Raw genomic sequence first — 72,089 nt, 5'->3', positions numbered from 1 at the left:
AAAAGCAAAGCGCAACTGCAGGGGAGAAATGCTGTCACCTCATAACTGCAGCTGGTGTAAGGCCAGAAACCACTTCGCGGGCTGTGGCACAGTGATCACCTGCATTAACCAGAGCCTGGAAGACATCTTCATGTTAGGAACTCAGAACAGTTTAAATTTCTGGTGAAGTATTAGAGTCAAATTAATTTATTGGCTTCCCTTCCGCTGGTTATGTATGTAGGCAGCTATAACCTAGAGTTTAGTTTCACTTGCAAAGAAATACCCAGACTTTCTTAATGGATATGGCCATTTGACATATTAAACTTTCTTCCCTCCTCCCCTTTTTCCTTTTTGAATATAAAATGTTCATTTAAAAAAAAAAAACAAAAAAAAAACCAAACACAAGCAAACCACCCCACCCAACCACACCAGCTACAAGATCTGTCACAGCACATCATGCCCACTTAAACTCCTCTAACATGCAGATCAGTAGGAAAACTGCACTATAATGCACAACAGCAGACTAATTTAGGTGCAAGCCCAAATGGATTCACATGGAGGAAACAAAAAACGGTGAGGTACAATACAGACAATAGAAATTGCACAGACTAGTATGTAAAAATCTGAAAAACAACAACTCTTACTGGCCCAGCAACAGCATTAAAAGGAGATGCAAAAAATTCCAAAGGTCATGTCAAGTGCTTTCATGGACTGAGTGGGTTAACTTTCTCAAACTGTACTGGCATTCATCTATATCCCCAAAAGGCCACAATTAACTTCCTAAAATAATTTTTTTAAAAAATTACCTAAATATAGAAAAGTATTGACAAGAGTTGGGAATTTTTTTTCTTGCTTTTTGTCTGAAGAATGATTTACAGCATTATTCTCATGTGATTTCAGTGGGCTTTTGATTAATACCTTCAGAAAACTAACAGGTTTACAGTAGATTTATGTTTGAGCTTGACCACCATGTTCAAAGAATTACACAATAACCCATTTTTTGGTAGGCAAAAGGACCAATATATGCTAGGGAACCTACGTCATTCGTTAACTGAAATCAAATGTCCACGCTACGAAGCTGTAAATTAAACACTGCAAGAAAAGTAATCCCCAGCAGTTACTGAGTTTCAGATTAAGAGATCTGTAATCCCTCTGTGCTGGAGCATACCAGGTTTGTTCAGGTATAAAATACAGGTGACCCACATAAGCTCTGTATAGTTCCAGGTACACTTCAGCTCTGAATGATCTTGTAGCACAGGGTGCAGGGGGACAACACCAAAAAACCCACCAAACAACCAAAATCTACTGATTGACTCCCAGCTACAAGACTGGATCTTTTATTGCCTCAAAAGATCAAAATAAAAGAATTTTCTTCAGAGTCAGAAAACTGTTTGCAACTGTCAACTTTCAGAACTTGGAAAACTCCAATTCCTGAATTCTATCCCTCTCCATCAACCAAGTTTCATAACTTCTGGATTTAGGCAAAACCATTTTAAATGGTAGTATAAATGAATGAGTGGTGCCTCACATTCTAGTCCTCATAATGCACACTGCATCCACTATTGAACCACATAGAAAATAATCCTGAATTCATTCACAGTTAAACTAAGCAGTGTTCTCCCCCCGCATAGAAACCCACACCCCAAGTCTAGCAGAGATTAATACTTATGCACTGTAAATTGCAAATGCAATAGTAACACAATAACTTTCAAGACTATTTCCAAGACTTCCTAGTTTTCAAACTGAGCCAACACAAAATACTCATTTCAGCTCCAGAACTGTAGATACGCAGTTACTGACAGTAGTTTAGGTAAAGTTAGCTTCACGAATGAGCATGTCTTCCCTTATGCGTATACAGCAAAACTGAAAATACAGTCAGGAATTCTCTCTGTTTTGCTCACCTAGCAATGCCCATTTAGTTTTGAGAATTTAGTCTCCCTTACAGTCATTAAGAAATACACATTAAGTTTATGCTTCCCAAAATCCTGAAGTAATTTATTAACATGTTCTCTCAACAGAGACCCGAGTCTGGAAAGCCAAACTGGCTCCTAAGGGCCCAGTGGGCTGAAGGCAGAGGAGTCTACATTAAGGCATGAAGCAGTGAAAAAAACAAATTAAAGAAGTCCCCATCATAGTATCTTTTATGTTGCCCACATAAGCAGCCTAGTGTTGATACTCTTCATAATTAGAAGTAACCCAAATAAACTGCTCAGAGGAAATGAGGAATAATTGCTAATCAAAACACATGGGTTCAGGATCAGCTGCTTTGACTAAAGTCTGAACTTCTTTATGTTGAGATTACATCAATCCCCACTACAAGATACAACTTTGAAACAGAAACAAAATACTTGAGATATGGTATTTCATTAGGAAACATTCCATCCCACACATTTGTTTTCTTTTCTTCTCAAATGTTGAGAAGTCCAGATACATTGCCTGCAGTACCTCCAGGGTCTCCTGGCAGAACTACAATATATAATAATAATAATCAGCCCAGGCTCAATCATAAGTGCATTAAAGAAATGCCACAATCATGATTTATCCGTAACCAGACTTGCACACCTCAAAAGATTCAATTAACCTAATGAAAACCCCACACACATTTTCAAGTTGCCACGTCAGAAGTTTGGCTTTACTTTCTGAGGTTTGTTTAAGATTGCCAAATGGTAATATCAGTTTAGCACCAAGACATCCCAAAAGCACATAGGCCCAGAAACGTGCAGTCACTTGCCTCTTCTCTTGTATTTCAGCTTTGTCTACGACCTGCTAGGTAAGAGAAAGGCACAAGATACCTACAAACCTGACCCACAAAAAACAACACTTCTTTTTGAGAGAGAGAAAATTGCTACCAAATTCCTTTGAGTCCCACACATGGTTTATTATTCAGTAGCCTGAAACTAATAATTAATTGTCCACTAGTTTTATAATGTTAATCCGTAAAGCTTATTACATCCCATTTAAAGAAAGATGTCTAGTTACTTAATTTCTTGCCTGCTACACGTGTTTGAAATTTGAACTAGTATAAACTAGTACAGGGCTGCTGACTTAAGTGAAGATATGCTAGGTAGTTTCATTTTCATAATTTTTTCACTACATGATATTGACACTAATTATTCCAAAATATAAACAAACCTTTTTTCAGTTAGCAACTGGAACAGAACTAGTTACATATTTAAAGCAGAAAATGGAGAATATTTCTGTTTGAAATGAAATTTGGTAATAGAGATCTGTAAAAGTCTTTTGTTCTCTAATGGGAGAAAAGAACAAGGAGAGTAAAACCACTATAAAAATTCTACATTATTCATGCTGTCTTTGAAACACACAGGAAAACTGATACTAAAAAAATAGCCTTTATTGAGTAAAACTTACTTTGTAGCAGATAATGCCTTCAACGAAGACTCAAATGCACTCCAGCGTTCCTAACTAACTCATCCTAAGTGAAAGCAATCTTTTGGGAGTGAGGGAAAAGAAACCTTAGCTCCATTTGAAATACAGATTATCACTTAGATTTTTCAGCTGCTGCAAATCTAGGTAGCTCAAGTGATTTGAATTTCCTTTGACTTTAATGGAGCTCATTTTGAGTTACACCAGCTGAGGACATCCCGTAGATGTATTTACTTATGGACACCTGATGCAGCAAATCATTTAGGGAAATGATGGTCCTGTCTCGGACGACTGCATAGCTATAAGTCAGAGAACTATCAGCAACCATAGGGATGGCCAGGAACTGAAGTAATTTGTGTAGTTCAGTTCTTGGTCATGTTTGGTTTACCGATGTCTTGCTTGCTTAAAAATGAATGCTTCGTTGCCTTGTAAGAGAATTGTTCTATTTCTCCAGAGAACTAGGTAGCAAAAGAAGGCAGGGAAATGTTAAGTACGTGTTCCTCCCCACTGATTGCTAAGGATGCATAGCAGCCACCACAACAGAGTGCTCTTGGAGACATAAAGCTTCCATATGGCTCTGTGAGGTTCACTGGTCCAGTTTCGTGCATCTAGCCAAAACTCATTGCTAGGAATGCAGCTGCCCGAGGCTTGCTATGATAGAAGTGACTCCAAAAGCATTTGGTTTGCTCCGTCAAATGGCCCTGCTATCCTTTACCCGGAAAATAACTTTATTTTTTTCTTAAGTGACTTTAATGGTGCTCAAAACACCTAGATGGTCTTAATGTTCATATGAAACTCTACAAATAAAACTAACAGAAAAGATGTTTTGTTACATTTCAATAAACAAAAGACATCCAAGGCTGAGTGATCAATTCTGCCTACAATTAGCCTGATGTAAACGAAGGAGTGGGGGTATTTGTATGACATGACTAAAATCTAGCCTTGATCTGATCAGATGTAACTGAGAACAGAATTTCGCCTTCAGCTACAAAGTGTTCAAGTTTAAAAATCTAGCTTTATCCTCACAAGCAGTCTGCATTGCAGAGACAACTGCAGTAACACGTAGATTTGGCTAACAACGTACTACTGGAGAGGGAAATGTCCCAGAGCAGCCCATGATAACAAATTGTCACTGTTCAGGCTAATAAGAACAAGCACTTAGCTAAGTTGATGCACAGAACTAGACTGATCTTTACATGGTAGCAGGTGACAGCAGTGACAGAGACATTTATGGAATTTGGAACAGTACATGGAACAAGGGGACCACCATCCTCTCACTGTGAGAGTGCCTTAGGCTGTACACAGAAGCATCAGGCTTTAATCTCCTCCATATTGCTCAGAACTGAGACCATAATCAGTATTAGATAAAGAGGCATTTTCATATTTATTTATGTTCTGGATGGAAGAGAAATACTTGCCATCATTTGAAGTCTTAGAAATCAGATGTGCCGGGGGTTTTGTGCATGTGTCACCAAGCATTAAAGAAAAGGATCTCTCACTAATTTACTAAAAGCTATGCTAGGCAGTTATAAAACAACTTTCTAATTATCTGTTTGTGGTGACTGCTTCTTTTCCTCTTTGAAGTTGCATCCCAGATAGTACCCGACAGCAGAATACCTAGTGGGATCATCATTCTGCTGCATACCTAAAGTTCATCTGCTTGCTTTTCTCTCACAGCCAGTTACAAGCAGTAAGCCAGGCCTTTGTTTCATTCATTGCTTGCCCATGCTACATGGCCCTGTCCATTAATTTCACTGAGCTTATACAGCAGAACAGAAGAGTCAGAAAGAACATTTCTTACCACAGAAGAGCTGAAAAGACCGTCGGTCTTCCACATCTGAGGAAGAAGTTGAGAAAGGGTAAGAATAAAGATGAGAATGAGGGATGAGAGGGGAATGTTTTGTTCACGGTTAGACAAGCACAAACGGAATGGCTAGAGGTTATAAATGTTTGCATTTTTTAATAGCATGCTGAAAGGCATTCTGCAGATAAACAGAGACATAAAGTCCATGCTCTGGGGAGCTCAAAATTCAAACATTAAATTTTGGCCAACTGTTCAGGGCAATCTTGGACCGTCCTTCAGGTTTCCCTAGAACAAAAAGATGCTTCTTAACAACTGTTGGTATGTCCAAAAACTGAGTTGATCTCTTCTACTGCCCCTCTGACCTGTGCTAGTGTATGCAGGAGAGTTGGATGCAGATGCTGTACAACAACATCCTACCACAGTGTGACCGAGGAAGCTCTACAGACTGGAAATCTCAGAGCACCCTATGTAAGGCTGACCCTGTAAGCCAGCCTGAAGGGGCCAAGTTAGTCCAGAATGCTTCTCTCAAACCAACGTAGTATAGAATACTATACTCATGTCTGCTTCCAATTTACTGACTGGTACAGCAGAAAGTGATCTTGATCTAAAAAGACTAGTGTGGTGTGTTTCTGCTGTCTGAGAAACTGAATCTCTCTCCAAAGTGGTGTCGCTCCCAATGAAATTCTCTGGGACACACACAAAAACATTCCCAAGTTCATGCCAAGTGGCATTTCCTGTTTCTCAACCCTTGTATTCATATCCCTTCTTGGACAAAATTTAAGTGGATGCCTTTAGCTTAAGAACATAAGAAACGCCATGACAGTTCAAAGAAAAAGTCCCATCTAGCTCTAGTCCCATCTATTGTGGCTGTCCCTGGTGGTCAGGAGTACATGTCTAGAGAAGAACATGAGAGACAATAAGCGCATAGCATGATTTTTCCTTGTATAAACTTTAGAAGCTTCTAAGAGTTGGTGGTTCAGGGGCTGCCAGAGCTGGACGATGCCTTTAGGCCACTTTGACAGCAACTGATTGACCTGTGAACTCAGTAAGTTTAGTATGAACTTGATAAGTTCATTACTAGAATTAAGATCAGATCTGGCATTATTCACCATGACTGTATGTACATTAATTGACATTAACATTTCCTACCTTGACAGTGAATACCAAGTGCAGAGGCTGTATTTCACTGCTTAATGCAAGTGAATGATATGTAGTTAGCCAGGGTGTCACCCTGACACCCTTATTTTGAGGCAGTCCATGCTCGTAATAGCTCACAGGCCTGTACCATAAGACTTTTCATCACCACATCTGCTCTTAATGAGCAACTCAAGCACCTGAGAAAACACAGCCTACCTGGCAGTTATAAACAGCCATCGCTCTTGGATCTTCTTCTCATGGTTCAGTGATGTGGCATTTGACACACTCACCATATGCAGTCAAAGGAAGCACAGAGTTACCAGCGTAGCATTTGGGTCACAAAAGAGCTTGCAAAACTGAGGGGTAGCACCAGCTGCCCTCCAAGCGTGTTCCCTTCATGGTGTACAGCATATGTATAAAGGGACTCCCCTAAGTATTTCTGCTGTCAGTGTAAGTGGAGTAAAGGTCTTGTTTATCTTGGATTAATTTTAAGTTTGGAACGAGGAGAATAAATTGCAATTTCTTTCTTTCACCGTATTTCATTGTGTCACAATCCCATGCACACTTTCCAAGTCTGATAACACTTAGCATGGTTCCTTTCTCCCGACACCTCAGCAAGGAACCTTTTCAGAAGAAAACCTGACTCTCATACCTCCAGAGTGGAAGCATTAATGCTTTTCAGTTACACACGGTTCCAGGTGATGTGTATTGCACAAGTGTCTGAAAGTCACTCACAGTTGGCTGTAACAAACTTTGATAGATCTTAGTATCACTTCAGACGCTTGTGATGCCTTCACTAGCACTTGCTGCCTGGAGAGAAAACCATCTTGCATTGGTTGACACAGAGGACACAAAATAGATTATAAAGCCAAATCTTTAGAATGTCTCTTTTTCTGCCTTTAGTATAGATGATCTTTGAGTAAATACAAGTCTGGAAAATATATATTAACTTCAGCAAATTCTGTTGTAAGAGAATGGAGAAATTAACTTTCACCTTTTTTACTTGCCAACTAACTTCACCCATGTGTTGGAAGTATTTAGAGGAATTTAACATTCTTGAATTATTTGGGCTCCATATTCTTATAAATATTTATACTCAGTACGAATCCAAGACTGTCTCCATCTAAAAATAGCATTCTGATTTGTGGCTTTGCAAACATGAGATGAGAAGTCAGAGCATTACAAACTACACACAGCAAGTGTGTGTAATTATGCTCATTAAAATACTCTAAGTGGAAACATTTTCATTACCCTGGGATACAAGAGAAGCAGGGCAGACACCCCCTGGACCAGGTTGCAAGCAACTTTTACCAAGACCATGTAATCCCATATTTCTAGCAGTTTGCTCAGACTCTAAGGGACTTGCTTCTAGCCCTGAAGCTAGAACCTGTCCATGCAGAGCTGAGGCAGACGCATGGCCGCTTCCTGAGTAAATCCCTGTAAAATTACTCCGTGGGTTTCTGGAAGTCTAATGGGGGAACTCTGGTCTGGACTTCCAAGTGTCAGAGTTGGAATTTGAAAAATGCCATGGAAAAGCTCTAAGCAGGACACTTCAGAGTCCTGGTCTTCCAAGACTTTATTGTTTAAAAAGCAATTTGCTTGACTGCAAGCTGAGTATTTAGTGTTGACAGTCAATGGATTCTGCGTACAAGTGGGCTCTTCCGGAAGCAGAAGTATAAATGAAAACATCACCATCCCATAACTGCCATCTGTCTGATATTCTGCAGCTGCCTTCATTAGAATGGACATTTTACTTTCATTCTACTACTGTCTGGTTTAGTTTTAAAAGCATAAATCCTCAGTACACATTTTCTCTCCCACACATTTAGACTCTCTCCTTTTCCCCTCCAAACACCTTCACATTGTTTCCCAAAGATCCCAACATGATTCTACCTTACAGAATGAGGGGGACCACAGTACTTTTCACTTCTCTGAATTAAAGCACAGCAGGAAGAACTCCTGTAGTAATGTTTATTCAGCTGTGAAACAGTCTTCCAAAGGAAGTAGCAGAATTGCTAACACCTGAGTCATTTTATCACAGTGACACAAAGTACTGCAGAATGTATGTCCACCACTAGCAGAGCAGAGCGGATCCTGTATTGCCAAAACCCCCTACCCCCATGCTCCCCTGTTAGAAGAACACAAAATAAAATACAAATCAATAAAATAAAAGTTATGCATTGATCTTTCTTATTAGGCAATAAATGCTTTGTTAAGCTTCTGATTCTTGTTCTTTTCCAATCCATGTTGCATGGAAATGCACTCAGTTTTTCCTCTTGATAGGTGACTCTGTGCATAGCTAGGAGGAAATGGACACTGGAGAACACCTACTGAATGTCTTCGAATAATGAGGTGACCAGAATTTAGCAGTTTTAATTTAATCCTCCAACACACTTTCCCTCTAAGTACTTATTTATAAACCTAATCTTCTTGGTAAACTACTCTCTCTCCCATTTGTCAGGATGTCAGATATGTCTTTAATACGTTTACTAATTTCATTGGCACAGATATGTATCCAGAGGAAACATGACATTACAGTGAAAGCAATCATAGTCCTAGTACACATGTTAACTATAGCACTTCTGCTGTATCATAAGTATAATTCTTTGACCTGGAGCAGAAGCAGAGATAAAAGATGGCAGGTAAGGAATCAAATTCAGATGGGTCCATAATGCCCCTTGCCTCACATTTTCTCACGGTCTCACCCATTCTCTGCCCACGCATTACAGTAATCCAAAGGAGTGTGAATTTATTGACTGGTCAACCTGTAAAAGGAGGTCCTGCTTGTGTTACTGGATTGCTAGCACTGCAACGGAAGACATTTTAATGACCTAAATATTAAATCTTTTTAATTCATTTCATGTTGGTGTACGTGCAGAAACTTTAGATTATGTCTAATTTTTTCAACTGAATCTTCGGAGTAAGAAACATCACCCCATTCTGCACTTGCTGAACCAATTCAGGCTCCAAATGGTTAACTTCTTCCAAAAATAACAAAAAAAGGCATTTTTCCTTCTGGGCTTCCTCCCTATAGCTGAAACTGAAAACAGAAGTGCCAGAATACCACAATAAAGGCTGCTCTTACTGTATTTTTCAGCTGACTAGAAGAGACAGGAAGATCAAGAAACCCTGTGAGAGATAATAAAAGACAAGCACTTGAAAACTGAATTGTGATGTGGCCACCAGAAACACCACTCTCAGAAGCAAAAATACTTGCAAGTGCATCCCTAGAGAGTGGACTGCCAAGCCCTGGCTCAGAAGCTCTGCTTTTTTCGAGCTAGATTATGCAAGAATCTTCTGTGAGCACATGGAAGGAGAAAAGCAGCAGTGGCTTTTGCCAAGCATCAAGCTATCATGAAAATCTAGGAGTTACCATATTAGATTAGGCTATGCCCCCTATCAAGTTCCTCTTAGCAGTCATTAGCCCCAGATGCTCCAGAGGAAGCTGAGACAGTTCTAGTATATCATATTCCCCAGGAGGCCTTCCCCCCCTGTTTCCCATAGTCAGCATTTGGGTAAAGCACTGTAGCATCAGAGAAGGACTGCTCCTCCCACCCCATGCTCAAAAATGCTCAGAGGAAATGCATCTAACTTGGCCCCTAACTGGTAGGTCTCTGGATCCTTTCAGAGTAATTCAGGGTTAGCTCTAGTCCAAAGAACATTTCACTCATAAATGTTTTTAATAAAGCAATGGAATCCACCCACATTCTGCTGGGACAGTATGGGTTTGTGTTTCTGAGCTCTTGAACCATTTCAGTAAAAAACTGATACATACCAGGGTCCTTTTAAATGTCATATCAGGCAGTGAGTGATATTTTGCATGGTGAGCTAATTAATTTTTTAATAAAAAGGAGTCACCCAACTAAATTTTTGCTATGTACGCACACAACAGTAGCCCCAGCTCAAATGTTTATGCAAGATGAGTACACAGCCCAGTTTTTTCCTTATTACCTTTTGAGAGGCAGCAAGGCAGCCTCGGGCAGGCCTGTCTCCTTGGGAACGTCACTGGGGAGCTGTACCACTTCAGACTTCTTCAAAATAGGAAAGCATTTCAAAACCAACCACACACTTTAATTACTGGCAATTAGAAATTCCTGGGTTTGTGTGTTTACAGCTGAAAAATGTTAATGTGTGCCAGTTGTGTCAGAAAGTTTGATTAAGCTCTTTAAACTGAACTTGAAAAACTTAAAAAGCTCCAAACACTCTATGATCAGAGTATCTTGGGGGGCTTTCCAAAGTGACATGTAGAAGTCAGAACTGCTTTAGTAGTCTCCTCACTGTTCCCACTGGACCGCAGCTTGCCTTGCAAAGACACACACCCAACACAGTTGGCAGAAGAGATTTCTATCTGGCAGTTTTACAAAGACTAAGCAGCATCTTAATCACATCTAAGGTCACTATCTGAATGGTAAACTGGAGTTACAACTGAGGTTCACATGAATATACCTGGTACTTAGTGGGGTGTATGAGCAGCTACGAAATGAGATAAAGGTGAGGCTGTACGGGTTAGCTTCTTTTTCAGCATACAGCAGAGCTGTGTTAGTAGTTTTCTTAGAAAATTAAAGACTGAAAGAAACAGCATCAATGAGAAAGTGATGTTAGACTAAGTTCATAAGCAAAATACAAAGAGAACAAAAGGTACTTTTTCTGGCCTAACAGAGATGCTATTTCCATAGATATGTGAGCCTGATGATGAATGCTTGCTACAGAGCTCTCCATGTGTCATAAAATATGAGCAATAAAATAAAGTCAAAGAATTGAAAAGACAAATGACAAGCCTCTGTGCATCATTAATGAATGATGAGGGTAGAAAGACAGAAGATAACCCTCCATGCATATAATAATGATGTCTTTGACTGGTGGTGCTTCTCTATGCCTGCACGTTTAATAAGATGTGTTAGAATTAAAAATTTAAAAATCAAGTCCATGTGCTCCATAAAATATGAAGAAGGAAGCAACTCTAGCCTAAGTTAAGATATTAGCATTGTACATTCTATTAAAGAATGAGTATGGTGATTTATGCAAATACTCATAAATGAAGCATGGTAGTGTTCTAATACTGATAACAAAACAAGTCATATAGTCAGTAATCTCATGTCTCATTAAAGGAAGAATTTTGATACTTAGCACAGAGTTGGTAGTCACAGGAAACTATCCATTATTGTATCAACTGACATTTTGTCAGCTGCTTTATACCTGAAGCTGCTACAGACACCAGGCTAACTAGTAGGGTACTGTATTTTTTCCTGAATATCATGCATTAGAGAGAAGACACTAAGAGTTCACATTTTGCTTGTAGCACTGTCCATTGCAAAGGAACTGAACACCCTATTTAATGAGCAAACCTACATGGTACAGCTCTTTCAGTATGACAGGTACTTCTTAGTGGAGAAATGAAAGCACCAAGAGTGACAACTTTCTTTTTGCACGTCTTTAGGAAGTGTTTTTATGCTGCGCTCTCTATTCCACTGGAACATAACCTAATGCTATCCAATCCAACATGCCTTTACTGGGAGTCAAAGCTGCATTTCAAACTTTTTCCAGGACTAATGACGCAACAGGATTAGTAATGGTTGGACTCAATGATTTTAAAGGTCTTTTTCAACCTAAACGATTCTATGATCCACTGTGTTCCCACAGGCATCCTCAGACAAACATACACAAAACAGCTTTGCAGTTATAAATATTCTGAGGACTTCTGAAAAGTAAGCCTTAAAAGGGTGGTGTTAAAGAACTGGAGGGGTGGCAGTAGGACCCCTCAGCAGTTGTCTCAAAAGGCAAGGAGACAATAAGCCATGGGAGATGTGCTGGGGCTCCTGGTAAGAGCCAGAAGGACATGCAGCTTTGTGCTGTTGATTGTCGGTGACCCAGAAGAAATAGTCAGATTGGTCTGAGACCACAAGTCATGGCTTTGTAAAAGGGATAAAGACCTGCCTATTCGCCTGCTTTTTGCCTTCCACAGTGAGGATACAACAACATATTCAAGTCACAGAATCCATAAAATTGTGATCTTAGGGGGACAACTGCACCTCTGCAATGTTCAGTTTGAGAGGAATTACCAACATCCTGAGAGACTGCCAACACCCACCGCTCCACACAGCAATACTGTAGCTGGTAGCTCCCCACTTTACGAAGGGAGAAAAATTGCCTCTTACAAGTCAAACAAGCCCCGTGAGTACAGCTGATATTTTATCATCCTGTTGACTAAGTATTTAGTTCTTTCTCAAATATCGCCAGTAAGACCAAACCAAAAGGCACCTGGTGCTACACTAATCACACCCCAACCATGCTGGGTTGTTTTTGAAACATCCAGCACCATTGTTTGTGGTTCTTTCCTTTGTTATTGTTATGGGTAGGTTAAAAAATGTGGGTTTTCACATTCTACTCTCTCTTGTTCATATCTACACATACATAGCTGGGGTCACTTCCCAACCTGCCTTTGCTGCCTGCCACATTACTGTCATCCCCATGTCTCGTTCACTCAACTACTAAAAGTGCAGGAAAGAACAGGCAGCAATCTCCAGTAAAACATGCAACATTTCCTGTACTCCAGATATTATAGGCACAAACTAGGGTGCCAGTAATACATTCTGGGACAGACTTCACCAGGCTTGGCTTCTCTGCCACCATCATCTCAGCTGAACTTGCTGGCTAAATGGTGCTGACAATTGTTTTGCATTACCAGGCAGAAAAAAACAAACCCCAAACCTTCCAACTCTCTAGCTCTGTACATTCAAGTTGTGCTGAAGTACAAAGACACAGCAGATATTTCCTGGCATGTCCAGAATCTCGGAATGGCTCAGCTCCCCTCAAAGTTCATTTGATTCCATGTTTTCAGACTTGGGACAGGTACTTTGTAAACTGTGCAGCAGTGTCTGCTTCCCGTGGGCTGGAGCCTCCCAGGAACATACATATACATTTGAGGAAGAAGACAGGTAATGGTGGAAATGTCACATTTGAATGAAACAGTAGGTGCACGTTGCTTAGAAGTCTGGGATGTGGCTAAATCGTGGGATGGGAAGCCCCTGACTCACCTTAACAACCATTTAGCAAGTGTCTTTGACTTAAGTCACCAACAACCCAGTGGTTAAACCACAACAGCTTGGATTTCATTATTACAGCTGGTGCTAAACGGTCCCACCAAATCTGCAGAAACAACTAATTATGCAGAAATAACTAATTAATCTCTGAATTCTTTTGTACTATGACCTCAACAACAATAAAAAACTGAATAAAAAAAGTGCTAATCATATGTCATGGTTTAACCCCAGTCAGCAACTAAGCACCACGCAGCTGCTCACTCACTCCCCCCCCACCCAGTGGGATGGGGTAGAAAATTGGGAAAAGAAGTAAAACTTGTGGGTTGAGATAAGAATGCTTTAATAGAACAGAAATGAGGAAACTAATAATGATAATGATAACACTAATAAAATGATAACAGTAGTAATAAAAGGATTGGAATGTACAAATGATGCGCAGGGCAATTGCTCACCACCTGTTGATTGACACCCAGCTAGTCCCCGAGCGGCGATTCCCCGCCCCCACCCCCCAGTTCCTATACTAGATGGGACGTCCCATGGTATGGAATACCCCGTTGGCCCGTTTGGGTCAGCTGCCGTGGCTGTGTCCTGTGCCAACTTCTTGTGCCCCTCCAGCTTTCTCGCTGGCTGGGCATGAGAAGCTGAAAAATCCTTGACTTTAGACTAAACACCACTTAGCAACAACTGAAAACATCAGCGTTATCAACATTCTTCGCATACTGAACTCAAAACATAGCACTGTACCAGCTACTAGGAAGACAGTTAACTACATCCCAGCTGAAACCAGGACACATAGAAGTCTCTTGTAGTAATGTAACCAGAAGTAGAAACAGCATGACCATGATGGTACTCAGAAACGCCATTGCAGTGAGTTTTATACTGAATGCCAAGCACAAGCTGTGCCTCTGGAGAGTGTGCTGGAGCGGCAGTAAGAAAAGCAGGTGTGTGCAACCAGATGATGGGGTGAGGCTAAAGTCCTGGAGGAGAAGAAACACATCATAAAACAGGTAACCGAGTAAGAACATGTCACACCTTTTAAAAAGAAAGACCCACAATCCATCATGATACCTCTCATACCTTGACATATTTTTTCTACAAACACCATTAACAACTATTCCCCCACTCCCTCCAAACTTTGTTTGAACTTAAAAATGATGAAAATGTGCTTTAATGAACCATTAGTGTCTCTCAATGTCTTCCAGGCTAAGTCTACTCAATTTACAAAGCAAGTGATTTTCCTTTCTCCTCTCTTTTTTTTTTTTTTTTTTTTCCTGCCAGCTCTGCAAATGCAACCTGGAATCAGAAGTCTGATCCTAAGGGCTCAAGTATCATCACCAATAATAAAAATCTGGTAACTGAAATTTACCTGAGATTGATGCTGTTCATTTGCCATACAGAGCAGAAAACCAGCTCACTTTCCCACAACTATATTGTCCCTTAATTGTTAGCAATAATAAAAGCTCATTTCCATTAAGTAAGCAGATACATCAGACATATGGGGAGCAGGTCTGGGGGGGGAGTGCCATTGTTCTATAGTCATTTCCCTCACTATAATGGCATTTAAGAAGAAGTTACTTGCAGCATGTAAACTAGAAGTAGGATATGCATGTGGGCATTGTGTGAGAGGCAGCTGGACTAAGAAAATCATCTGGCTTCTATACAATAGAAAGCTTAAACCTTAATGCAAGTAAAGGTCTTTAAAGTAAGGGACCCTGTCCTGTTCCCCAGTGAAGTGAATGGCCAACCTTCAAGGTCTGCAAGAGAAAGAGTCCACCATCAAAACTTTCAGGAGTAAAACACCAGCTATTTGTTTTACTACACTCGAAAAGTTCTTAGTAAAACACAAAGGTTTTTTGTTGTAAAGAACTCATGTTAAAGTTCTTAGTTATGCAATTTTCCTTAGGATCTCGAAATTCCAGTTTACTACATAGTGAGAACAACATTATTCTTAGCAGTATATTCTACACAAAAAGGACTGTAAAAAAATCCATTCTCATCACTCACAACGGGGAGAGAGGTGAGGCAGCACCTTTAGCCTGCAGGGGCTGGGAGAGAGAAGCATCGCTGGGTGGTATGATAAAAGGTTCTGCCCATGCTTCAGGGGAGTATATTACACATCCTCTAAACATACAGTGCTGCATAACTCTCAGAATGAGAAGCAAGTAACAGACTTCACAACTAGTATTATATGTGTGGTGGGCTGACGATGGCTGGACTCCAGGTGCCCACCAAAGCTGCTCTATCACTCCCCTCACAGCTGGACAGGGGAAATAAAATATAACAAAAGGTTTGTGGGTCGAGATAAGGACAGGGAGAGATCACTTGCCAGTTACCGTCATGGGCAAAACAGACTCGACTTGGGAAAAATTGATTTATTACCAATCCAATCAGAGTAGGGTAATGAGAAATTAAACCAAATCTTAAAACATCCTCCCCCCACCCCTCCCTTCTTCCCAGGCACAACTTCACTCCCAATTTTCTCTACCTCCTGCCCCTCAAGCAGTGCAGGGGATGGGGAATGGGGGTTGGGGTCAGTTCATCACATGTTGTCTCTGCTGCTCCTTCCTCCTCAGGGGCAGGACTCCTCACTGTTCCCCTGTTCCAGTGTGGGGTCCTTCCCATGGGAGACAGTTCTCCATGAGCTTGTCCAACATGGGTCCCTCCCACGGGCTGCAGTTCTCCACAAACTGCTCCAGTATGGGTCCCTTCCACAGGGTGCAGTCCTTCAGCAACAGATTGCTCCAGCATGGGTCCTCCGCAGGGTCACAAGTCCTGCCAGAAAACCTGCTCCGTGGGCTCCTCTCTCCATGGGTCTGCAGGTCCTGCCAGAAGCCTGCTCCAGCGCAGGTTTCCCACGGGGTCACAGCCTCCTTCGGGCATCCCCCTGCTCTGGTGTGGGGTCCTCCACGGGCTGCAGGTGGAGATCTGCTCCACGGTGGACCTCCCTGGGCTGCAGGGGGACAGCCTGCCTCACCATGGTCTTCACCATGGGCTGCAAGGGAATCTCTGCTCCGGCGCCTGGAGCATCTCCTCCCCCTCCTTCTTCACTGACCTTGGTGTCTGCAGGGTTGTTTCTCTCACATGTTGTCACTCCTCTCCCTGGCTGCAGTTTCTGTTGCGCAGCAACCTTTCCCCCTTCTTAAATCTGCTATTCCCGAGGCACTACCACCGTCACTGATGGGCTCGGCCTTGGCCAGCAGCGGGTCCGTGTTAAAGCCGACTGGTATTGGCTCTATCAGACATGGGGGAAGCTTCTAGCAGTTTCTCACAGAAGCTGCCCCTGTAGCCCCCCCCAGTACCAAAACCTTGCCATGCAAACCCAATACAATATGTCAGTAAGAGGGGAATGATTTTTCCACATAGCCTTGCCTATTCACACTTTTATTATAGCAGTGCACTAACACTGGACAAGTTGCCTTGGCCAGGCCAAACTTACTGTTTGGTGGAAGTGAAAAGCAGAATGAATGCAGTAAAATTTAAATCCAAGGCTTGGTGTCATGGGAGAGAAAAAGGCAAACTTCTTATAAAAAGAACCTGGAGAATGGCAAGTAAGAGCTGTACTGAAATCATATTTTAAAATTATTTTTATCCAGCTGAATGACAGAGCTTGTCACTTCTATGTAGTATAAATGACTGAATAGTGGGGATGAGCAATAATACCATGGCAGATTGAGTCAAGCCAAGATTTGATTCTTAGCTCTGCTACCAATTCATGCAGATAAATCATTCAAAGTCTTTGTGCTTTGACTTTCCCATCTGAGAAAGGAGATATTCAGCTTAGTTCACAGAGGTGTTGAAATGTTGATCATTTTTATGCACACAGCAATGTGAACTCATTGGGTGAAAGGTGCTTTGGAAGTATTAAATATTCTTCTTGCTATTATGCCTGCTTTCGTCTTCGTACTGTTTATGAGTAGTGCTATTCTTTTGACTGAACTTCAGCCCATTAGAACTTGACAGTATAGAATTTACATTCTTTGCAATGATAAATGCATTTAATTTTCTTCAAGCAAATACATTCCAATCCAGCATTTAAGCATAAAACTAATCTCTTTTGTTTCACGTGACTATTGAGTAAAAACAAGTGCTCAAGTGCTTTGTCAAATTGAGGTCATAAGAGTTTTTGCAAGAATAAGCAGCAATTGGCAGTTGAACTCTGTGATTTGATAAAAGTTCTCTTCCAAATCTTGAAGAAACTATCAATAATTTCATTCCCATCCCACCAAAATGGACATGGTATAGTACCTGTACTATGGGTTAACCTGTACACAGGTTAAAAAAAAAAAAACAAAACCAAACAACAACAAAAGATAAGAATTTCCCATCATAGTCTTGACTCTTCCTCTAGAACTGCAGTATTCTCTGTTACATCTTGCTCCGACTTTGGAGGGGAAAGCAACACTAATTGCAAGTCTAAGATGTTTGAGGGAAGAGACAGATTCTTCCCTTCACTATCCTTACAGGGACCAGGTTTTCTTTTCAGAAGAAAGCTGTGGTATATTTCCTAAATCTGTGAGAATCTAATACACCAACAACGTCTCTGACTGTTTCTGCTGTCTCCCTGTTTTACACATCAGCTGTAGTTACATTTCTTACACAATCAAAAAACTGATCCAGGGTATAAGGAGGTTTGTGCAACCTACGAGGTATAAACTCATGAATTCCTCTAGAGTACATGCAGTGAAATGAGCTATATCCATACATATTTGATTGATTCAGATCTGTATATTCACATTAATAACAAACAATTGCTATGAATCAGTTCTCATGCTATCTGCAATAAACTAGAAAGTAATATAAACAGTGCTCACTTAGACTGCTTTTCCTGAGATGTTGTATTAGGTCAGAGACTCACTGTGATGAGGGCTGCAGTTTGTAATCTGCAACATTACAGATTATTAGGATTTCATCTGACTTCAATATAAATAGGTTTCCTTGACCAGAATGAAATACAGAAGGCAGAGGATGATCTTTCCCCTGCCCGCTTCCCCACCAAAACTTTGAAATCTTGAGATATGACAAGCCAAGCAATCATAGCCCCAGCTCTGCACATGGTATTGGGGAACCCTGAAGAGCTTCTTGGAATGATCCCATCAGCTTTACTGAAAAGACAGACCTAATGAACTTAAGTGAAACAAATGAAAATGGAAGTTTCTGTGCATACGAGCTAATGTACCTAAGAAACAGCCTAGCACAGAACAATCTACAGGTAAGTCATAGTAAGATTGAATTAATGAGCAACATACATGCAAATATTTCTTGAAATTGTGAATTCTGGGAGTAAAATCTAGGGATTTTCTGTCTGGAGCAGAAAACTGGAAAAGCTAATGTGTAAAAATCTGCAGTAGACATGCAATGCAAAACCTAATAAAGCATTTGAGCATCTGGGATACCTGAAGAGCCCTCCTTCCCTCCAAAGACGGTATTATTAAGGTAAGCAAAAACTAAATTCTGTCATCAGGAAAGGTATTGGATCAGTTCTTGTAGAAATATGGTTAAGACTAACTTACACACAATTGGCAGCAGCAAATGCTGAGTGTCACTATGCTCAGTAAGGGCTGGTGGAGAGTGAGGACTGGGTCTTGGACGAAGAGTGTGAAAAAGCTTCTTTTCTTAATTTATGAGATCTTTGTAGACCAAAATAAATGGCAAATCACTTATTTAATTCCCCAAAGAAGCCTAAATGTCCTACCTCACCCTTGGGAACACAGAAAGATGGTTTTTTAAGGTTACAGTTTTCTGATCTGTGAATTACCTGAGAGGGATTTGTAGACTGCAGGTACAAGCACCAGAGGAGTGGACAAAAGCTCAGTAAAGCAGTGTCCAGAATGAAACCAGTGTTCTGGGTAAAACATCATGTGTCATCTCAGGTGACTTGTGGACTGCCATTCCCAAAGCTACGCAGGAGATCAAGCAGAAAAAGATAATTAACTGTGACTGTTGAGGTTGCAAAGACTCTCAATGTGAAGAGCTGAAAGCAAGAGAACTTGCTGCATTTTAAAGTATATCCCTTCCTGGAATAGGAAGATGACTCCATCACAGATGGTAATGCTAAAAAAATAAAATAAAGGAAACTTAGTAATACTGTACAGGTGCTGCTGCACCATAGAAGAGGGCATATTTTCAGTAATGCCTTTTAATCCATCATTATACACAGAAGTTCCCACTGCTTATTTTACTATCATCAGAAAACATGTATTGATTCGCTTATGATCATAATTCCTGATTCAAATCTTTGTCTATTACATCACAGCAGAGGGGGTGGAAAGGAAATCCAGAAATAAAACAAAAGTAAATTACCATTTAATGTCAGAGTAAAACCTTAAGCACTTTATTCTTTGAAACAGAGAAAAAAAAAATGTGATCTGGATTTTGTGTGCAGCAGTAGTAATATTATTTAATATCATCTTAAAATCAGGAAGAAAAAACAGTATAAAACTTAGGCAAATGGCCCTAGAATCAGTCTTCCTGACAGGAAAATGTAGACATGCTGTATGGCCTATCAAGTTGCCTCTGGAAGTAGTTTAGCCATTTATTTGCCCTGTATTAATAATGGTCAAGTATGAAAGAAATCAACGGCGCATAAAAATCATAGGACGAGTAATAAAAATGTTGAAAGACAAAAAGTTGGAATTTAATCCCTTTATAGAAACATTCTCACTGACCATTAAAATGCTGCCTTTATTCAGTCATTCCCATTAACAACTAACACAGACCACTAAAGGACAGGCAGGTGGTGCCGCTGGTTCAGGTTTTCACTCTAATGGAGGTTTTACTTTGAACTCAATACCTCCCACCTAACCACTGAGGGCTGGTAGACTTTCGTCACTCCCCGCCTTTGGAATTCCCACAGTGCCCTTAGATTTTTCGTCTTTTTGGCATCTTTGAGGTTGTGATTCTGTTCCTGAGATCTCCGTGACAGACCAATGACCTAGTATGTCTTGTTAAAGGGAGAGAAGCTGACCTTGATACCTAATTATACAAGAAAGGAAGTCACTAAATAGAAGCTGCGAGCCTGATTCACTTAACAGCCTGCTCAAACAGCTCCTGCTACACGTGCAGTGCCAGTAACTGTCTGAACAATCTTGGTACGGACACTAAACATACTCCTGCACATTTGAGCTTGAAAATAATCCCAAGCTTTTCTAGTACGATGCCACAAATTACTGCTCAACCAGAGGACAGTTTGCATTAGATAACACTTATTTTGGTTTAACACACTGAAAACGACCCAAGCCCAGCCCCAGCTGCCCTAACAATGGCTGGGCATGCGGTAACAGCCCAGTGCTATTAAGACTCATATATAAATATATCTGCCAGCCAAACAGCCTTTAATAATCAAATATGAGTAACAGTTTACTGTAGCAAATTGACGATAAAAACAAAAGAAAAAGCTCCAGATACCCCCCCCCCCCCCCGGTTGTGCCCAGGAATTCAATTTTAAGTTTACAAATTGTACTTTTACCAGTTGGTTGAAGTACTATGTGAAAAGTTAGTAATATAAAACTGACAAACTTTTTGCAACATTACCAAGAGCAACTACTGAAGAAATCAAGTAATGTCTCCTTTCCAGGGAAGATATTTTATATTTATTAGATATATTTTTATGTTTATAACTAAGAAATTTTTGCCACTGTAAAGATGGTAACTACAGATGGTTGAATGATGTTCAAGATTCATCAAACACATTTTTCAGCAACTGCTGAAGACTTGTGAATCGTATTTTCCTACTGCTAAACCATTTCTATAGCTAATAAATAAGACATTTCTGAATTTTTGCCAGCTTGCAGTGACTAATTTATTCAAATGCAATTTTTTCCATTATTCATCTCCCTCTCAAGGCAATTTTTTTGAAAGATCTTGATGTGACTTATTGACCAATTTCCTTTAGCTCTATTAAACTGTAAATTTTGTTTAATTTATTAGCTTTTGTATATGTAGCAGGTAGTTATTCTTGTTGGTTGGTTTTGTTTGTTTGTTTCTGATGGTAAAATCACAGATTGGCCTCCATATACAGGATGGAGAAACTTAGCAACCCCAATAAATCAACTAATTCCACAGAAAGGAAGATCCATCCCTTAGTAGACCAGACCAGATGATAAACCCTAAAATACAACCCACAATTGTAAAATCAAAGCCACAAATGTCCTCTGAATCTTTACTCTGAGAAGGCAGAGTAACCAGCAAGACTATGAAGTCCATTCAAAGAACTTCATGGAAGTCACTGCAGTAACGGTATAGCAATATAAGTCGCCTAGACAAAAAACGTATTTGATAAGAAATTCAGGTGAATCAAGGTATACAGTAAGACCAAATAAACTGAAGCAAATTCAACTGTCATAAGAAAACCACACTTCCTGGCACAACAGATTTAAGCTACAGCAATATACTCTGCTACACAGTTGCTTAAGTCCAGTTATCATAAGATAGGCCAGAACGAGATGTAATTGATCAGTGCACCAGGCTTCAGTAATACATGAATATCCCCTATGTTGTCTGAGTGAAAGCACTGCCTCAGTTTCCCTTTATGTGAAGTAAGAATTTTCCTACTGTCTTGACAAGAGTCCTGGAGTGAGTACCCAATCCATACACATCATTTTAACACACCATCTCTACAAATAATAAATGAGTATATAAGCATCATACAAATGTGTGTCATTTTTTTTTTCCTACCAATACAGACATTGAAAATATATGAGGATTTTAGAAGGAGAAAAGGGGAGTAGGAGGGGGAATCAAATGACTACAGGCCCCTTGGCCTTACCATTTTTCCAGAGTCTGTAACAACAGGGACCTCTCTGTTTCAAAGAAAGCCCATTGTGTTCTCTGAATCTGCTGTGATGAGATGAAATTTGCATTCAGCATACAGCACTAGTGGTCAGAGGGAATCACTGTTTCCATCAAAGATTGTGCACTTTAAATCCTTTGCTAGTTCAACTGCTATATATTTGATTTTAATTAAAGTTCTGTCATGAATTATAAAAGACCAGATCTTCAAAGTCATTAATTAAGGCCCCTCGGTGTCTGAATACTAACACTATAATGACAAGTGAGATGTACAGTGCCTATCAACAAGCGGCTGCACAGCAGCAGCAGCAAAGCAAGCAGAACTATTATTCTGACATGTTCAGGATTGCACTTGCCGATTGTTACAGCAACGAGATCTCCCATGAATACAAACAGAACAGCGGTGGGGAATAGTCAAGCTTTGGTGTGGCACTGTTTGTAAGTAATGTGCCTCTTCCCGGAATTTGAGAAATGGGTCACTCAGTGAGATACTCCTTCGGGTCTGTCGCTGAAATTTGAAAAGCAGAAATTCCATAGCTCTGTACTATGGGGCTTCGGAGCTGATCACGCAATCCCGTCAACTTAGCTCTAGCTCTTACTGTGCGTGCGGTAGTGGCTACCTTACTAGCTAGGGGCTAGATCCCATCATCCTTACTCACATCTTTCACTGCAAGGTACCTCATTAAGATCAACAGGCTCACTGACAAAACACAACACAAACCAACACCAGTATGGATGGCAGGATCTGTCCCCAGTGCTACTCATGATCATGCTGAGTTTACCAAGCTTAAGCAAATACAGCAGCATCAAGACTTCATTCTTCTGCCGAGCCAACAGTGATGTGGAGTTTCTTTTAAGGGCAAATTAATTCTGCACATTTTATCCACAAGATCTTGTTCATTTTCAAATAGAGAAGCCATTGGCCAGATGTCCCTCCCTTTCCCTACAAGTAGCCCCACTTATTTTTTTAGACACTTTACAAAGTCAAATGTGAATGAACACAAAACAGCTAGGTGTTTTTCATATGTTACAACCAACTGGGCAAATTCCAATGGTAAGTGATAACCTCAGTTGTAAATCGCTGTGGAACTGGATGCTTGAAAATAAGGGGAAAAGCCAATATGTGAAAAGGGAGAAAAAGGAGAAGTATAAAATCAGATACTAATAGTCATGATGTTTTTCTTTGAAATAAAACAAACTGATGCACTTCTTTATGTGCTAAGAAGGGTGCTTGGGTTTACATCAGAAACAACTTGGGTTTTCTCTGCCTTTTACAGATGCTCTGTCCTCAGAGAATACTGATAACTCAAAACTAAAAAATCCTTACTCATGATCAGCTTCACTCATTTCCCAAAATAAAGGTTTCCTCTTACTGCTCTGCAGTTGAAAGCTTGACACTAAAACCTTTTTCTCACCTCACTGCTGAGGAGCAGTCTGAACTTTGTTTCCTCTCTACAAACTACATGTGGTGTGGGCAGCCGGTCTGTTGGAGCTAACAAGCGAGGCCCTTGAGGAAGCCAGAGCCATCCCCTTGCTCGAGCTTTTCTTTCCTCGAGCAGCTTATCTTGACCAATAGACCAACCTGATTTCCTTTAAATTCACCAGCCCTATAAGCTAGAAGGGAGTTCTTCAGACTCATTCTGAAAAACATTATCAATATGCACTTTCACAATATTCCACACTAGTTGTCCAATTTATGACCTCTATTATAATTAATTTTTCTTGTACAGAAACTATTTCTCTGAGCATTTTCACAGTTTCACCATAAGGAATTGCCTTATATTGTGCTCCATTTATGGCGATTTAGAAGTATTTCCCCATTCATATCCCTCACATTATTAAACTATGTAATTTTTAGTGAAGCACTATACTTTCCATTTTACTGCCATAATTTTCACTGAAGACACATTTCAATTAGTGACCATAACAGTTAATAGGTCAGGCAGATGCTACTTACTATAATCAGTCTCTAAATGGACTTACCTAAAATACATTTTTTTTTTTTTAATTTTATCTATTCTCTGTCTGAAATTCAGGGGTGACAAGCAGGCAATGATCAACTTCAAACACAAGTGTTTGAAATTAGTTTCTAACCAAATTCACAAAGGCTTTATGATTTCTGAACTAACTAGCTAGCAGAATGCTCAACAGCAATGAGTAATCAGAACACCCCAAATTCAAGTTATAAGAACTCACCAGATGTTACTTATCCTACTGCATACTTGAAATCGAAATAGTTAAAACAGGTAAGAATTACATTAGGAAAATGCATAGGAACAAGAGATAAATTTATCAAAGGAGTCTGCATTTTAAACCTTCTCTAGACTATCTGGCAGTACTAAGAAGGCACAAAGAAGTTTGTCCTCGTGACACATGTGAACTTGGCCTGGGGTTTTGCCCAAAGTAGTTCAGCATATTTCCGCCGAACTAATTCACCCAACAGAAGCTTTGCAATGCCAATTAACACCAGCTGAGGACACAAGCAGAAATTCCTGGTTCGGGCAGAAGCATAATGAACAAATGCAATGGAAAATGCTTTGTCGAGAGTAACAGATTTACTTAAAATTCATTTCTAATTTAGTAGCAAGCTAACAAATGAAATCCATGTGTCAATGGAACTTCACGTCCTTAGGACCTAACTTCCCAAAACAGAAGGGATGAGAGAAACAAAAGCAAAAATATAATTGCTACCTTAAATGCTGAAAATCACATCTGGTACCAACTGTTGACCCTTTGTACATTCTCCCGCTCTCACTCCTCCCCATGCACGCACACACACACACTGATTTCCAACAGTTTAAAGACTCCCTCATGTGGTGGTCAGATATGGTGAATTTGATCACTGGAGTCTGAGCCAGCCACTGAGCAGGCAGAGAGCATATCTTGATAATAAACGATGTGGAAGTTTAAGACTTATGTCCTGTTAGGATCGACCCTTCAACATACATATCTTAGATGAGCTCACTTCCCTGCAATATAAATGAGTTCTTGCTGAAGTTATGAATCCTTTTAAACTCCAATGGGGACTGTTGTGACTGATCATTGCTTCCTGGAGACAACTTTACTAAAACAGATAAACTGCTAATATTATGCCTTCCTCTGTTCCTACAGGGGCACATGTCTCCATCAGTCAACTGCAGCAGACACCCGCTATTTCTGTGATAGGCACTGAATGGCAGGTACTTGGAGCTTAGTGTCTTACCAGCGCCAAACACCAGAAAGAATGTAGTCCCTTAGTATATTAATACTATTACTTGTATAGATTGTCCATCTTCAGCAGAGGTACCACTAAGAAAGACCAGTGAGTAGATCATGATTCATATACAGCTTGGGTTCAGTGGGGCTTCAATCTGGCACCATGCTGGTAGCCTTGCTACTTTCTACTGCAGTGCCCTCCTAGTCAGACATGTGACTGCAAGTCAAAATGCATCAAAATCCCTCCTTGGCTTAGTCCAGTTCCATGCTTTCTTCCATAAGCTCTTTGGTTTCCTGGTACTTATAAACTTCTCTTTCTCAGACAGGAAGAAAGGCAGCACTGGAATGATGATCCAGGAGAAATTACAGAACAGGATCTGTGCAAAGGAGAATAGTCACAAGGCAACCCTGGCAACTGAGAAGGAGCCAAAGGCCTGGCTAAACTGGACCTGGGACAGTCACAACGGCAGCCTTCCTGAAGCCCAGGCAAACTTTTCCATCACCTGAGCTTCAGGTTTTCCAGTCCCTTATAAGTTCTGAATGAAACACTCCGAGAACACCACATTAGCTCTAACAATTTTAATTGGTTGTTTCTTTTTGACAAATCCTGCTAAAATCAATGCAAGTCCATCTACTTTAACCAAACTTTTGTTTTGCTTCCTAAACTTGAAGCTATAAACTGACAGCACAGAACCTAGAAGTAACAAATACAAGAAGAGGTTACATACATGTACCGCAATAGTTTACTTGGAGACACACATCCCACTGCACCCAGTTACAGCCAGCTGACTCTGTAATCAGAGGATCAGCTGCTTTCTTGAGAACTTAATTGTCCTGATGATTATTTATTTCTTCAGCCTAGCAACAGGTTTCAATTTAAAACATGAAACCCCACTAAGAACAAATCCATCATTCTCCCATGGCCTGTGCTCACTGACACTCTGCCTAACATACTCCTCCGGAACCACCAGGAAATCATCAGCTTTTGATAAAATTTTGGAATTACTGACAGTAGGAATTGCTACAGTACATTTCTGGAGGGATGACTACTCTGTCAGCAAATTACCCAGGACACTATCTGAAGTCTAATCCTGAAACTGCTGAGTGCTCCTGAATCATTTCAAAAATAATTTTCTGAAACAGAAAAATCCTTTGATAAAAACAGCATGTTAATACACACTCATGTATCAGTCAGATCTACTGAGATATGTAGCTTATGGCTCACAAGACATCATGATTCCCTTTTTACTGTTATTACTGAAGTATGTCCTCAAAAGAGGCATTTGCCATCTCAGACTGTGTGGTTTCTGCTATACAGTTCCTATTAATGCATGAAAGTAGGCATTTAAAAAGCAAAACTGGTATCTTACTCATAAAGTAGGTGGTTTAAAATTTTCAGTATGGAGTGGTTCTAACCTGAAACAAACACTAGAGAGGAGCTTTTTATGACTCAGGAGAGATAAATTAATGTATATATCAAATAAATATCTTACCTTATATAGAAGTTATATGCAACATTGAAATGAGTTTTTTCCACAAACACATAAAGGCTGTAGTTGCAGTTATAACTGCGTTCATTTTCTGTAGCTAATCCAGAGGTAGCATCTACGTACATAGACAAAAAATCTTGTAGAGTGAGTATTAAGGTAAGAGAAAGGAGACCTAGGTTACTGTTTCAGCTCTTCCTTAAAGTTGGTAGATGGCCTTTGGTTCTCTTCTCAGGGGGGCTTCCTCCTCTTTCTCTCTGTTTTGTATCACTTCTTTCCTTAATTTTTAACTTCCAGGAATCTATTCAGAAGTCACTAATTAATGTTAGAGGTAATCTCTTCAGAGTATGGAATGTCAAGGGAGGTTTATACACTAAACATTAATAGCGGTTACACCGTCAATCTGTCAATGTCAAAATACATCAGTTCAAATGTTTCAGAGTCTGTCTCCCTGATTTTAAGCTTATCTAGTCTGAGAACAGAAAACACATCACGCCGTGCCTTTTCAAATTCAGCAAGAGTGGTAGGATGATGGAGTAATTCAGGCTGTAACAGACCTCAGGAAGTCATCTAGCCTAACCTCTGGCTCAAAGCAGAGGCCTGCCAGCAGCAGAATTTCCCTACTTTCAGGATTTAGCACATCTGTAGCACATTGAGAACAGGATGATCCCATAGAGCTTAAAGAAAAATAGAAGATAAGAAACATTTTGCCCCAAATTTAGTCATAATACGATAGGACTTCTACTCTCACAAAGAAGCGTCACCAGCGTTAACTTTGCTTTGCTTATCTGAAAGAGGGCACCTCAGCTAGGATCTCATAAACTGCTACTGATCTCATGTGCTAATGGAACAGAATGCCTTTCACTCAATGGTCAGAAACTCAATATACTGGTACACCCAGTACCCCTAAATCCAATATTCCATTATGTATTATGCTTCCTAATTGAACATAACTTGCTTAACTGCTCACTAGTTGAAGTAGTACCAGCAAAGCAGTTTACCAGCAAAATTGCAATCAAAGGTGAGAAACCATGCTTCACTGCAGGTCTGTACGGTTTCTGTTGCTTTGCCAATTTTTTCGAGGAAATGTATTTATAAGGTGACCTCAACCTACTCTCACTGACAGCAAAGATAAGAAACAAAATACAGTGAGATTTTTCAAACTGCACAGACCTCACAGTCCATTCAAAAGTTTCCTCATCCACTTCTGATTCAATGTTCATTAGGACACACTGAGAATTGAGCATTCATTAGATTTCAATGAGGCTTACGAGTGCAACAGGAATGTGCCAGGACACATTCAGCTTTAAATGGCTTCACATTTAGCCCTTCTAAATGAAAGCTACTAAGCCATCATAAATTACATTAAAATTCTTCTGAAAATGACATGGTTCTTATGCTTTAAGATTTACAGCAGCCCTTGACCTAATGCAAAGCACAGAGATAACTGCAGACTCTTGCGACACAACACATAATATTTTTACTTGCTTAATTAAGGAGAAGCTAAGAGTAACTTGGCACATCTAGTGAAGGCTTTCTCAGCCTTTGTTCTCTTAAGAGTCTCACGTGGCCGGACACAAATATGAGCTGTCACCACAAACAAAGCAGGAGAGTCATTCCCCACAACCAAGTGCAGGGCTGTGGAAAAAACGGATCATATTTTCAGAACTGCCATTTATTAAGGCAAATCTTAGAAATTACTGTGGTTTTTTGCTGATGGGGAAAACCTAAAAAAGAAGATGTAATTTCAAAGCCAAACCATTAGGGGAAAGTTGTTCACTGTTACTCAAGTGCTGTTGGAACCCTACTTGAATGGATGAGAGGGCATACATACAAAGCTACTTGCTTACAAAGAAAGCTCCGTTCATGTATGAAGTTCCTGTAACTCCTCTTTCTCTCTTGAGCATTAAGTGCTGCTTCCCATGGCTGATATACCCAGTGGCTGTGCATACAGCTGCTGTGTTGGGTTGTCGATGGAATTGTATGGGCAGCAAAAGCTCCTGCTAATGCTTTCTCTCTGAACACCTCAGCCCACCCTTTGAAATCTTTGCCTTTATATAAAACTATTCAGTCCATAGATGATCGGGTGCAGTTAGCAAAATAGCTTGATATTAGCATAAATTAAAGAACTGTCAATAGTAACTATTTACAATCAGATATGAAAATATTATGAGTAAATACCAAACACCAGCAAAGTATTTCCTTTTCATTAACAGCCCTATTTAGTAACAAGAGTCATATCGGGAAAACTTTCATTTAACATTCAGCGGAAAGCCATGACAGCCTTTATGCTGACATACAGCTCAGAGGAACCTTGATGGCTGGACTCATGTTTAATAGAAACTGTAGACACTTGGCTGGCGAGAACACAGTTTGCATTCATGCAGAATTGCCAGCCTCCCGTCTTAAAAAGTCATGAGCCAAGCCCCTAGATTAGGGATATTCAGCTAAAAAAATATTCAGCTTGTAATAACATCTCAAAGCTAGCAATATCATGAACGACACAATAAAAAGACTGTCCATGACAATGGCCATATTTACACCAAAATTTCAGACTAAGGCAGCTGCACCAGCGGACCAAACCCCCAGCATAAGCAAACCCTGAATTTTGTACAATTCCCCTGACGTCAATTATTGAGGATAATTTCTATTGCTGAATCTGCCTGATGATCTCTTTACCCTGTAGATTAAGGTGATACACTGTGCCTGTTGGTGGCAAAGCCTCAAGCTGGTTCTAAACCCAAACAAGCCACAAGAATCTTATTCAGAGATCTGCACATTCTGCACAGATCAGGGAGGAAGAAACACTCATGCCAAATGCGGGTGAGCCCTGTGTACACAGACCTACAGTTTATGTAGCCTAAGCAGGAGTGGGACAAGAAGCCTCACTCGGCTGCACTGGCCTGTGCAGGGTCTGCCTCAAAATCCGTAAGCAAAATGTTTACTGTAAAGCACTGTGTAGGAGTGTAACCACATATGACTAAAGCAGATTATTATGTCTGTGGCAAAAAAAATAGGCTAAAAATTAATAAAAATACTTAGCCAGGAAAATAATGTTTACGAACTTGTTTATTTTTTTATTTAAAATATATGTGGGACACTTCATCTTCAACATTAAGTCAGATTTTGCTTTTTTATGCTCTCTGGCTAACTAAATGCTTTCATATATGCAAATGAGGAGAAAATGTGGCCTCTTTCAGCACTAATAAATATCTGCCTGTTGCTACCTTAAAATCACTGCAATCACATCTGGTAACTGCCCTTTTCTCATGTTTCCACTAGTTTTCAGACTTCCTCTTGTGGTAGCTTGAGACTGCGCATCTGGATGTTTTAAACATACAAAGGAATTGCTAGAGCAAGCAAAAGAGAAAACGGTGCAGAGAGTTAAGATGTGCAGATAAGCAACTGGTGCACTGTGCAGCTAAAGTAACAGACAGGCAGGCAGGGAAAAACTTTTTGCAAAGAGGAGAGCACAAGTTTAGGCAGAATGAAGACTCACATTGTCTGTGGCTTCGTTTTTAAAGTACTATTAATCCAAGTATACCTTTTTAACAAAACTTTAGCTGCACCGTCACCAATCATTAAGTTTCCTGGAGACAGCACTCCCAAAACAGACAAAGAACTAGCAGTGGTAAGTGTTGGTTTCATCTTTGCTTCAGATTTATATTGTTGTTTCATAAGCAGATGTTTCTTTCTTTTTTCAGCTGAGGCTAAGGAATGACTGTAGCATTCTCTCCCTAGAGTCTCTGGAAGTGCTAGCTAGCTAGCAAAGGTATCAGCTTTCAAAAGTTAAAACTAGAGCCAAGTAATGTTTCCTCTCTTAAAATTTTTAAAGCCGGCAAAGAAAGTTGGGTTTTTTTCTTCCTTAAGTCTGAACATACAAAATAATTTCATTAAATCATTGTGACTATAATCAGAAGATTGAAATGGTAAGAGGGGAGAAGGGCAAGTAAGAGACATCTAATTTTTTTACTTAAATCAAATAGAAGTGAGGGCTCTCGAGACTCACTTAATGCATGTATCACAGCTTTCAGAAGTTTGTTTTCCAGATTGCTTACCGTGCATTGCATAAACACAGCTTTAAGGGACAACTACAACTGAAAGCTGGCTCGAGTTCCAGAAGCCATTGTGACTAGTTTTGACTTTGGGAAAAAATCTCATCAGAGGTTTAAAGAAATCTTTTTCCAAATTCAATCTGGAACAAAAAAAGGAGTTTGGATTTCTGCAACATTAGCAAATTATAGCTATAACTCTACAGTGTTTTATTCTAACCTTATTTTAGCCCTGTGGACCTTCATAAAAATGACATTATGGGGAAGTCCATTTGAGGGGAGATTGAGATGAATTATTCTTATTTTAGCATGTAAATTATAGACATTTCTCTTCTTCAGCAGTAAGTCCATTTTAAGGAAGATTGAGATAAATTATTCTTATTTTAGGACACAGAGGTTTGAAAGTTGGTCACTTTTCTTTAGGAGTTGATGTGCATCTTGGGAAAGCTTGCCAGGTTAAAGAAGGTCTGGGGGAGGGTAGAGAGAGAATTTCCAGATGGGAGCTGTGGTGGAAAGTTTAGGAAAACAGACAAACTGACCCCAAAAGGGCATTCCTCAGCCTTTAGCAAAACAAATTCACCCAAGGTTTTGCCTTAGCAGCACAGCAGCCAGGGGATGGGGGCGGGGGGCAGTGCATGTAGGAGAGGAGAGTGGGGTCCCACATGCCTAATAGCAATTTAACCACTCTTAAATAATCTATGTTATTAGACACTGCCAGGCTTTTATTCAGTAACAGCAATTCACATCTCCCCTCATCTCTGTTTCTTTCGAAAAACCTATTTATTATGTGTACTCAGAGGAAAATTACAAGCTGGTTTAACACTGCAGTTCTTCTTTGTCTTTCTTGTAGTATTCTTGGGTAATGCTAACTGGCTCTCTTTCCCTCACACCCTCCATCGGAACAGCCCCAACACTCAGCATCAGAACACAAATTGCTGTGTTGCAGCTGGACCCTGTTTCATTAATGGGCTGGATCAAAATTCCAGATCACCACAGCTCCCTGCTGACTCTGGGGAAACTGAATTTCGCAGCCTAGGCCAAGATGTGGTTTACATAGACACTACATTTTCTTCAAGATTCTCTTCTCATAGAACAGCTGGTTATGTTCATTTCTCATCTTCAGTAAAATCTCCATTTTAGGAAAAACTGAGAGGGGTTAGCTTTTTATTTAGAATCCTAGCAAGTAAAATTCTTTACCATGCCTCATTTTATATTTTTGGTTGTATGTCTTACTCCCAAACCTAAAATGGCAAAAGCAGCATCCTGCTTCTTCAGTAAACTTCAGGTCTGATGTATAGTCTGTATTATATCATGGTACCTCATTGGGAGATGCAAACAGAAGCATAAGAAAATATATCAAAGTACATTAAAATGAAAACTGGGATAAGAACAGATCCTCCAAACTGACCTGTTTGATTATGTTCTTCATGGATTTCACATAATTTCCACCAGGCCCCATTAACTCTGACTAGATAGAAACTTAGTGGTAGCGAAGGTGAAACCATTCTGTGTCCATTATTTGCCAGTGCCACAGTCTCTACTGGAGAAATACCACATCAGAAGTTACAAAATATCACAAAAACTAGGCATAGTCTGTGCTTAGTTAGTCAGTAGGTAGATGGAGGACCTTCTGAAGGAAATGGTGCAACATCTTGATTAAATCCTTTTTCTGAGTAAGCTCTGAACCATTTCCTATGCAGGGTAGATGAGGTATGCCTGGACTTAATGAGGAGGTGGTGAAATCCAGGCTTGACCAACCGTAGTCATCAGATATCCTTTGCTATATTTTACCGATCTAGTGGTCTTATCCCCAGTCTCCTGGGTGAAGTTCAGTCAATTAATTAGACACATAAAGTAAGGTTTCCCTCAGGAATACTTCCTTGCACAAGAACTTAAATGTGCAGTCATTTTGTCAGGCTTCATGTAATCCTCAGTTAGAAATAATTCTCACTGATATTTCTGATACCTTTTTGGCAAATACACCTTTACCTTATTTAGGGTGTTTTCCCACCTTGGATTGTAGTTAATATTTTGGATACAATACCTGAATGATGCTCCTTCCTCTGCTACAGACAACTTTACTGGAAAGATCAGTAACTTGCAACCTTCCTGTCCAACAGCATCATTGGCAAGGGCATCTCTCAGCTCTGTGCCATGCTACACACCAGTTTGGGTGGCCTACCCATCAGTTTGGCAACACCTGCCATTTGACATGGCTGTAGCTTTTCTTTTAGAGCTAGGCATAAAATATTGCAAACACAGACTAGAGTGTGGAGTTCCTGAAATCTCTGTGCAAGAGAACCATAAGATTCACTTTACTGGATAAAGCCAACAACTCCAGATAGTTTAGTCAAGCTGTTTAGAACCTGCGAATGAAAATAATTAGATAATGATAGGTTATTATCGTTATAGAAGTACCCAAACTAACATCTTCATCATAATCCATTTATCTACTCCTCAGTGAGGATATAAATTCAACAATCTAAAGCTCTGTGTAATCTAAACAGCGTGACTGAGCTTTTCTGTGCAACAGTCCAAGCTAAGGCAACAGCTTGAGCTACAAGTTTTCTCAAATTCAGTCTAGATCCAAACACTGAATCCAAAACCTCTAGCTAGCCAGCAGTCTGTTGTGTGGCCATGTTTGTTAGTCTCCAGATAGGAACAGAGTTGATTTTAGACAATTCCTGACGATATAACTTCATCACTCTTTTTCATTTGAATGACTATGGTTTTATGGCAGGTTTCACCACATGCTAGAGACTGCCAGGCACTCTCTCAGGGTTGGGTCTCTACCCCAAGAAGCTCACAGTTACTCTGCCAGTCAGCGCTGAACTTAAGGGAAAAAAATACTAAATGGTTTGTGTGATCTCACTTGTGTGTTGCACAGAGAGTGCGGACCATGTATAGGTATTCAGGACCACAGGTGTTTATCTACAGTTTAGTTTAACATAAATATGCAACTTATCAACACACATCTGAAAGACTTGGTTGCTTAACTGGAACAATTGCCAGGGAACAGACTAACCCATTGCTCCTCGGGCATTAGAGGCAAACAACAGACAGAGGTTGTTTTTTTTTTTTAACAGCACTATACCTGCTAATGAGGTAATACTGATCAAAATCGAAAGTAGAGGAGACTTGGGTGGGTATTATTTTAGATAAGAAATGAAAATAATGGAATTTGTGCTGCCTTTTTGATCCTTTATGACCACTAAGGAGAGGTAATTTCGCGGCCTGCCACCATGGTTGTATCAGAAAGATCAGTCTGGCCATAATCTGCTGGAGCATTCAATGGAGTTTTAAGTATGCAGATATTGATTGGCTGCAGTGTCCAGGCAAATGAGATGTTACCAAAGACCTTCTTCCTCAGGTCTTTGCAATGTTTGACTCAAAAGCAAACACACACAACATTCAAATAGCTCTATGTGGTTTGAATAAGCAATGTTTTTTTGCCTTTTCAATTAATGTGGTCTCATTTGTGTGGTTGCTTTGATACCTTCACAAGTTTCTCAATAATCCATAGAGTCTTCCAAGAAAAAAAAAATACACAAAATCTAAAACTGTAAGCAGTTTTATACATCATAAAGAAACCAAAAAAGATAAACTCATTTTTACTTTGTAGTTCCTACATTAAAGCTCTACGCTCTACTTACTAATAAAGCAATTCATTAAGTAAAGGTAACAGCTAATAGTGGAAATGATTGCTTAATTAGCAATGTTGTGTGATCAAGGATGGTTTGTGTCAATTAAGGAGATTCTGCTGGTCTCAGTTACTAATAATAGTAATTTTGAAAAGAAAACTTGCAAATTACAGATGGAAAGCTAACATGGAATTACAGTATTTTATTTGTAATGATTAACTATTTCTTCTATGAATTTTAAAGTCTTTGTTCTGTGCTTTTTTTCCAAGCAATACCTGAATAAATACTATGGGTGCCCAAAAGACAATTGCAATTTATTTGTCCTGAAAGATACTTTGAAGAAAATGCAGAAATTTTTTGGGCTGCCTGAAACAGGAGATTTGGATCAAAATACTATTGAGACAATGAAGAAACCCCGCTGTGGTAACCCAGATGTAGCCAATTACAACTTCTTTCCAAGAAAGCCCAAATGGGAAAAGAATCATATAACATACAGGTACTGACTGGTGATATTGGGTTTTGCTCACATATAACCATAATGCTTTCAAGAACCGATCAGACAAGACACGTAGAAGTGGAGTAGCTGCTTAGAGGGCTAGACAGGATTTCTTGAATTAGAATCTCTTTGTGTTTGGAAAACTACCCAATGCTTTAGCAAACACCTCTGAAATTTCAAATTTAAAATTTCAGGAACAATCTTCTAAAGATCAGCTTTATGGTTCTGGTTGAGACTAAAGAGATTTGGGGTTTGTTCTTTGCTCTGCTGCAAGCATCCTAAGGGAACTGGAGCAGGAGATCCCACCTGCCCATCTGCTCAGCAGGGACCACAGTACTTACTGACTGCAGGGGCCATGTAGGAGGACAAACTCCTCTGCACTCAGCAGTCATGAAAATGGAGGTTGTCAATAATTTTTAAAATAAAACAATCATACTTCAAATATATACAGACATGATTTAAGCAAACCTATTGCAATAGGTTTGGCATGTTTTAATTTCTTACTCTTACTCTGAAGAGTTGGGGACCCATATAGCTCTCATTGAAGTCAGTAATAAAAAAACCCTTATTACCTCAGGTGGTCCAGGAACAAACTTTTAGCACCAATGAGAAGAAACAGCAGATTTGTCTTAGCTGCTTGACTTGGTCTGCTGCTTCCTCACAAGCTATGACTCAAAGCATCCCTCGTGCTGCAACTAGCTTAATAAATACTGAAAAAACCCATGGCAGCTCTCGCAGCCCGCGCTTGCTGATGTGCTTCCTCTGATTCTTCCTCATTCTCCTTAGGCACGAAGTAGTTTCCCTCGCTATGCACAGCCCCAGCAGCAAAGAATTGGAAACTTGTCTACATGGAGGTTGGCTGGCTATAATATAAGGCACTAAAAATTCCAGTTAAAATATATGAAGAAGAAGAAAGCAATGCAGAGTTTTGTGCCTTTTAAGAGTTTGTGCCAGTTAAGAGTTTGTGCCTTTCCCGGCCTATGGCTCTATCTTACACGCTTTTACCTCCTATTTCCCCATGTATCCTATTGCCAGTGTAATCAACACACTGGTAAAGGATTAGCATTCAACTGGGATGAAACAATATGCAGGTAACTAAAACGGTGAGAGAGAAGGGCTGTTTTCCTGTTATTGCTAAAGAGCAAAACAATCTACACTTGAAACTTTCAGAATGTTATTGAGCTTTTTTTCTGGCAAATAAATCTTATATATCAAGATGTGCTTGTATGTTCATGTCTACAGTGACAGTATGACTTGCCAGCCCCTCAGCACTGACTGATGCAAAACCCTGAATATTTTGTGCAAGACCCGCCACCATGCAGGCTTTACAGCCTCTGGCTATATAATTGTCTTCATGCTGCTGCATCAATTCCAAAGGAAAATAAATAGTAAGCACCACATCTAAACACATCTCTGAATCAAAGGAAAGTGTTTAGATCTCGCATGTAGCAGTGTTACATCTTAACTGGTTTCACTACTGAATCTACTTAGCATTTTGATCAGTAAACAACAAATACTGGGTGGGGGGTTATGTGTTCTTTAACTCTTCCTTTTACTTCTAAGGATTATAGGCTACACCCCGGATTTGGATCCCGAGACAGTAGATGACGCCTTTGCGCGAGCATTTCAAGTCTGGAGTGATGTCACACCACTGAGATTTAACCGAATAAACGATGGAGAAGCAGACATTATGATTAATTTTGGCCGATGGGGTATATTTTTCTATTTTTACATATGTTTTTGGTTTTGTTCCTTTCATTAATCCTTAGTATTGGAATGATCTACCCTCAATAAGCAGTACCCATGAGCCTTTCTGGCAAACCTTGTCCTAGCTTGCACTTGGCTTATACTGGCTAAAATCTAATTTCACTAAGATATTTTTTTTTCTTTCTTATACATGAGAGAGATAGAAGTATTTATACAATATCCTTGTACTATATTTATCTTTCCGAAAGAGAACTGCTAGTGGCAACATTTTATTTTTAAATTAACAAATCAGAAATAGAACTGGGAAATATTGGTACAGATCTTCAGATGATGTGAGCTGGATTCCTGCCATGGAAGAGAATGGAATGCCATTGTACTGTTTATTTATAGCTCTGTACTCAGTTTTCCAGTGATAGTGGTGGAGGTCCTAACATACTGGAGATTAAAAATGGATTTGTGGCTTTCAATTTTGACTCCATAGCTGGTCTCTGTTCTTTAGCATAGCAGAATGCAGGCTTTCAATGCACTCTTTGGTCCTGAGGAATTTAAAAGTATGGATCGTAAGCTGTATTATGGTTTGAGTCCAGCTGATCATAGGTGACTTGATAATCAATTTTCATTGTAGATGCCTTCTCAATTAATTTTGGTTTCCCCTGGAAGAATGTTTATAGCTTTTCAGTGTAAACCTGGGGCAATTTAACTTCTTACAGACAGTCACAGAATTTTTAATACTAATGAAGATACTTGTGCAGCCAATCACTTGGGAGGTAGACTTTGGAAGTGAAGTGAACAGTTCAAAGAATAACTGAGCTCTTTGTAAAAGCTTCCATTTCAAGCAGGTTTTCTTTGCTTTAGCTACTGATGAGTTGACCTCAAAAGCTTCAGTGATTCTGTACAGAACTGAAAACTTCAGATCCTCATCCAGGCTGGCTTAGTTCGCAAAAAAGAAGTTTTACAAAAGCAGAAGTGTTTACGCTGGTTTTAGTACTTGCTGGTTATAGTCAGCTCAGAAGCAGTGGGAGCAGAGCTTCTTTCACATTCATTCATTGTTATCACTTTACTGCAAGTCAGATTCACAGGAGCTGGGATATCCACAAGGTTTTTCATCTTCAAGCTTTCTCTTAAACAAACGATCTACTTTGAAATAAATGGGAGTAAAGCATCTAATATATGTCAAAATCTTCTCCTTGACAACTAACACACTAGTCTACTGAAATGAATGAAGGGAACTAGTATTAAGAGAGCGACACCAGCATGAAATTGGTGTAACAGAGTAGAGAATCATGCCTGTGTATTTAGGGCTTCTGTTAAATGGCAAGACATCAGACCAAAAGGCCTGAAATGATGCAACTGGAGATGCTGGCAGCCAGCTTTGATGCACAGGTCAGTGTGGTGGGAAAGCTATGAATACCAGGGTTATGCCCTTGCCAGCCTGCCTTACCCACATGCGGTATACTTCCAAGAAAAGCCTACAGTGTAATAACAGGAGAGCTACTTAACCTGCTGTTGCCCTGTGAGCTGCCTGAGTCTCGGAGTGTTGATGTGGAGGAGGAATAGGCTCATTCACAGGACTCGGAACACTGAATAAGAGCTAACTTTCCAGAGGCCTGCTACTGAGACACTCAGCTGATTTGCTTTCCTGCTTAAAGTAGTCAGTATCTTGCACTAAGAGCACAGCAGTCTGAGGTGCAGCAGAAAAGAGTAGCCTGCTAAAAGAAATCTGCCTTTACTTTCTAATGTCTGTGTTGGAGACTGATATGAATTATCTGAAAATATTCCTCATCTACAATGTTTATTTTACAGCTCCCTACCAGCCTCCATTGAGAAACAGCAGCGTGTATGCAGTCATACATCTAATGTACAATATTTCACTGTGCTTCACTATCTTTGATTCCTTTCCACAATACTTACGAGATATAAAATAACATGCTGTGACAACTGCAGTACTGACACTTAATGTTCTTTGTAGGAACTGGCTTCTTTTCTCTTCTGATTCAGTCTTGCCAGCACAACCTATACCAATAAACTCACCCACCAGAGTATTCTGCTGCTGTCTTGGATGGGGAAGTACACATGATAATCATCATTCATGTATAGACTCTGACAGAGTTGAGGTCATTAGAAACTGCTCTTTTTTGTCTGCTTCCTCCTGCAGAACACGGTGATGGCTATCCATTTGATGGCAAAGACGGTCTTCTGGCTCATGCCTTTGCACCGGGGCCAGGAATTGGAGGAGACTCCCATTTCGATGATGATGAACTGTGGACTCTTGGAGAGGGGCAAGGTACCAGACTTTTTAATGTTTCAGAACATACAGCCTGCTGGCTGCTATGTTTTAATGCTGTTTCAGGCACTGAACTAAATGTTTTCATCGACATGTCAATAAATGTTAGTGGGTGAAAATTATACAGTTTAAATTGTTCTCTACAAAATTTTATGTAATTCCTAAATAAATGTTACCTATGATTTCCCTTTCTGTTCCTCTACTATTGCCTGTTGACAAACTGAATTAATAATGAACCAGATGCTGCACAACCTTCATGAATTGTGGGAAAAATACAAAGCCACAACTACGATTTTGAATGCTTCAGTTGTCAGGGACTCAAACTGCAACATCTGTAAGTCCATTAGTAAGAGGCAGACTGGCCAGTGCTTTTCTGCTGACATACCCTTTTTAAGACAATTTAAGCTGTGGCTCCAGTTGTTAAGAATGGGACCATCCACCTGAATAAGTTTATAAAAACTTATGGTATCTGTCAAAAACAAATGGAATAGAAATCCCTCATGCTGATGACTGAAACAAAACTGACATCAAACAGTGGATTAAGAACATCTCCAAGACTCTTTAACAGGCAGTTTGCCATACCCTTTAGAAGAAAACAACTGAAGTCCAGATAATATCACCTGAACTAGACAAACAAGACCATGCATTAGTAGTTTGGAACCTCTTTTTTCTGCTTGAAATTTGCCACAATCATATAGTACTGATTATAATTCTTCTACTGTAAAATAATTTGGAAAACTTAGAATAAGAATGCAAATTCATGTTTGCCTTTCATTTCAAATTCTAGTTTTCTCAGCTGTCCTCCCATTGAAAAAATAATTGAACTTTAATACCAAAATAGTCAACTTCCTTCTGTTTGGCTTTCTTTTAACTTTAGCAGAAGCATTGACCGGTAGCTCTACTAACTGGACCAGATCCCTGCCGCAGACTAACAACGAGCAGGAGGAAACTGTTTTCCATATTAGTGGAAATACTGTGCAAGCATCCAGTTAGTTACTGCCACTAAAAGAAATGCTATGGATAAGTGAATTACCTATACATTGACATATATTACAGCACCAGTACTGTAGTCTTAAGACTACATGTGACAAACTGAAATAAAACCCAGGATCTGGGTGTGTCTGCATTACCACCCTATCCCCCAGTGCCGCAGCAGATCTCATTCAAGTCAAATTGGAAATACCAAAGTGGTTTATGAGGCATAAGGCATGTTCAGCTCATGCTCAACTGCTGCCTGAAACCTTTCAAACTATAGTGAACATTTTAGACCATATTACCAAAGAAACTAAATTACTAAATGTATTAACAGCATGTTTATAAGTTTGCCTTGCCATAGTAACAATAACATATGTATTTTTCTGGGCTGATTTTAAGGACTGTTCATTCTAACACTTCACCATGAGTAATATCCATGTAATTCTTTCAAAATTACCAGTTATTATTTCAGCTATGATCATCTTGCCAATAGAGAGACCAGCAGCATATTGAATTTCAAAGTGGAAATTCAAACTGCATTTCTATACCAGTATCCTCCAGGAAAAGAAGATGTCCAGAAACTGTAGTTTTTTATATCAGTTGGTGGCTAATTTCACCACTGCATTTGTTCTCTTTATAGTGGTTAGAGTGAAGTATGGAAATGCAGATGGTGAGTACTGCAAATTTCCCTTCTGGTTCAATGGCAAGGAATACAACAGCTGCACAGACGCAGGACGCAACGATGGATTCCTCTGGTGTTCCACAACCAAAGACTTTGACGCAGATGGCAAATATGGCTTTTGTCCGCATGAGTGTAAGTAGATCATTGTTTCTACTGTTTTTTTCGTGGTAGACTGTTCCCTACTTACTTGCCCATCCACTTCTCCTTGTACTTTTTCCACTTCCTTTCTGGCAGATTTATATTTGCTGCTCCTTAATATCTCCTCAGTATCTAAGCAGACAAAACTCCCTGAAGGCTCCCTTGGTGTAGGAGAGTTTGTAACTGATGATGATGAGGCCAAGGCCTTTCTCTAAAAACAAGGACATATTAAAGATATGTCTGAGCAAAGTTGGCCCCATATATACATCAAAGACACTACAGGTTGAGCTTCACAAAGCAGGGAGGACAACCACCTTTCAGAGTAAGGATAGGGCCAAATTTGGAGATGGAGCACACTAAATAACAGAAATCTCTCCCTAAATTGCAGGCCATTCCACAAACAATTGAAATTGCATCTCCTTCAAGAGCAGTAACTGACAAAAACTATCAGCTAAGGATGAAACCAAATAAGCCAAACATCTATAACCTTGCATACCAATTTTACCAACTGGTGGCCCGGGTCCTCCTAGTCTAGGAGCCATTTTAGTACAAAGTGAGACTATTATTGTCACAAATCACCTTTAAATGGCCTCATACTGCTTTTCAAAATAAAAATGATTGAATTTCAAGCAAGTATGTATCCTGGTACAAAGTTATTTATATGTTGGTACATTGCAAATTGCTAGCCAGGAAAGCAGTCACATTTTTAGAATTTAGGTTTTTATTTTTAACGCAGGTCTTAGAACTCTTACTTATAAAGCAGTGCCACAGCTCACTTTAGATACAGGAATGACACTGTATTTCAGAAATCATAACTCTGTATCAGTATCTATACAAAACTGTTAGAGGGTCTAGGAAAACTAAAATCATATTTAATTTCTAACTTTTTGGAATGTGAACAGAATCCTCTGTTTCACAAGCAATTTATTTCATATTTGGAAACACTAATTTACAGATTAAACAATATGTGCAAAGCTTTCATGTAGCCTTAACTTTTTAAAAATATACACAACATGATTACCTTTCAAATGAAATTATGACAATATGTTTCCTGTTTAACATCAGGAACACTTATTTATATGCTTGAAAATCTTGATGAGTCTACTGAATATAAGATTTCAGACAATTTATTGTTATATGAGTGTTAATTTCATCTCCTGTATATCACACAGCAGGAAACCTTTAGAGAAGCAATTAAGTATAATTGGCTGTAGCCTACTGTGCTGATTTATCAGCAGTGAGTGGAGAAGGAGCCACTTGCTCCATCTCCTGTTTGCCAGCTCCAGGGCTGCCACCTATACTCACAGACATTCCCGGTACTGCAGTTTTCCATATTCACTTTTTTCCCTTTGTACATAACTGATTACTATAAGTGTTTGGCAGCAGGGAGTGTTTTGTCACTCATGTTACCCTACATCCTGAGCAATGGATCCACAGGGTCACTAAAACTCCTGCCTGCTACTGCTGTGTCATAACAAATAATAAGAGAGTTATGAAAGAGAATGAAACAGAAAACAATGGAGCTTTTGTTGGACTCATACTAATCCTGCTTGGAACAATAGTACTAAACATATTTATAATATTATGGCTACATGCAGTCAGTACAAGGAAAGAGAATGCAGGTTGCTGAAAGAAAATTAGCGATGCTTAAGATGCAAAGCTAACAAAACAAGACGTGTTCAGGGTTTTGCCAGACAAAGAATGCACAAGCAGAGGCCGACATGTCCCAGGCAAGCCTCAACAAGTACTGTAAAAACACATGTATGTACATTAATATGTATGTGCCAGTTAAGTACATATAATTTTTTGGAAGACCACAGATATGTGTATGTAGAAAAAGTTCAGATACCCTGTCTTCAAAACTTCTCTGGTATCCTATTGTAGCCAAACACTAAATGGATTCCTGCTTGACAAATTTTAGGGATTTCGCAAGTTCATTTGCAAGACCACACAGTTTCCAATGTAAGATTACAAATTTTCTGCATCAGGATGCTACTGGTTTGCAAAGACAATCTGTTGTAGAACATACCAGTCTTCTAGCCCTAATGTGATAAAAAAAAAAATTCTATAATTTCCAAAACCCTGATCGCCTGTTATAGATCACATCTTAAGCTGGATCTACCATGGTGACAGCTATTTATACGATTATAGGGGATGAACAAGCAGGAGTGTGAGCATTTGACAGACTTCAGTTAATTAAAAAAAAAAGTTATCATTAGTTACATGACTTTCAGAACTAAGTTCTTCTACCTAACATTTATTTCAGGAGATTATATACGTGCATATGCACATACCCGCACAATCATTTTTTCCTAAAACTTTGCCATCTCCTTCATTCCCCACCTTTCCCCAAATCTCTTCTCCTTCAGGTTAATCCTTCCAGCTGGAAAAGAGCAAAATTGGCCTTATTTCTTTAAAATACTCCAAATGCTCAGATATAGTCGGAATGAAGCCCAGATTATAGGTAGCTGGACAAACCGAGATCCACATACTCTGACTGATACCTTTGTAAAATCCCAAAGTCATACAAGACCGAAAATCTAAGCAGTGAAGCACTCTCAGGGAGAGCTGGTTCTGGAAGTTGATGTTCCTGGAAATGCTTGTGTCAAGGTTTCTGAAACGGAACAGAAGGGTTTCAGCCTTTTGTTTCTGATGTAATTGTTTCGCAAGATCCTTGAACAGTTATGCACAGATGTTTCTTATTAAATTCAGAGCAGTATTGTTCACTCATTATTCCAAGACACCATTTGCTAAAACCCAGCTAATAAAATCAGATAGGGGAGTTTTTACATCATAGAGTCTGTGTTGGGGGCAAAATTCCTAGTTGTCAGTGTTTATTTCTCTCCCATTTAATTCACTTAAGTTAGTTTTAATTCTTCCTGTTATAGAGCCACGCTGCATATTTGGAAACATTTTTAAAGCTATGGTACTGCACCAGGCTTTTCTAACATTAATCCCAGATCCGTACCCTAATTTTGTAGGCTGATTCAACTACCATTTGTCAAAGCAGAAAGCTGTCTACCTACTACAGAAATCTTACGCAGGTGTGCTGAACCTCTCCTTTGCCATACGGGATCAAGGGATCTTGAATCTCTTTCTTTACCAAACTCCACTGACACTACAGGGAGTTTAGGCTCCTAACTTTGGTCCTCTGATATTTAACGCTACTGAGATCTGTACTCTGCCTGTACCTCCCTCACACTGATCGTAGTTCTTGTAGGCTGCTGCTCGACTGCTCTCCCAGGCAGAACCCTCATGAAGCTGCAGCTACCTCCACTTTGGACCTGTGCCACAGGGTTTTTAGCAGCCTTCCAGCCTGAGGTTTCCTTACATCACAACTGGCTGATTTTTCTGGGAAGAGATAACAGTGCAGTGCAGCTCACAGATTAGTAATGTCCAGTCTGAATCTGCTCTCACACCAGCATGTCTTCACTGATTTTTAAATTGCTGAGCTTACCATGATGCAGAACAAGATTCAGGTTGTTTAAGATACCCTTACAAGTAAATAAAGCTTTTGTTTTGTTTTGTTTTGGGGAAACTGACCTAGTCTCTGTCTTTAACTTTCATTTACATTAAAGCAAAGAATTTTCTAGTTAAGGGGAGGGGGAGGGGACAGAGGATTTGAAAACTTAATAAACCACTGTTGTTACCATCACATGATGTTACCTCAAGCAAAATGAAAAAACTGCATTTTGACTGTGACTCAGAAACTGCTTTGCATGGAGTCCAAGAGATTGACTTTCCATAAGGTTTTTGCAATTGAGCCACATTTAAACCAATAAAAAAGGCTATTGAAATACAGAGTGTGCCAGATCTAGAGCTTGAAGCAGCTCATGTGGTAAATGAGTCATCTAAACAACTCAGTTTAATTTTGCCTTCCAATTCTATAATTTCTTTATAAAAAAATAAAGTCTTTCTCCAATCATGATAGCCACAGTCCTAGTTAATGCACATTTCCTAACTTATTACAGCATCTGAGACAAATACAAACATTTGAAGCTTGCTCTTTTGGGGAGGCACAGTGTGTGTTGCAGTTATCTTTTGCCTAGAGATAGGACCTCTGTGTGGCTGCTTCCATGTCCAGGATGCAGAAGGATACAGATGAGAGCTCAGCCAGATCAGAAGTTCAGCAAACTCGCGTGTGAGCCAGGCCTGCAAAGCTCCAAGTCCTCTCCTCACTGGGACTGGAACTTACTTCAGTAACTTACTGGTTCATGCCCCCAATACTGTGGCCAATTACTGATTTAAGTGGAAAAGGCAAAATGAATCATCTGTGTCACAATACCCCATTTGTTACAACCCTTCCCAGTCACCCTTCAGCCAGAAAAGGTCTTGGGTTTTTATTTATTACTACTCTAAAAAGTGAAGCATGCTCATAAACAATGTCTCTTCCCATCAATGTATCAGACTAAGCAAAGGCAAAACCCCTGAAATCCTGCACAAAGACACTGAGGCTATAATGGCTTTTTGGTCATCAAAAATGACAACAGCAAAGTTAGAAATAACCTGCCCAGCCTTCCCACATACATGTTTGGGTTTTAGCTGTAGCTTTAAACTGAGGGAAGGAGAGGCAGAAAGGTGTCCCCTTGGGCACCTTAAAAAAGGCCAAATCATGCATACTTTACACTGGGAATTCAAACAGACGTGTTTCATTCTAAGGTGCTGTTCATAAATCTCAAGGGGAATTAGCGCATGGCTGCATGAAAGATTTTTTTTACTCTGTTCTAGTGCAAAGCCTGGCCCAGTTTGTCACCCTCACGGTTTCCTCTCACCAGCACATGGCACTGACAGACACTGTCCTGCTATTGAGGATTCCCACTGATAAAGCAGCTGAGAGAAGACACAGGCAGGTTCACAAGATATCAGATGCTCCAAGCCACCTGCATTTTCATGTAACTCAATTTGGACATACATGTTTTAAATATCAGCATGAGAGATTTTATCTCTCTTCCTCTAGTTATTCTAGAAGGTTTACTAAAATCCTAAAAACAGATCCCAGAACTCTCAACTTAGTTTAATCTGTACTCCTTCATCCATGAAAGAGATTTCTAGTTCTCAGGGTTGAGCCATGTGGCCTTGTCTGTGTATGCAGACAGACAATAAACAACACGTAGAAGACCAATAGACTACCTTCAGGAACATTAACGAAGCAAACGACAGGAGAAGCCTCCAGTGTTCAGCTTTGTCGGAGAAGTCGTATGTCCTCTCTTGTTTAATCTATTGAGTGCCTGAGCCCAGCTGCAGGGATTCTCAGAAATCAGTAGCAAAGCAAAGTAGAGGAAAAGCCTACAGGTTATTATCTGACTTTAACTCTACTGTATGTCAGTATCTTAAAGAAACTGAAAATGTACACAGATGGCCACTGGGAAAAACCAATCTGACTTGTCTGTGGCTCTGTACAAAGTCTACCATTCTAGCTAACATTCTTGATGCAAGGTAGATGAACCAGCAGAGCACTAAGGAACATGAGTGACTTTCTCAGAATCCTCTTTCTAAACGTTGTTTCAAGAAGGGATATTAATTTTATGTTATAAGGCAGGCTATAAAGGATACACACAATTCAAACCACATTCAAACAGCTTGGTAGAGTTTTCTTCATTCCCAGTTCATTTATAAAGATCAGTCATTCCTTTCCAGACATTTGTGAGATTGTAACATCTCTTGTCTATCTTGCCAAAGCATTTCATTTTTGGTGTAAAATAGAAGTTCTAAGTGTGAACTGCAGCACGCATGACAGCTGTCGAATCTCTGTCAAGACCTTCACACGTTACCATTGGCACAACGTGATTCCTTGTTGCTACTGAGCATTGTGTACTAACGTTCTTCTCCTTCGTTCTCTCTACAGCACTTTTTACAATGGGTGGCAATGGTGATGGACAGCCATGCAAATTTCCCTTTAAATTTCAAGGCCAATCCTATGACCAGTGCACAACAGAAGGCAGGACAGATGGATACCGATGGTGTGGAACCACTGAAGACTACGATAGAGATAAGAAATATGGATTCTGTCCGGAAACTGGTATGAGGAACGTTGCTTGCATAGCACAGTCTAATTTGTCATTGTTTTAAGTAACAAAAGCCTCCTGTTTTTACACCTCCACGAGAGCACACAAAAGTTGATGAGTTAGGCACAATTTCAGCATAGGTGGCCAAGGAAGTAACTAGAACAGGAGCAATCTATGTAAACAATACAGTATGCCATAGCACACCAAGCTTATCAGGGATACACAAATGTCATTGAACCATAGGACTAAACGTCTACCACTGCAGGGTAATTACGAGTAGATTACAATTTGTTAATGGCCCTCGGAGAGAAGTCTCATGTGATGGAAGAAAGCATGAATAATATTTTAGCTTAATACTTACCATTTACACTTGAAGAAAGAAATCCTGTTTAGTATGTTAAGCTTGAGTTAATAGATCTTCTCAGCAATTCAAAAGAACTAAGTAAAATGGTTTAGTCAGGAAAATAGATTTCTGCTTTCTTCACAATTTTTTATACTTTTTAACTTGAGTTTTATTACATAAAGGAACAAAAATTAATTTATAGCCTTGTATAGCTTGGCAGATGTTCAATTTTAGGATACAGACTAGAGCCATAAGTATTTAGAGTGTATAAGTTAGCTATGGCAGTTCTAAAATCTCAGGCTTTTAAACAGAGCCAAGGAAAAGCTACATTCACCCTGTTGCACCCTGAAGCTACATTCAAACCTACATGCATCCTGTTTTTTGAGTATTTTGAAAATGGCCTAAGCATTTGCAATAGGGATTTGATGTATTGGTATTTGGCTTCCTGTTACTTTTGATAACCAGGTGTAACCCTTCACTTTTACCTTACAGATGTTTAAAAAAGAAAAAGAGAATTAAAAGAAAGGAAATTCATTCTAACCTGCTACACAGGAAGAGAAAAATCTAAAGGATAGTTCAACAAACAAAAGAACCAATATATATAGAATCAATATATCCAAAGTCCTAGGTAACACAGTCTCTATCACTGGAACCAAGAAATACACTTAGTTTAAGCTTTTTTTCAGCATAAGACATTACTGCTTGAGGTAGCTGTGATTTTTTTTTTCCTTTTTTTTAATTTCTGGCTTATTAATTAGTAATAATGAATGAGAAATAAATAACAATAAATAATTAGGGACACAACCAGCTTTGCCTCTGTGTTGCTCTTCTGTACCTTCCCAGGTAATTTGAAAGGAACTGTAATTGCCAGGTAGCAGTGTAAATGAATTTAAGTGAGTTTTATATTCTTTTCCTATTCTGTTTACAATACCTACTTTAAACTGTAATTTTAAATTTAGTTACACCCTCTTCCCTCTAGAAAAAACTTGTACGTGCATATACAAATGTTATTTCTTACATATTACCGCCATATACTACATAGATAAGAACACACTGAGGGGAAAAATTTACCAGTTTTTGCAAAAACACTGGTTAAAAAAAACCAAAACAAACCAACATTCACATTTGATATCCTTTTCTTTAGAAAATGTTTAAAACCATGTGCTTTTAAACTGTACCCTGCTGTCAGCATAAAACAATTCCTCAATTTATTGATATGACTCCTCTTCTGGACCCTTTGTTGTTTTTTTTTTTCTTCAGAGCTTATACTTGAGTGGGACACCTACTAACCAGGTGGATACTCAATAGCTCCTTAACCTTTCTGACTCTAAACCTACCTTCGACCTATTTGAGACACACTTTAAAACATCACCAGGAAAGACCATCAAAAGATACTTGCTACGCAATCACCTTCCACAAAACACTGTTAACTGCTGTTTTCTCAGAGCTGTGAACATAAGTCCAGGGCTCATTCTTACTCCCACCAAAACTACTGGCAAGTTCATTGCAATGGCAATGCCTAGACTTTTTCCTTTTTTTCTGTCAGACAAGTTTCTTTTCAAATACTACGTTTAATCTTACTCCTCATGTTCTTAAGTGGATTGCAGATTTTCTGCTTGCTTTCTGGTTTTAGTGTGTAGTCTAGGAGAAGATGCATCAGCTTAATCTCACAAAAGGGACTTCCTTCACACTGTGGTTTTCTGTCATTTTCCACAGCCATGTCAACAGTTGGTGGAAATTCAGAGGGAGCCCCTTGTGTATTCCCCTTCATCTTCCTTGGGAATAAATACGAGTCCTGTACGAGTGCAGGTCGCAATGATGGCAAGCTGTGGTGTGCTTCTACCGGTAGCTATGATGATGACCGCAAGTGGGGATTTTGTCCAGATCAAGGTAACACAGTTTGTCAGAGCAATACAATGGTAACAGCATATTGACCACACCGCTGACGTCACACTTACAATGATTGCATTCTCATACTTATCACTCCTGTCTGGTTACAGTACTTCCCCTCAGCCCGAAATCTGAGCAAAACCCCTACATTTAAATGTAAGACTATTGTTAAAGAGTCAGTCTCAGAGCTCATCGGCCTGAAACATTCAGATTTTCTAAAATTATAACAATGAAGTATCTTGCCAAAATATAAAAACCAAAAACATTTAAGAAATAAATAAATGTTTTTCTCAACGCCAGTTTTGACTTCCAAGGCTAAAAGCCACAAGTACTATAGTATTTCACTAGTATGTCATAATTACCCTCTTATATTAGCCAAATTAGGAACAAATGCTAAATGTAAAAAATTAATACATTTGTGGCCGATATTGCTGAAGATGAAAAACATGTTTAAAAATGAGAGAGACAATATAAAATTTGTATGGTGAATATAAGTATTAAAAATTATTTTGGTTAATCTTTGCACTTATTTGCAAGGTAAAATTAAATATAGCAAAAGGCTTTTTACACATTTACAAACAAATGCTAGATTCAGGTTTCTCTTTTAGGAGGAAAATAACTGCCAAATTTCAAAGACTGTTTGGGCATAATTGATAAAATGTCATCCTGTGATAAAAGATTTTTTTTAACCTAACAATATGTGGTACAACAGTACTGATCCAGGCTCTGTTCACAGACACACAGATATACAGACCTGTTTATCACTTACATGTCATTTCATGATGTAAAGTAAGATTTGGGGTCTAGATTGCAAGTTTAATTCTTCTGTGCTTAAAAAAAAAGTCTGATTTTATTTGCTACACATCCTTTTTTCACAGAAGTATTAAGACTGTGGTCAAGGTCATTTGCATGTGAGATTTGCATGAGCAAGTATCAGCTACAGAAGGAAGTTTTAGAATCTAATGAAATGTCATTTCTGGCAATGTGTATGACATTCACCATTGGAGGCTGTACATATTATCATATTTATTATTGGGAGATTTTTGATGGGTGGCAAGGAAATAAAATTGTAAGACTATGAATAACCTGTGTGGTACACTTCTATTTAGATGCAAGCAGCTAATACTATCTTGCTGTGTTATTTAGGATACAGTCTCTTCTTGGTTGCTGCTCATGAATTTGGCCATGCTATGGGATTAGAGCACTCTGAGGATCCAGGAGCTCTTATGGCCCCTATCTACACCTACACCAAGAACTTTCGACTTTCTCAGGATGATATTAAAGGGATCCAGGAGCTATATGGTAAAGTCCTCCCTCACCAGCAGAGCCTATCAGAAAAGCATGGAGCACAGGTTCAAATTTGGGACTCTGAACTTGCAGTAAATTACATACTTCACAATACCACCAATGCCACAAACATCGTCTGTTCCTTTTTCCCTGCTTTCTTCATATTATTACCACCACTCCAACTTCAATCAAATATCACAATTTAAGGATGAGGGGTCACTAAGTTTACTGAACTAACAGGAGCCCCAAAACTCCCCATAACCAAACTTTTAGACGAAAATTTCTACTGCCTTTACTGGGACAATGAAATGTCATGCTTTTTTCTAGCTTGAAATACCTGATGTGGGTGGTTTGGGGTGTTACTGTCTACAACACTCTGAGCTTCCCAGATTGCAACTCCCTGTAAGAGGGGAAGGACGTTGCTTCCTGTCCCAGCTTGGAAACAGTTCACATTGCCTTCCCACAACAATTCAAGCTGTACTGCCACAGTAACATTTGCAGAGTGTGTGGGAGCTGATACTTCAACATTAATGTATTTGGTAAGCTCCTGGAGAAAAAGTGGATTTAAGTATTTTTATGTTAGTACATCTTAAAAATTTATTTTTTTCTCCACAGATACTCTTAGTAAAATGCATAGGAATTATTAGGATTAAAGTTCCTACCATGTATACATTTTCTACCTTGTAGAGGCACAAGTATCCTACAGTCAATTAAGCAGACGAAGAAAATCTATACCATTTCTCTTTCTGTGCTTTTCACTTTTCTACTGAGATATCTTCCTAATTGTAAGTGACTATATTTTACCGTATTCAACACCTTAGGAATGATAATAAGAATATACCAAAATGATTACCATGAGACACTTTTTTATCAAAAATCTGATTTGAATCTTCATTTTTGCCTTGTTCTTAGCCACTTTAATTAAGATTGGGAATTGAGACATGGGCAAGGTTAAGTGAATTTTCTAAGCTCACATGGCATATCTTTGATAGAGTTTAGAATTTAACCCAGTTCTCTCAGGGCACACTCCAAAACCTGAGACAAAACTATCTTTCTTGCTTCTTTATAACTGATATAACCCTTTACAAACCACTTTCTATATAAAACAAGTATTCAAAAAACCCTTTGTTTTCTTGCATTATAATTATCTCGAATCAGCCACACTCCACTTTGTTTCATACAGTAAATCAATGTGATGTCTAAGAAAAAAGGCAAATGCCTTATAAGGCAATATAGCAGCAGCCAAATAATAAAACAAAATAAAATAAACCAGATGGCAAAGCGTATGTTCTGAAGAGCACATTTTGATTATTGATGAGGGCAGAAAGATCATACAAATGGCTCAAAATGCATCTTTGTAACTTGCAAAATATTGGTACTTCTAGAAAGAAGAGAAATCCACTTTGATGTCTCTCTCAGCAGAGTTGTGGATAATTCTGAATAGAAGGACTTTGAAATGCATTTCTCTTCTTTTTAGAAGCCAGTAAAAAAAAAATTGTAATGTTAATATTTGAAGCCAGTATAGCCACTTCTGAATATCTTTCAAGTTAAACAGACAGCTCAACATGGACAGACACTTACACAGGCACAGGGTCTTGAATGAGGCCACACAGCGGATTAAGGCAGGACTGGAAGCTAAGGCCTTCTCAGCTGTACTTGACCACCCTTCTTCTGAGAAGATTTTATTATAAATTTTTTCTCCTTCAAGCACTGCCTCCAAATTATTCCCCTTCTAGAAGTCATGGTAGTTCATCTTCTCTGTAACCCATGCAGCACTGTATTTCAGTGTAACAGAATATCTGTGTTCATCATTACAGAAGTATCTACCGATGTCGAACCTGGACCAGGGCCAGGACCAGGGCCAGGCCCACGTCCAACCCTTGGACCTGTCACTCCAGAGCTCTGCAAGCATGACATTGTATTTGATGGAGTTGCACAAATTAGAGGAGAAACGTTTTTCTTCAAAGATAGGTAAGTGAGATAACTTGCTTACCAGCGGAGCCTCAGGTGGAGGAATCTGTATTATATCTGACGTATTCATCAAAATCTAGAAACTTATCATCAGGCACAATCTCTGCCCTCTCTTTTGTGCATTCAGAGGCAGCAAAGTGTCCTAATCAACTCCTAAGGGAAAGAGATGGCAAATTCTGGTTTTACAGTTAAATAATATGGCCTTCTTTGCCACAAGGGTAAACTGCTGGCTCGTGGTCAACTTGTTTTCCACCAGGACCTCAGGTCCTTTTTCACAAAGCTGCTTTCCAGTCTGTTGGCCCCCAATTTGTACTGGTGTTTAGGGTTGTTCCTCCCCAGGTGCAGGACCCTGAACTGGCCTTTGCTGAACTGTGTGAGGTTCCTGTCATCCCATTTCTCCAGGGGTCAAGGTCTCTCTGCATGGCAGCACAACCCTCTGGTGTTATCAGCCACACCTCCCAGTTCTAGGGCATCAGCAAACTTGCTGAGGGTGCACTCTGCCCCAGCATTCAGATCAGTACTGAAGTTGTTAGTCTTCTACCCAGTACTAACACCTGGGGTACACCGCTAGTTACTGGCCTCCAGCTAGACTTCGTACCACTGACTGCACCCAGCCAGTCAGCCCATTTTCAGTCCACTTCACTGTCTGCTTACATCACCCACACTTCAACAGCGTCTCTATGAGAATCTTATTGGAAATGGGAAATTAAAAACCTTTCTGACCCACTCTCCCCTCATCTACCAAGGCAGTCATTTCATCATAGAAGGTTACCAGGTTGGTCAAGCATGAGAATCCATGCTGACTATTCCCAACCATCTTCATGTCCAGAAGACTTTCTGTAATTAGAGATAGGTGACATGATTATGCCATAAATTCACTTTTTCTTAGAGCTACTCTCAAACTTAACTTTGAGACTCTGGAATTTTCAACTTCAGTCATTATTTTAGGCAGTTTTGTGGTGGTTTTTAATTTCTGGTTTCTGCCCTACACTGGGATTGAGCATGCCAAGATGCTATGACAATGACTGGGCTGGTGGTAGCTCTAGCTAAAATCAGGACAAGGAAATGCCACAAACCTCACAAAAAAAGCCTGTTCTCATGATATTTTCTGCCCAATTTTAGAGATTGGAGAGCAAAAATCAACCCTGGTGTCAGCCCTGCCGGCTTCTGTGGAGTCACACAAGGGTTGCTTAAAAGGGTGAAGTAGCTGGGAGACACATCCAAACTTCTAAATGCTTATGCAAACCAGATATGACCTGCAAAATCTTTAGAGATTTACCCATCTGTAATGTTAATCACAAAATTAGCAATGGAAGAGGTGTATTAACCAGTCTATTGCCTGCCAAAGAAGGATTCATTCTCTATAAAATATTTCCGGATGCCTCTTGTAGCAAAACCTACAAGGATTGTAATTCAGCAATGGAAATCCCATCACTTTCAGTGGAGTAGAGCTCTGGAGGCACTATCCTTCCTGATTTCACTTCATATAGTCTGCAGTCTGGGGGAAAGCTTCAAATCTGATTGCAGGAAAATTTGCAATCTCAATTTCTAAAAATGCTCCTCCAAAAAAGTAGTTCATCCAAAGCTAGTGGCAATAATATCAAATGCCTCTTCCACCATGGAGACACTGTTTTAGCAAATCTTCAGTTTTAGCATAACTTTCATTATGATAGACTGGTCCAAAGAGGATCTGTTCCTTTCCCATGTTCATAAAGATACAATCATGAAAAACTGTGAGCAAAGTCTTGTCCCTGAGTGGTTTAATCCAGGTTGAGTCCAAAATCATTAAATAACAGTATGATGTGACTCATGGCCGCTGTAATAACACATCAAGGACACTGGTGATTGGGATAGGCTCCATGTGTGCAAGGCCTCCAAGGCAGAAGACACAAAAGGCATTTTTGATGCAAAAGCAGAGATGTTCCTGATAAAATTAGGTGGCTGCACAGCTGCAGCTCCCACTGTCTTTGCCAGGGCCTCCTATTACCCAGCTGCTCAGCAATGAAGAGCATCTCCTAAGGAGAACGGGACTTGGCAGCACCATGGTGAGAGACACTAAAGCTCCTTTCTTCCTGCCACAAATCAATGCCCAATTTGAAATCATTTATCCTCAGTTACCCTGAACATTCTCCCAAAGCCACTGAAGATGTGGGCACAGTCACATTCACTGCGCGTGCCTAAATCAAACACTGTCTCCTATCATACAGAAACATATGCAAGTATCTGAAGCTGATGGAAGTATTACAACTCACATGTTCATTGCTTCTTGCCAGATGTCAGCTGAAATTTAAAAGCAAGCAGGAACCAACAGACAAGGTCCCCCTCACAAAACAGCAATTTAATAGTTATTTGTATCTCTTTGTGGTGTAAAGTCCAGCCACATCCTCCAGATTTAAATTTTCAGCTAGAATATATAAAGGATTTATTACTATGCTGCACAGTTTAACTCTACTCACCAGCTTTTTGTAACAAAAAAATCACAGTCAGTTGGGTAATTTTACAGGCTATGGTATACAGTAATTCCTTCAGTGCATTTCCTTCTAGTTCCCGTTTATGTGATACCCAGAATAATGGTGCTTGGGCTTTGAAGTTTGACTTAATCTTTATCACAAACTTTGCATTTTAGCAATGCAGAAATGGGATTGAAAACTTCTGGCTGTAAAAACATAATGTTCCCCATTTCTATTACAGCTGCTAGGGGCAAAAAGGGTTCATTCAACATGTCTGTGGGGACCCCTATGACACCTTTTCTACTATTGCTCTTGGACCCATTAGTGGCAGGCTAAGATTCCTTACAATCCAGTGATCCCTAATGGCAAGAAACAGCCCTTTCTTGGCCACGAAATGGCTCCACAGTACCAACAGATCAGCTTCACAGAAAGCCAGCACTGGACCCTTCGACCAACAAGCTGCACACAGCTGGCCCCACCAGCCTGGACTAACAAGTTTGCCAAAAACACTGCCCACTTTGGCTAGCATAATCATCAGAGAGCTAAAGTATTCACCTCAGCTCAGTGCCTTCAAAAGGAAAAACATAGTCTCACAGCAGTAAAAAATCTTTCAGGTTCCACAGTATTCACAGCACACTGATCCTCTTTTGCTCACTTATGGGCCTTGGTTTTCAGCCAGACCTCCACCTTGCTTCAGCTTTTGTAAACTGGTAATCATGCGAGGCTTGATCCAACACGGAACAATTTTAAATCTATTCCTAAATCAGCAAAGTGATTCAGTATTCTATATAATCTTAACAAAACAGAAGTATTTCACATTCAGATACAGTTGGTCAAAGAACTATGCAAATACCAAAACAATCTGTTCATGCTCTATCTAATATGTAGCAAAAGCAGACAATTGTTGAATTGTTTTGCTCTGGAATGGCTTTGCCTGTCAGCCTTGCAGCTTTCCAAATATCAGGCAAGTAGCATTATGACTCACTTTTGGAATTCAAAAAACAAATGTCTATCATGTGTCGTGTGACTTTTATGATTCATGAAAATGACCACAGCATCCAACTGTCATATTACACAGGCAAAAGGAGTAAATAGCAAAAAGGAGGTCAGATCAGATTAATTCTTTCAAAAAAGTATTTTTCTGTCCCCCCTCAAACCAAGGAGACAAAAGGGAATTACTGGAGGCGCTGTTGGCCACAGAGAACAGTTGGGCTTTTCCACCAGGCACAAAATCCTCCAAGCAATCAGAGTGCCTGAGTACAGCATTTACACAGGTGGTTTTGTTCTGAAAGTGAACAAAAATTCAAACTTCTGAAGTTTACCAAGACATTAAAAAAGACCCACTGATTTGGTCCCTTTATATAACTGCATGTAGTAATAATAATAATGGCAAATCTTTTTTATGTTAAAATATAATGTAAAATACTTACTGTAACAAAGTATTAAATCTGTCTATAAACATACTAAAATTTAACCTGCATGAGTTAAAAGATTTCTAACATGTTGAAAGTGAAATGAGAAAGCCAAATAATTAATCTCACCATTTCCTCAATAAGATGAGTAGAAATAAAAATACATCCTACCCGATTCAAAAACAAAAGAAAATTCAGCTTTGACAAAGCTTCCCTTTCCATGAGAAAACCTCCCGTTTTAACAAGTCCCTTGAAATGTGTGCTTTAATAAAAACCTGGTGTTAAGTCTCCATTGGCTCTGGAAAGTTTGGAATTCATGCAGATAGTAATTATTAGTGCTGACTCAGTCATAAATCAGGTCCAAATTTAATTGAGAATTCTGTAACTTGGATTTTTAAAGGAGCTACTTTTATGAATACAGTGTTAGAAAGATTTGTTATATGTATTTCCATTTCATATCATATGGGATCTGCTTTTCTGTCTAAAAAAAGAGATGCATGGAACAAATGCTATAGCCTTTTACAGCATTTCATATGTCTTTAAATGCTGTCAAGAGCAAGACTAATTAGCTAAATGCCTTATTCCTTGCCTCTTTCTTTAAGTGAAAATTTTGATGAGTTATGCTCAGAGATATTTTTGTACATGTTAAAAATACATGTATGTATGCAAAATGAGAGTTAAGTTAACATATTGATATCTTAATTATTAGTACCATATGTCAGGTTAAATTAATAAGTATTTTTAATTAAGAGACAAAAAACCAATGCACTTGCCAGTTGTACTCTTCTATAGATTATCATAATTCAGTATGCAGCAACTAATCGTACTTGCAAATGCATTTCAAAATGTTTTATTAGTCTTAACTAGCTCTGTTCACAGTCAAACTTCTGTTGATAAAAATAAAGCAATTTATTAAATGAATATAGGACTGCTCCTCCAAGTTTTAGGCAAACCCAAAATTCAGTTTCAGATCCTGGGTTTCTTAAAGGTATAATTATTCTAGGTAGGAATGGGTAATGACTATTTGCAGTCTGCAAAAAATAAGATGCCAGTAGCACCTGGAGCTTCTGCAACATAATAATGGTCAAAGCTGTCTGACCTGAGAATTTAATAGCTATAGCTTGGTGCAAGAGTGATTCCACCAGCCTGCTGATTTTTCATTTTATGACCATGGCAAAACTTTTGTTCTGTTGGGGAAAAAAGTTGTTCATTCCATGGAGAGGAAATAGCAGTGCCATTTTTAATACAAAAAGCCCTCAGCACAAAGCTCTGCTATTTAAAGATAATTACAGCTTTTAAAAGATTAAATCAAATGATGATCCTACTTATACATAAAATAGCCAATAAATTACCCTCTGCATTTCTCTAATGAACATTTTTAGTGCTAGCAGTTTCTTTTACAGGCGAGCTCACTTCCAAGCAGTTTGATATACTGTTATTAAATTTGAACTTTTAGTCACTACAATAGTAATTGCAAGAGCAATTCACAGAATACAAATCTCTCTTTTTGTCAAACACTCAACCGTCTGCTCCATACACAACAGCAGAAGAGCTCTAATAGTTTAAATGCCTTGTAAATCAGTTTATTTGTATACTCAAGCACAGAATACATTTTGCCCTGATACAAAAAGCAACAGGAACTCCAAAGCAATCAGTGCAAGCAATTTCACCTGCACTCCAGCATGCAGCTTATTGTGCAACTGTTTTAGCAACATGCTTCTAAATGAATGATTCAGCTTTTCAGTCACGGTAGGAAAACAGTTACAAGCGTGTATTGCTGCTAATGTGTGTGTGTGTGCATGTGTATATATGCACGCTCATGTGGTCTTTGCCAGAAATGATGAGAAACAGATGTGCTGGTGAATTAGTTCATTGTAAATCTCGCACAATTTTCTGTTCTGCTCAGATTCATGTGGAGGACTGTAAACGCCCGAGGAAAACCCACAGGTCCTCTTCTTGTTGCTACATTCTGGCCTGATCTGCCAGAGAAAATTGATGCTGTCTACGAGGCCCCTCAAGATGAGAAGGCTGTATTTTTTTCAGGTATTGTTTTAAGTTTTAAAATGTGAGTAGCCATTTGCATAAAAGTTGCATTCAGGCTCAGTTTCCTCTGAGTTGTAACTGGGCCAGGGAATGGCCTGCCTAAGAGCCAGTATAGCCAGCAGGTATGGGTGACATCTCAAACATCCCATGCTGAGGATTTTAGGACAAAGGCTGGATCTGAAAGACTCTGAACAGCATTCAGCCTCCATTACAACAAAGGAGAGCTATAAAGACCTAGAAAGACACCTTCGACGTTAAGCAAGACTAAACAAAGGTCAATATTTAAAACAAAAAGCAACAACAACAACAGTGGGAACTCTGTTTCATCAGTCACTGCTCTGGTTTTCTTCTGTTTCCTCTCATTTTAATTTACTGTCCCTGTACATGTTGCTTGAGAAGATTAGATCTTTTTTTCCCCCCATGCCTTTCCTTGTCTCCTCCTCTTTTGCCAAAGACTGACTTCCACTCTGGCTTCCAAGTATCTGCCTTGGTGGCTCATCAGGCAGGGGATACAGGCGGCTGTGCTAGCTGCCTCCATGGGAGAGGAGGACAACAGGAAGCAGCACTACTCTGTCCCTCCTAAGTCACACATATGGTTCAGCTGTCCTGGCCAAATTAGAGGAGCTGGGAGGCTATTTTCAACATGAAAAACTGAGCCAGCAACAACTGGCTTCCAGTATCTACTAAAAACATGACTAAACATCTCCAATCATGTAAAAACCATATGGCTGATGCTGCTGTACATTTTCTGTACAGGAGGGAAAAAAAGTAATGATAATGTATTCCACATGTCTCAAAGGTCATTTGCTTTAGTTTACATGGCAGGGAGCGGGTGGGGTGGGGGTGGCTTAAAAAAGTTTTATTTCAGGCAAGCCAAAACACTTTAAATATTGCATATACTATATATAATCTTATTACAGCTAAACCTCTCTCCCTCTCTTTGTAATTTCCAGGAAAATGTAACTAGCCTGCTTTAAAAAAAAAAAGAACTATCAAACAAAGAAAGACTGGTTGAAAGTTATGTTACTTACTACTGAGACCCACCCTTTGCTCCTGAAGGGTCAAATAGTAACTTCTCTGGAACTCAAATGCTACATTATACTTTTCTTGTATTAAGACTATACTTACTTTCTTTCCCACTAGCACAGAATCAAAGAAATGTGCTTTCATGAATGAATCTTTCCATGGCTTTCAGTGAATCCACTGAGGGTATTTACTCAGTGAATTATAATACCATGTAAAGACCGCAGAATACTAGTACATCTTCACTAGTACCTATTTGGAGAGACATTAGAAAATGTTGCGTGACAAAAGACAAAAGAAACAGGAAGTCTGGGTGAAAACTTCCTGTTAATCACTCAATAAAATCACTCAACAAAACAAATGGAGGGTGAACACGAGCTTCTGCATTTGACCTTCAGGTGGCCGTGCCTCGTTTCAGACTATCTTCATCATACAAAAAATGACCAATATTAACGATTTGTTTTAACATAACCCCAACTGTATTAAGACAGCATCTGCATCAAAGATGGGACAGCTAAGAAGGGAGGAAGCAAGAGCAAGCTGGGGTGAAGTCTTTTGCTGAGAGGCAAGCAACACTGAGGAGGCAAAAGCAGAAATTGTAATCACAGTATACCTGCACTTTAATCTAGTACTTCACAGGTGGTAAAATACTAGAAAGACTAGTAGTGCAGTTAGTGCGATAAAATGTCACATAACAAAGCATAAAAGAAGAAATACTACTTTGTATCTGATTAATAAACAGTGTTTGTTTGCTTTGTTTTCTCCCCTACTTAGGAAATGAGTACTGGGTTTATTCAGCCAGTAACTTGGATAGGGGCTATCCAAAGAAACTCACCAACCTGGGACTACCCCCTGATGTGCAACGTGTTGATGCAGCTTTTAACTGGGGCAGAAACAAGAGGACATACATTTTTGCTGGAGACAGATACTGGAAGTAAGATATATTGAAGTGGTGGTGGTGGTATGTTGTTAGTCAAGCTGTGTCTCCAGGGCTGAATGCATACTGAGGTTCAGGAGGCAGAGGGTTCATCTTTGGAGAATACAAACCAAAGGCTGCCAGGACAGCACTGACAGCAGTGGCGAGTGAGGATGCTGAAGCAGGGAGCATGTCTAGGAAAGCGCTTCAGTACAGCAGCAGGAAACTAGCTTGCAATGGAAGAGGATATCTGGCAGTCTGTCAGGCTGCTCGCCACTAACAACCCATTCCTCAACCCTTATGTACCAACTGCCCCACGTCAGTCTCAGGTTCTTCAGGGGGGCAAGCTGTCCCTACTGTCAGCTCACAACTGCTGGGAGAAAACTCTGAAAGGAATTCCTTAAAAATGGGCTGATCTCCAATCACTTGAAGCCAAAGACTGACCAGATTGCCTTTGAAATTCGTTCACTAAACCATCAGGTTTGGAGGCACTAGATGTAAAAGAAACAGCAGGGTGCTTAGCAAAGCATGCTAGGGATGACTGTAAATCCTTTCAGCAGCTGATGTACCAGTCACTAACACATTTGCTCTACTAATAGAATTGGCACTCAGGAGATCTGACCAAACCACAAGAAGTGTATCTGTTAGTACTTTGGGAAAAGTCTTAGCTTCAATTCATTTTGACAGTCTCAACAATCCTTTTCATGTTTCCAGTACATGCTCAGAGAAGTTTTTGTTGCAAAGAACACCACAAATGTGATATTCCACAAATGCGTGTAACCCTATTTGCACCAAGGTTCCTGTTCGAAAGGCTGTATGAGACACAAAATACGATGCAATGTAAGCAACCACACTCAGGTGACCTGCTACCACACTCCATCCAGGAAAGATACTGGACTCTTAGATTAGGAAAGAATGTCCTTAAAATGCCTCAAGGCTATTACTGTGGTAGAAGTAAATAACCTATATTAGACCTGATGAAGAGTCTACTAATTGTATTTGATAGAATTTCATTATCATAACTGGCAGGAAGATCTGGCAGGAAAGATCACCTTAAAAAGCAGAGGCACTTTGGTGCTTTGAGGAACTGTGTGAGTTACCTCGGTGCTGCCTATCAGAATGGCATGAGAGCAAAACAGAGACACTAACTCCTGCTTTCACCATCAGAGGTCTCTTCCAGGAACCAGACTTTACTTCAGGAATGCAGACATTACACAACAGGATGAAAGTTAAACCATTAATTAACTGACAATTTAGAGGAAAGTTAAGCATCAGAAACACCCACCAGAAATCTAAAAGATTCTCCAAGCTATAAGGGTTCCTTCTGAGAGATGCTCTATATGAAATATTAAAGGAGGTCTCGGTATAATTGACTCCATTTTATGTGAACATTAATTTCATGTTATGATCAAACTGGATAAGTGTCTTTATTATATCCTAATGGCTGTGGATTCCTGTAAGTAAATAAAATACCCTTTCACAATTGCCACTTCATCATAACTTTCAATTATTCTGAGGACAGTACTCTTCTTCATTATCTAAAGAAAAAAAAAAAACTTAAAAGCTAAAGAATGTTATTCATTTTTTAATGTCATATTGTAGAAACCATCTTAAACATTTGCAAGTAGTTCTAAGTAGTTCTAATACAGCCATTTGCAATACTTTGAATTCCTACTCAAAATCTACAGACTATGAGTTAGCAAAGCTGCTGGTCTCCTCTGTACCAGCTATTGGTTTGATTAACTGTGCTCCAGGGCCTCCAAGCAATTCATCGCTCTAATCACAGACAGTATTTCTATCAAAGTACCTTATCAATTGCAGTCACTGCGGAATGCATAATTTGTTGTTAAGGCATCAAAATAAGATTAAGTGATTTCCATCTGTGTAAAGAAGAAAGCAAGCAGTTGACAAGTATTTCAGAAAAAAATGCATCTCTGTTTAACACAGATGCTATAACCCTTAAGTATGTGGCTGTTTTATTTTATACAAGCGCTCTGCCACATGGAATCAAAATAGTTACATACCATAGTCCTTCCTGTGCCATTATCACACTTACTTTAAATGGATTTTTTTGAAACCTTCTCCTCTCCCTCCTTCCAGCCCCAAGCTATTTTAGTGTTGTTATAACAAGATTGATAAAAAAAGTGAAGTTTTGTGACGGAGAGGAGGAGGAACCGGCTCAGCTTCCACAGCTGGTTTTAAAGCTACACAGCAAGGTACTAGATTTTCCTTAAATATCCAAGGAAAAAATAGTAAGCAATTTAAAGTAATAATTTAAATCGATTTTGATCAACCTACTATTCATTTGTGCTAGTGTAACTTTGGATATAATCCAAGCAGTTCCATACAGCAATGAGGGAAAGATACATACAGAGATACATACAGATACAGATAAATAGAAATCAAGAACATAAATGCTTCCCTCTCTCCAGTACTAGTCAAAGATGACCTCTCTGAAGTCCACTGCTCCTGAAGAAGTGCTGCTAGGGTGACTGAGGCCTCACATGCATTGGAAGCCTGGTTCAAACACCATCCCATGTCATTGCTTCTCAGGACATCTCCACTCCTCCTGCTCAGCACTGACTCCTATCTATGAATCAGAAAAATGGGAAAACAAGGCCACAGTCTTGCTCCTTCCATCTTCACTCTCAAGGACCTTTCATCCCTGGGACATTTATTCCCTATATATGGAAAGGGAGATCCTGGATTACTTTTTTGTGGGAGTGTAAAACTGGCTTTGCACAAATCTATCTTTGCATTCTACACTGGAAAGCACACAGAGTAAATGAAACAAATGATCATCTGCAGATGTGGATACAGACAGATCCATTCACTTCTGAAGGATACTGCAAACTAGATTCAACTTCCATGGAGTTAGGTGGATATACATCAGCTGAGTTTTTCCTCTTTAAAGCACAGATTGTGAAAGCCATTGTGGTTTGGGGTTTTTTTCCCCCCCAAAGAAAAGCATATATTTTTAACTCAGCATTTATCCGTTGATCATCACTGAGAGAGAGACTGTGTGAAAATAACAGGGGGTTTAATGAAATGTTAGGGAAAGTAATTAGTAATTTAATAGCAATCCATCAATTACATGGACTACAAGCATATTTCAAAGAAGATTTGAAAAAGATAGCCATTTCACATTAAAAACTGCTATCTTCAGATGCTGGCTGCTGCCTGAAAAAAGTTACCTTTCCTAGAATTATGTTTGGAATTTTAAAGCTGCTTTTCTGAAAAAGGTTTTGTTTTGAAAGTGTATTTTCAATTCAGCAAGAATTGCATTTCCAAAAGGAAAGATGTAAAATTTCACAGGGTTTTAAAGGAGTCAGGAATAATTATAATGAAATAGAAACAATGTTACATCTCAGTTATTATATTTCTGTTTGATTGTTTTATATAGTCACATTTGCTGAGGACTCCCTGAAATATTATGTTAAATTTTAACATTAAATACAGATTTGTAATGCAGGGATATAATTTTCTTCAGGTACAATGAAGAAAAGAAGAAAATGGAGCTTGCATCCCCTAAATTCATTGCTGACTCTTGGAATGGTGTTCCAGATAACCTCGATGCTGTCCTGGGTCTTGGTGACAGTGGTAAGCTGTAATTCTGATTCAAGTCACTAACAAGCTCTCTTATTTGTCTGCTGTGAAAGTTATTAGAGACTTTAATTTCTTGTGGTCCATGAGTAGGAAGCAAATTGATCCAAATTCCCATTCAGCTTTGCAAACCACTGGTTCAAACAAACTTATTTTATCTCTTTATTTTCCCATTAAATATCACTTGATAAATACCCTACTAATCACAGTTTAAACTTTTTAACATGAAACATTTAGGGAATATGACCTCTCCTGAATATTTTTATCCAAGCAAATAACAGTTACGCTAATTTCTCTTTTCATGAAGGTCATTTAATTTCAATCTGCTACAGCTCTTTATCATTTACTTCCTTGATGCTGAATACTACAAAGCTTAACAAGGCAAGAAACAGCTTTTATTAGCATCTTTCCCCTTTTCTTCCTTGTGCATTTTTTGTTTTGTTTTTTTTTTTTTAAAGGCTATATACTGTCTTGTTTGAGTGTCTTGAAGCATCTTACTGCTTTCCATTGCAATGCTGTACAGGTCTAGAACCCTGCTATACAAATGTCAGACAGGACATGGAGGAAAGTAATCAGTGATGCAGTCACTTTTATGTCAAGATGTCCCCGAGGCTCAGATCTGGGTTCATGTTGGTTTTCCAATTTGGGCATGGGGAAAATTAGCTCTGTGGAAAATTCTCTTTCCAGTGTAGTTTCAGACAGAGACTAAAGCGACTCCTGCAACCCAATGTCTGATGCACAGGGTGTCCTAACACCAGAAGACACGACTGGGCCAGTCCCTATAGCTTGGAAATTCCCAACTTCTTGACAGCTCCATAGGTTCCTCAATACCTGCATGTAGTCCCAGCACCATTTCAGCATTATCCTGCTCTAGCACAGTCAGAACTCAAGTATGACAACCTCCTTGATCACAGGCACAAATGGGTTGTATTTTACTCTTTTTTTTTAACCTCCTCTCAAAGGCAGCTGAGATCCCAGTCCATGGTTTTAAGTGGCCTCATATTTTGCACAGATATGCATATATGTCTGGAAGCGGTGCTGATATCACAAGTCTCAACTCGGTTACATTTTCAACATCTATTTTGCCAGAAAACATTTCTTCCCAGAAAATTCTGGCTCACAAAATGGTAACCTGACTTCAGGCTCCATTTAACAAGACCTCTCTTCTCCAGGATGGGAATTTCTATGTATTTTTAAAATAAATCTGTTTTATTGTATATAAATATTTCAGGAAACAAGTCTTCCAGTTCATTAAGCTTCATGAAATCAAACAGACAAAAAAGCTTTGATCAAGAATTATGTGCTCCATAATCTGAGTCTGCTTTTTTATTTACGTTCACAGGATACACCTACTTTTTCAAAGATCAGTACTATCTACAAATGGAAGACAAGAGTTTGAAGATTGTTAAAATTGGCAAGATAAATTCTGACTGGTTGGGTTGCTGAACTGTATGAGATATTAATAACCAAATATTTACTTTTTCGTTATATGCCTTATCTGTAATTAGAAATAGATCTGAATGCTAATTACTGGACCAGTCTGGTACTGGCACCAAAACATTAAGTACCAGTACTGTACACATCAGATAATTTAAGAGTGTTTGCCTCCTCAGTATACAAAAGATGTTTACGTATATATTCTGGTACAATTTTTCAGTTTTCATGCTAGTCATAGTAATGCTAGTAACAGAACATCCATCATTCTTTATTCCCTTGGTGCTTAAACAGAGGATTGAAACCATTGGAGACTGGATCACGTCCCTGTGTTATACACATCCCAGATAGGCTCAAATGAGATGTACCAGCAGTGCACTTTGATTATTTTTTTTTTTTAAATACAGCTCTGTTATAAATAGATGGTTTGTCTTGATGTTTTTCACCCTCTTGCGAGTTTGATCATTACTTCCACTTATTTACATAATAATACAGAAAGACTGTCAAAGGCACAGGTTGCCTCAGGATTTGATTTGTGTTGATGCATGATGGAATCATGGCAAGAAACTGTGTTAAAGTATTGTTTTAAAGTACTTTTTATTTTAATACCTTAGTTAAATTCAGCAATTTGCTTCATGCACTTTGTTACTACTATATAACTTGTTTATATGGACGGAATGACTCAGATTTTTGAAGTCAATGCGTTATACATAAAAGCCAAGTATTATTGTTTAACTTGTTTTATTTTTCTGTTCTTTATAATATTGGGGTTTTGTTCAGTTAGGTTTTTTGCTTATGCATTCGGCAACAGAAAATGTTCTTTTCACAATCTGATAGAATGTTTCTCATTAAAAAAAATAAAACAGAAAAGAATGTCCCACACATGAAGTGCCAATGATACAAATAAAATCAAATTACACTGTCAACAATTCTCATGGCCAGGCTTCCTTGTATCATTTAAAATTAGAAATTCAGTAGCATGTCACAGTGAAATACCTGTCAAAGGAAAGACAGTATTTCCCCAGTATATAACTGCATATTGGATTTATTTAGAAACCTAGATTATTTTCTCTGTTAGTTCTAAGATGTAACTGCAGCAGTTTACATTAAAGAGATGATACGGTCCCACGCCTCCACGAAGCCTGCTGCCTTCTCAGAACAGTTTACATGCCTGTCTATTATCCACACTCTTTCTCCTTATCAGCAGGCTACCTCACCACAACCCAGACAGGAAGAGTCAGCATAGACACAGTGGTATCTGTATCCTACAGGGAATATAAGCTTGAGAAACAGAGATGTAAAACCTTACTCCTGCCCATGAGATCAGACACCATTTGGCCAAGAATCTTATCCAGCTCCATGCACATTAAATGCCTTGTGAGACTCTGTGGACTGCATCATGCAAGTGGTCAACCCAGATCCTTCTCAACATGTCTCTCACATTGAGTCCACGATTCATAGAACTGGCTAGTAAGCCCTGGTCAGGTTTGTTGTTATCTCAACCCTTCGTGCCCCACGTTGGGCGCCAAAATGGACTGTCGTGGTTTAACCCCAGTCAGCGACTAAGCCCCGCGCAGCCGCTCACTCACTCCCCCCACACCCAGGGGGATGGGGGAGAAAATCAGGAAAAGTAGTAAAATTTGTGGGTTGAAATAAGAACAGTTTAATAGAACAGAAAAGAAGAAACCAATAATGATAATGATAACACTAATAAAATGACAACAGTAATAATAAAAGGATTGGAATATACAAATGATGCACAGTGCAATTGCTCACCACCCGCCGATCGACACTCAGTTAGTCCCCGAGCAGCGATCCCTCCCGCTCCCACTCCCCCCAGTTTATACACTAGATGTGACGTCACATGGTATGGAATACCCCGTTGGCCACTTTGGGTCAGCTGCCCTGGCTCTGTCCCATCCCAACTTCTTGTGTCCCTCCAGCTTTCTCGCTGGCTGGGCATGAGAAGCTGAAAAATCCTTGACTTTATTTGACTAAACATTAGACTAAACATTACTTGGCAACAACTGAAAACATCAGTGTTATCAACATTTTTCTCATGCATAACTCAAAAACATAGCACTGTACCAGCTACTAGGAAGACAATTAACTCTATCCCAGCTGAAACCAGGACACCAACTAATACCTGAGCCAACAATCAACCAGTTTCTTCTCATGTCCTCTACAACTTCATGTTTACAGTCAGTGCTTTCCTGTTCTAAGAAGAGGTTTTTTTACTGTGGTATTCTGAAAAGATACTGCTGCTAAAGTGGCTGCATTTGCCAAATCATCTTTCCATTGCACACTATCCAGATAGAACTCCCACTCTGGGAAGCTGTTAATTACTACAGACAACTCTCACCTGGATGAACCAGTACTATTTTCACCTATGCCAAAAGAAAAGATGGCTTATCTCCTTCTGAGCATCCCCATTCTCTTCAGAAATCTTTAATCACCTTCCCAATTAGTCCTGCATCAGAATCAACAAAATAAGGCACAAAATGAAGTAGTTGTAATTGCAAAATGTTAGTCTTGCAGTTTTTACAGACACCTGGCAACCTTCTCAGGATTGCAGGATCTATTGAGCCATTGCAGGGATGTATGGTCTGTCCTGACCGTAAACATATTCCTATACTAGTGTTGAAAATTTTCTGTAGCTTTAATGACTACCAGGAGTTCCTTTTGAGTGTTGCAATAATTTCTCCCTAGAGAATTTAAGCTCTGTTTTAAGCATCCTCCACAACCATCCCCTATAGATTTTTATGTTCTTGTGTCAATACTGTCCCGAACTGCATGCTCTAGCATCTGTATTTAATATGGAAGGTTTCTGAAACATAGATATACTAGAGGAACATTTGCAATGGGCCTTTTCAGCTCTGAACTTGCTAAATCATATTTCTACTGATGACTGAAACAGTTTCCTTTTCATCTACAACTTATGTATATGTTTTGCAACATGGGCAAATTTACCAGCTTACCTTCTGTAATAATAAGACCATAATCCTACAAAACTCCACACATCTGGTGGGTTTAAGGAGTTCTGCTCAGCTTCTTGTTTTGTTCTTGCCTGTGTAAGTCCATTCTCCAATGACTACATCACTGGCAGAAAACCAGAAATAAATTTTCTATCCTTAAACCAACTCACACTTCTTTGGGTTCAGTTTCAGACTGGCAACCTTAAGCTTATCACAGGTCATTTGTAAACACATCTGTTTCTCTTCATGAACTGTAACATTTGCCAGGTTATCATCTACATATATCAGACGAGCTGGAGACGTATACTCGTCCTTCTCATTAACCTTTCATGTTTGACCTGTGAAATGCCAAAAGTCACAAAATATGTCCTGAAAAGGTCCTCGGGTCTAAATCCACTTGCTGGTAGCCACTTTTAAAACCTCACTGTTGGAACCCAGAAACAACCTGCTCCACCTCCAGTATATCACCTAGTCATGATAATTGAGATGAAACTTTAAAGTCACTTTAATGCATTTTCTGCAGTTAGGGGTGTTTTTCTTTTTCCTGTGGCCAAAACTCAAGAAATTGTACATTTCCTCAATGATTTTGTACCTCTTCTTTCCTGTTTGTAAGGAGTTAAACATGAGATGGGAAGTCCTTGCCTCAGCAGCATTGCAGCTCTGCCTGTAGCTGGCCATGTCCCATGCCAATCTGTCCCACTGACTTGCTTCCCTGTTTGACTTTGGACCTGCCGCAATGCTATGGACTTCTCTGGTGATCCCTGGACTCTTGGCTGAAGTGGATTACCCTCCCCAGGCCTGCTCTGTTCACCTTTTTTGGGCACTGTGAGTCCGTGCCCTTGTCACTGAGGCCACTGCCCTTGCTTTTCCCAGCCTCAACATGTTTCTCCTAAGACATTTTCAGAACTGAATCAAGATTTTTACCTACCTGCTTTACAGAGGAAGAAACAAAGGCCAAAAGCATAAGTGTTTATCTCAAAGCCATATAAAACCCAGCACAAAACTCTATCAAACCTTTACCTAACTTGTTCTACTTCTCCAGTTTTATTAAATTGAAGTCAGGTTCACTTAGGACTTTTTGGTGTCAGGGTAGAGTTGCACACATGCTGCACAAGGGCTTGTTGCAACACGGACAGGGCTCAGACGTTCTCGCTCCTTGAGCTGAAGGAAATTTTCTATCCGTTATGAGCAGGACAGGCTGTATGCATCCAGCAGGGCAGTTCCAATCCGATGGAGTAAAGGGCAGTGCTTTAGTAACTGCTCTGTCACAATACATAAAAGGCAGCCAAGGCTATAATGAAATGCCATAGTTTAAATACTTAATAGACACAGCAGCCTGAACTGTGACTCATGCTTAGCGCTTTGTGTCTCACTAACGCTCTGTATTTGTTAAAAATACATTTTCTTCCTGCTATTCTGTCATGATTTTACAAAGCAGCAGTTACCCATAAATTTAAGCAACTGTCTGTAACTGTGCTGTTCTTTAAATCAGGAGGAAGTAGGTCCTTTGGGCCCATTTTGGACAAATTATTTCTATTTATGAACTCAGACATGCATGTCTTTAGCAGCAAAGTCCAGGTGAGTGAACATTCTTCTGCTTTTGGAAGAGATAAAGCCAACAAATGAGCAGGCATTGGGCTCTGTGGGATCACTGCAAACGTAGAGATTTATACCTGCAAGGGGAAACAGACTTGTCGCAGACTGGTTATGTAAAATGCTTATAAGTACTAAGGTACTTCAACGTAGTAAGGACAAAACCACAAAACCGGAACAAACCCCCCCAAAACAACAACAAACCCAACAACTCTGAGACTCTGTCAGAGAAATAGCACAGTCAGGCAGAACCGGAGGCATCTCAAAAGCTGCCGGCAAGGTTTCTGCACACCGAGCCTGTCAAGAGTCACATACTATTACCTGAAATACGTCTCCTTCTGGCACTGCCTCTTCAAACAGAAGTGAGAGCAAAATGGCATCTGAGGCTAAATTGTCGAGTTCTGAGATTTACACTTGCACACAAACAGCCATGATTTCACGCACAACTAGCCAGGAAGCTGGGTACACGGCTTACCCCCACCCTGATTGCAACAGCAAGTCTTTACCTGCAGAGATAAATGGGCTCCAATTTTCCAGGTATATGATATTCAGTATAAACAAGACAATTCAATAACATTCATTCATTCTCATCATTACACTAAAAATGGTTTTAGTAAGATCCCCAAATAGTCTCTTCTTAATTGAGACAATTATTAAGAAACCCTGTTATTATCTCAGAACTCTTTAATCTAATGGAGAAAGATACGGCATGAACCATTGCCCAGAAAATAAGAGAATCAGAAAAAAATGCACACTTTATTAGTGGTAAAAACAATAAGCCTGTGTACCACGCTACTAAAAGAAGTGAGAGGTGGGGGTTTTGTGGTTTTGTTTGTTTGGGGGTTTTTTATGTCTTCAGATCAAGACTCCCTGCCTTTTTTGAGACTATCCTTCACTCAGACGTATTATTTATGGTATTAACACAGCATATTTGGGAAAAAAATCCTGCCCTGGACCAAGTGGGGATTGGATTAAGTTAACCAATGTCCTCTTCTAGCCTTGAACTGCCTTAGGCTATGAAATTAATTTCTATAATTTTAAGAACTATATACAATAGCTTTTTCAAATTATGTATTAAATATATGCCTGCGTGTGTACACATATATATACACACAAAGAAATGGCTATATTACAATATCTTATTTAATATTAAGGATTTCATATGAATGTCAGAATAGAATAGAATATCTCAGTTTGAAGGGGCCTACAATGATCCTAGTCCAACTGCCTGAATGCTCATTGACCTCAACCTGCTTAGCACATTGCACCAGTTTTTCCCTTCTACATAAAATACGCCACATTCTAAGCAAAGGCCAATACAGTGAGATTAAAGTACAAGTATTCAGTCTGCACAGATATTCTTCCTTGATAGCACTAGTGGAGATAACAGTCAAGGATTTTCAAAATAATCAGTATTTTATTGGTTTTATTGCTCAAACAGTAAGTAATTTCTCCATAGCTACAACAGCTGAATGAGTGACTATTCAACAGGTCATAGCAGCTTCTACCAATGCTACTAGGCTGGTGAGCCTAACCAACACTGGGAGGTCTGTATCCACACTGCCTGCTGATGCAGCCTCTGGATCATTCTTTCACCTCTTTTTGCAAATCCCCAAACTCCTAGTATACTTCTAAAGTTCAGCTTCAGCCAGCTTTACCATGTGCATGCTCAGACTCTACCAGACAACCAACAAGCCACTCTGAAAAAAGGAGGTAAGGATCAAAGGCCTCACGTCACTACAAGTCTGCATTTCCCTTGCTAACCCTGCTTGCAGACTCTCTGCACGGTCAGCCAGAGGGTGACAGAACAGAAAACTGTTGAGCTTTCAACTGTTTGTTACTGCCCAGTGCTTTCCTCTGGGACTTCTCAGAACTCCTCCCAAGTGACTAACTAACTCACTTTGCTGTTAAGAATTTGCTAACATTGCCAAAATAAATTTAAAATTGCAAGAGCATAATTGTTTTAATTTACAATAGCCTGGAGCTTGGCAGTCTGTCCCTGGAATTATTTGGAGGTGGTCTCCCCTTCCTAAAAGACAGGAATTCACAATATTAAGCTATCTAGGTGGACTTGGTTTTTGTGTCTCTAACCACTGCTCTAACCTTGGAGTGCTTCATAGCTTTATTCTGTCTTCCCTATGCCTATTACAGCAGCCATTATACTGCTGCCAAAAGGGCTGAAGCTAGAAAGCAGCTTCACATGCTGCAGTTGGGTGCCAGGCAATGATGAAGACCCAGCACCTCCACCGCACAAAGTTTCTAATCACCACTAGCCAAGGAATTAGGAAATTCAGCCACAGGTCTGCTATCCAGTGTCACATCATACAGTTAGTTAAACCACAGAGACATTATTTCT

The 72,089-nt window shown here is 39.4% G+C and overlaps 1 protein-coding gene across 2 annotated transcripts; it reads left to right on the top strand.

Moving 5' to 3' along the window:
• Positions 1 to 30,131: 30,131 nt before the first annotated feature.
• MMP2 (matrix metallopeptidase 2 (gelatinase A, 72kDa gelatinase, 72kDa type IV collagenase)) lies at positions 30,132 to 66,091 on the top strand. 2 transcript variants are annotated; one of them, XM_010584834.1, is made up of 13 exons: positions 30,132 to 30,444; positions 34,776 to 35,002; positions 36,566 to 36,714; positions 38,865 to 38,993; positions 40,609 to 40,782; positions 46,634 to 46,807; positions 48,853 to 49,026; positions 50,173 to 50,328; positions 52,131 to 52,284; positions 58,053 to 58,189; positions 59,987 to 60,146; positions 63,619 to 63,728; positions 65,074 to 66,091. In XM_010584834.1, the coding sequence occupies exons 1-13, from the start codon at positions 30,301 to 30,303 to the stop codon at positions 65,175 to 65,177; spliced, it is 1,992 nt and encodes a 663-aa protein (XP_010583136.1). In that variant the 5' UTR covers positions 30,132 to 30,300; the 3' UTR covers positions 65,178 to 66,091. The 2 variants fall into 2 exon arrangements, with proteins under 2 accessions (XP_010583136.1, XP_010583144.1); XM_010584842.1 differs by having other exon boundaries at positions 52,161 to 52,284; positions 65,074 to 65,894.
• The last annotated feature ends 5,998 nt before the right edge of the window (positions 66,092 to 72,089 follow it).

The sequence above is a fragment of the Haliaeetus leucocephalus genome, unplaced genomic scaffold (genome assembly GCF_000737465.1).
Source record: "Haliaeetus leucocephalus isolate CR32 unplaced genomic scaffold, Haliaeetus_leucocephalus-4.0 Scaffold92, whole genome shotgun sequence".
Classification (NCBI taxonomy): Eukaryota; Metazoa; Chordata; class Aves; order Accipitriformes; family Accipitridae; genus Haliaeetus; species Haliaeetus leucocephalus.
This window is presented reverse-complemented; position numbering and strand designations above follow the sequence as displayed.

Coding starts and splice junctions, on each gene's coding strand:
- MMP2 (XM_010584834.1), top strand. CDS start 30,301: ATGAAGACTCACATTGTCTGTGGCTTCGTTTTTAAAGTACTATTAATC. Junction 30,445..34,775: donor CAGACAAAGAACTAGCAGTG/GTAAGTGTTGGT, acceptor TTTTTTTCCAAG/CAATACCTGAATAAATACTA. Junction 63,729..65,073: donor CCTGGGTCTTGGTGACAGTG/GTAAGCTGTAAT, acceptor TTACGTTCACAG/GATACACCTACTTTTTCAAA.